General features: G+C 42.7%; 2 protein-coding genes and 1 long non-coding RNA gene across 6 annotated transcripts; 2 read left to right on the top strand and 1 right to left on the bottom strand.

The window, feature by feature from the left end:
- The first annotated feature begins 7,603 nt into the window (after nt 1-7,603).
- On the top strand, nt 7,604-11,559 carry LOC139549796 (uncharacterized). Its single transcript, XR_011669941.1, has 3 exons — nt 7,604-9,943; nt 10,031-10,081; nt 10,359-11,559. It is a non-coding gene; the product is annotated as an uncharacterized lncRNA (long non-coding RNA).
- Nucleotides 11,560-15,302: 3,743 nt separating this feature from the next.
- On the bottom strand, nt 15,303-18,265 carry LOC139549329 (high mobility group protein B1-like). 3 transcript variants are annotated; one of them, XM_071359713.1, is made up of 5 exons: nt 18,137-18,265; nt 16,897-17,059; nt 16,579-16,724; nt 16,298-16,472; nt 15,303-15,874 (listed from the first exon to the last, which is right to left on the bottom strand). In XM_071359713.1, exons 2-5 carry the CDS (start codon nt 17,041-17,043, stop codon nt 15,761-15,763), a joined length of 582 nt encoding a protein of 193 aa, XP_071215814.1. In that variant the 5' UTR covers nt 17,044-17,059; nt 18,137-18,265; the 3' UTR covers nt 15,303-15,760. The 3 variants fall into 3 exon arrangements, with proteins under 3 accessions (XP_071215814.1, XP_071215813.1, XP_071215815.1); XM_071359712.1 differs by having other exon boundaries at nt 17,991-18,254; XM_071359714.1 differs by lacking the exon at nt 18,137-18,265 and adding an exon at nt 17,843-18,023.
- A 4,188-nt stretch (nt 18,266-22,453) lies between these two features.
- tex26 (testis expressed 26) lies at nt 22,454-27,227 on the top strand. Of its 2 annotated transcripts, none has more exons than XM_071359715.1 (8): nt 22,454-22,581; nt 22,688-22,871; nt 23,117-23,189; nt 23,312-23,474; nt 24,028-24,157; nt 25,023-25,199; nt 26,521-26,682; nt 26,912-27,227. In XM_071359715.1, the coding sequence occupies exons 1-8, from the start codon at nt 22,561-22,563 to the stop codon at nt 27,043-27,045; spliced, it is 1,044 nt and encodes a 347-aa protein (XP_071215816.1). In that variant the 5' UTR covers nt 22,454-22,560; the 3' UTR covers nt 27,046-27,227. The 2 variants fall into 2 exon arrangements, with proteins under 2 accessions (XP_071215816.1, XP_071215817.1); XM_071359716.1 differs by having other exon boundaries at nt 23,980-24,157; nt 26,912-27,165.
- The last annotated feature ends 44,862 nt before the right edge of the window (nt 27,228-72,089 follow it).

Below are 72,089 nucleotides of genomic sequence, written 5' to 3' on the forward strand. Positions count from 1 at the left end.
GATTTGTGGTGGGCATTCTATGTTGTCTATTTCTTTGTTTTTGGCCGAGTATGGTTCCCAATCAGAGGCAGCTGTCTATCGTTGTCTCTGATTGGAGATCATACTTAGGCAGCCCTTTTTCCCACTTTCTGTTGTGGGATCTTGTCTATGTTTAGTTGCCTGTCAGCACTATTTGTATAGCTTCACGCTTTGTTTGCTGATTTTGTTGTTTTTTGTTCGGTGTTCATTTATTAAAAGGAATATGTACGCCTACCACGCTGCACCTTGGTCCATTCATTACGACGATGTGTATCAAGAATGGTCCACCACCCAAAGGGCATCGAGCCAATTGACACAACTGGGAGAAGCATTAAAGGTAACATGGGCTAGCATCCCTGTGGAACGCTTTCGAAACCTTGAAGAGTCCATGTCCCGACGAATTGAGTCTGTTCTGAGGGCAAAGGGGGTGCAACTCAAATTTAGGAACGTGTTCCTAATGTTTTGTACACTCAGTGTATGGCACCACTGAAGAACCAAAATTGGTTCCATACAGAACCCTATTATATGGAGCCCAAGGGTTTATATGGAACCAATGTTGGTTCAGTGAAGAATAACCTGATCAAAGAACACTACAAAAGGGTTCTATATAGAACCTTTAGGGGTGCCCTTTTTAGTTGTATCAGAATTTTTTTTTCTAAGTGTAAGATGGTAGGTGACTTGGTGAGAGGTATCAGTAGCTTCATTGGGCAGGCCCGGCTCCAGGATGAAATGCCTGAAGGGGCATTTTAAATCAATGGGGGCCACAACTACTATTGCTTTAGAGCCCTAAAAGATAAGGTAGATTGGTCCTATTACTATTCAAATGTCAGTCTACATAACTTAAAACTCAAAAGGCACTCGCACATCTGAGCAATCTTTTTTGCAGGTGCATGGTAAGAGTTGAACAAGATGAAGGAAAAAGGAGCGGTATCACTGATCTTTAATAAGCTTACGTATCGGCCTCACGGCCTTCGTCAGAGCTTTTGTGAGTTTAAAAAAAATGAGCACCCTTATGTAGACCTAGCCCCTCCCACATCCGTTCTACACATCGAAGGGGGTTGGAGGCGAAGGAAAAACAAATTTAATGCTACCAAATATAACAATATGCATTTCATAAATATTCAAATAAAGTGTGTAAATAAGACGTATTAAACACGTCTGTAAAACCATAATGAGGACATTAACCATTGGCTACATCGTACGAAAAACATCAGAGTAATCTGATATAGGGGCATAATTCATGTTCAAATTCACAACATAACATACATAGGCATTTCAAGACCTTTAGGAAATAATGTCTGGAGGGTGAAAATCCAAAAACATTCTCTTTCTCTTTTTAGTATTATTAATGTCACCTCCCCTGTCTGATATCTTAACTTTCTCTATGCCACAAAATCTTAAGGTAGAAATGTCATGCTTTAGGTCATTAAAATGTACTGCGACTGGATCCCTGTCGTTTCTCCTGATTGAACTTTTATGTTCACTGATTCTCTGTTTGAGAGAACGAGAGGTTTTACCTACATAGCACAGCCCACATGGACATGTAATATTGTAAATAACATGGGTGGTGGAACACGTAATAATGTCATTTATTTGGAACCATTTTCCTGTATGTGGGTGGCAGAAGAATTAGACTGAAATAGTCTACAAAATTTAACGTTCAATAATTTGAAGAAAATACATTTCAGTTGAATTTGTGACACAATGAGTAAGCTGTGATAGTAGAACTGAGGATGGATCGACAACATTGTAGTTACTCCACAATACTAACTTAATTGACAGAGTGAAAAGAAGGAAGCCTGTACAGAATAAAAAATATTCAAAAACATGCATCCTGTTTGCAAAAAGGCACTAAAGTAATACTGCAAAAATTGTCAAAGCAATTAACTTTTTGTACTGAATGCAAGCACATTGGCTGCATCATGTTATGGGTATGCTTGTAATTGTTAAGGACTGGGGAGTTTTTCAGGATAAAAAAGAAAAATAATGGAGCTAAGCAAAGGGCAAATTCCTAGAGGAAAACCTGGTTCAGTTTGCTTTCCACCAGACACTGGGAGATGAATTCACCTTTCAGCAGGACAAAAATCTAAACCACAAAGCCTAATCTACACTGGAGTTGCTTACCAAGAATTTTGACTTAAATCTATTTGAACATCTATAGCAAGCCCTGAAATGGTTGTCTAGCCATGATCAACAACCAATTTGACAGAGCTTGAAGAATTTTGAAAAGAATAATGGGCAAATGTTGCACAATCCAGGTGTGGAAAGCTCTTAGAGACTTACCCAGAAAGACTCACAGCTGTAATCGCTGACAAAGGTGCTTCTTGAAAGTACTAACTCAGGGGTGTGAATACTTATGTAAATGAGATACTTCTGTATTTAATTTGGAATGAATTTGCAAAAATGGATTAAACATATTTTCAATTTGTCATTATGGGGTATTGTGTGTACATAGATGAGAGAAAAACAAATATTTAATCCATTTTGAATTCAGGCTGTAACACAACTAAATATGGAATAAGTCAAATAGTATGAATACTTTCTGAATGCCCATTTATGTACATTACGTTTAAAAAATCTGCCAAACAACCAGTGGAAATAGGCCTACATGAGGTAAAACCAAACCAATAAATGAATCATTCTGGCCCAGTGGCCAGGGCCATGAAGATTGTAAGCTTACCATTTAGAAGAGTTGCCATTGAGTCAATTGCATCCAAACTTCCTCATAAAGGAAGCTCATCCACTGCAAGAAACTCCACAATCGCTGACACATGCAGATGACTTCTTCCTAGCTGCTCTGTATTCACAAGAGTGGACATTTCTTTCACTTGGCGTTTGTTTTGTCTGCCGTTAAATCATGCATTTCAAATGCTCTTTACAAGAGGTATGCTTCCCCAGTCCTTTAGTGTTGCCATTGTCATGGTTTCAACTTGAGTAGCCAGTTTTAGGGAAAGCTCTGCCCAAATTAGCATTTAAGCCACTCTCTGTGATTGAACCAGGCGCTACAAAAAGCCATCTTTCTCCCACTGAACATGTGGCTTGGGTAAGTGTCGAGACAAACAGGTGCTTGATGTGATGGAACCCTGCTGGTGCTAGGCCCTGTCTCTTTTAGATCTTGTTGGTCAGCAGGCGGCGTGGGGGATGGGCGGGTATTACTGCTAGGCTCCTCAACCTTGGTGGTCAGGCTAGTAGAATGCTCCTTGAGCTCGGCATCACTCTCAGCATGGTGATCCTCAGTTTTTTTCCCCTTGGCGGATTTCGGATAGCCATGCTGATCAAAGCTTAGCCACTAACTAGCTATAATTATTCAGCGTTACCAAAACTTAACGAAGCTAGGTGCTAGCTAGCCTAGTAGCTGTAGCCTGCTAGCTGTCTACAAAAGTGACCAACTTTTTTCCCTCTCTGTGAGAAAAAAATGGCCAATTTGACCCTGCCCACAGCGACAGATAAAATGAAAAAAATATTTAAAAAATATGGGGAAACAAAACTGCGGGTGGGGGCTGCTGGGCATAAATTCTATCTACGGGGGCCGTGCCTGACATTACCAACGCAAAGTGCCGGCCCAGTCATTTGGCTTAATTTAGGCCTGAATCACTCATGATAGTGGCTTATCCACTGCCCGTGAGCGTCCCGCATGACCCAGACGTCACTTTCATTAGATGAAAGAGATGCATTTAATTTACTAATGCTTGTTTCATGTTTTATACTTAGATGTAATGTTTTTTCACCCATGATTTGTCACTTCTTCATGAAGAAATAAATGCATTGTTACTTTTTCATAAAATAAATATATTATTCCTACTTGAAATTATTTTCATCTATTAGTTTGCTTTTTCAATGAGGGAATAGGCTATTGAATGCAAAGAACAGGGCAGCCAAAACCCCAGAATCACTGTGTCTTGTCTAGTTGTTTTTCTTCCTCACCTGGACCCATGCCATATCCTTTGTGATCCTGGAAAACAATGGTCTATTTAAATATCTTCCTCTACTATTATGCCAGCCAAGGGTGATCCTGCCTTCCAGTGTCAGATGGAGAATTCATTCAGCTGCATGGCATTTACTCAGACAGATGGTGAATGGGAAGAATGGGCGAGAAAAAAATACCCACCAGTCTTTGAAGGCTATAGCTTCCAAGGGAGCCAGAGGGAGAAAACATTTGCACTGAGCTGATATTAAGAGTCTGTTTATCCCATCCTGACATCACTGAAATCTCTTTAGATATCCACATAATGAGTAAACTAATGCAACACTTCAAGCAGATATCATACAAGCTGATACGAAGCACATTTGAAGAGTTTCATTCCAAAATACTAAACATATATTTTCAGAAATATTGGTAAATTATATTTTTTTTGTTTAAAGAACTTATGAAAGAGATTTTCCCCATCTAATCATGACATGGCGTTGTTTAATGACAGACATGTATTTGTTTGAAACCAATCACTAGATGGTTTCATTTCAGAAAGACAAACGATCACATTTTGATGCAAAATGAGATATATCCGCCTCACTCTCAGAAAAAATTGTAGGACTGCAAGGTTTTACACAGTCAAATGTGACAAATATTTTTATTTTTATAAAGAACTGTACAAATTATACATTTTGACATCACTATTTTAAATATATATATATACAGTATAAAAAAAAACATTTATCAATGCAATAATGTGAGATCTGGACTCTGGTCAAAAGTAGTGCACTATATAGGGATTAGGGTGCCCTTTGGGACGAGGCCTAACTAACCAAAGACTATAGCTAGATTTATGATGTGTAGTATTTATGTGTTAGATATACAGGATACGAACATTCCATTCCAGCTAAATAATGGATATATAGGGGATTTCAACAAAACCAATTGTAATACACATCTAAAATCTATTAATAAAAAATCTGAGGACAGTCATATTTTACACACATAAAGGTAACCATAAGCATTCATTTCCGATGAAAAAGCACAAATGTGACAAATTTGTGAATATAGTATTTAAAAAAGTTTTTTCTTTATGTGTGTGTATGTGTGAAAAGTCATCCACACACCAAATATATAAAACTGACAGACAGAGACACATTCATTCCTGTCTTTGAAAGACCAACAAGCCTTGAACAATTACAGTGCCTTCAGAAAGTATTCATACCCCTTGACTTTTTCCACATTTTGTTGTGTTACAAAGTGGGATTAAACTGGATTTCATTGTAATGTTTTTGTCAACAATTTACACAAGCTACACTGTAATATCAAAGCGGAAGAATAATTGTAACATTATTAAAAAACGCAATATATCATGATTAGATATGTATTAAAACCCCCCCTGAGATAATGATAATAAATATGTTACAATCACCTTTGGCAGCGATAACAGTTGTGAGTCTTTCTGGGTAAGTCTCTAAGAGCTTTCCATACCTGGACTGTACAATATTTGCCCATTATTCTTTAAAAGATTCATCAAGCTCTTTCAAGTTAGTTGTTGATCATTGATAGATAGCCATTTTCAAGTCTTGCCATGGATTTTCAAGACGATTTAAGTCAAAACTGTAACTGGACGACTCAGGAACATTCAATGACGTCTTGGTAAGCAACTCTAGTGTAGATTTGGCCTTGTGATTTAGGTAATTGTCCTGCTGAAAGGTGAATTTATCTCCCAGTGTCTGTTGAAAAGCAGACTTAATCAAGTTTTCCTCTAGGATTTTGCCTGTGCTTAGCTATATTCCGTTTCTTTCTATCCTAAAAAACTCCTTAGTCCTTGCCAAGCATACCCGTAGCATGATACAACCACCATCATGCTTGAAAATATGAAAAGTGGTACTCAGTGATGTGTTGGATTTGTCCATTTTGTTTTAAACTGATTTAATTTAGATTTTGTGTCACTGGCCTTTACACAATACCCCACAACGTTAAAGTGGAATTCAGTTTTTCGAAATGTTTACAAATGAATAACAAATTAAAATAGGAAATGTCTTGAGTCAATAAGTATTCAACCCCTTTGTTATGGCAAGCCTAAATAAGTTCAGGAGTAGAAATGTGCTTATCAAGCCACATAATAAGTTGCATGGACTCACTCTGTGTGCAATAATAGCGTTTAACATAATTTTTGAATGACTACCTCATCCCTGTATCCCAGAACATACAATTACCTGTAAGGTCCCCCAGTCAAGCAGTGAATTTCAAAGACCAGTGAGGTTTTCCAATGCCTCGCAAAGGCTTCTTTATGTACAGGCTTCTTTCTTTTCACGCTGTCATTTAGAGTAACTACACTGTGGTTGATCCATCCTCAGTTTTCCCCTATCACAGCCATTAAACTCTGCAACTGTTTTATTGGTAAATGGGTCAACAACGACAAAAAGCAGACATTTAATATGCCTTTGAGCATGGTGAAGTTATTGATTACACATTGTATGGTGTATCAATACACCCAGTCACTACAAAGATACAGGCGGCCTTCCTAACTCGGTTGCCGGAAAGGAAGGAAATTCAACATGAGGCCAATGGTGACTTTAAAACAGTTACAGAGTTTAATGGCTGTGATAGGAGAAAACTGAGGATGGATCAACAACATTGTAGTTGCTCCACAATACTAACCTAAAAGACAGAGTGAAAAGAAGGAACAGAATAAAAATATTCCAAAACATGCATCCTGTTTGCAGGAAGGCACTAAAGTAATACTGCAAAAATGTGTATTTTGTCCTGAATACAAAGCGTTATGTTTGGGGCAAATCCAACACAACATATCACTGAGTACCACTCTTCATATTTTCGTGGCATGGTGGCAGCTGCATCATGTTATGGATATCAGGGATGCAAATTGCTGAGGGACCAAAAAGGTGACACTTTTGTTGTTGCACTGAAACGTGTAATAAATCCCTGCTAGGGGGAAATGCAGGTTAACTAATTAAACAACAGAATATGATCTACATGATCCGTCTCTGTGTGTAAAATAAAAAGTGGTTAATGTGAACCTAACTCACAGCTTAAACATGTAAAGAAAGCAATCCAATGTTATTTGTTGCCTAGACTTTACTGCAAATGACAAAAAGACACAAACTGCAATACACTAATATGGGAGTTAGCCATGACAGCCTTTATAATAGAACGCTTGTGACCACACACATCTAAATATTGCACTTGGGAAACAACATCTTAAGTAGAAATAGAATGAAACAAACAGGCATTCTATTTTTGCTCTATTATAGTGGCCACTATAGTAGACATTGATCAAGTGCACAAGGCTACATGTGTGCAAAAATAACATTCACTGAGTAGAAAAAAGTATAATCCCCATCACACACACACACACACACACACACACACACACACACACACACACACACACACACACACACACACACACACACACACACACACACACACACACACACACACACACACACACACACACACACACACACACACATCTTTCCCAGAAGCCTTTCTCTGAGACCGAAAGAGAGAGAGAAAAAACGGAGATTCCTTTCGTTAAAGGTGAGATACAATTTTAAAACCCTTTATTTAATTCTAAATCTTTAGTACAGACCTTTTAAACATGTTATAATTAGTTAAACAATTTTACTATTCCTTTCTTACAGAAAAAGGGGAGGCTCTATGGTCAACCATCACATCCATCCATCTCTAAATCCCCATTTTCAGGGTCTGACCAGTTCAGACAGTGTCTCTTCCCCGCAAGATATCCCGCTCCAGCCAGGTTCCGTATGTTTTCTTTCCCTGGACAGATCAAACGTCTTGCCTTTAGGCCCTGGTTCTGTCTTAAGGATAGAAGCGCCCATCGGCGTAATTGTTCACGATGTTGGAAAAGATTTTCCAGCTGTTTCATCATGTCCAGGAATCTGTGATAATCGCCCCGCCTAAAGCTAAAGACTGGCACAAAATAGTTGACCTCCGTGCAGGCTTTTGAAAATACATAAGAACTAACTGATTTGGTTGCATTGGAACTATCGAATTGGGAACAAACTAAAATTGTCACTTTGGAGTCTGGACTATACGCCAGTGAAGAGATTCTTATGGCTTTCAAATCATCTCGCCCGGGGCGTACCCAGGCAGGGTTGTCCCACTCAGGGCCTGTTCGATCTGGCATAGCGCCAGCCGTATCTTAAGCCATTCTCTCATCCGCAGCGCAGGAGAAAAACTCCCTGCTTTTGTTTGAAAAGGGGTGCTGTGGCCGCTGTTTGTGAAAATCTTCACAGTTGAATCGTCCGGTTGGAAAATGTAACCCATATGGCCGTCACTCATATCCAGCACTCCATGAATACATCTTCTTGTGGATAGGGGGCAGCATTTTCACGTTTGGATGAAAAGCGTGCCCAGAGTAAACTGCCTCCTACTCAGTCCCAGATGATAATATATGCATATCATTATTAGTATTGGATAGAAAACACTCTGAAGTTTCTAAAACTGTTTGAATCATGTCTGTGACTATAACAGAACTTATTTGGCAGGCAAAACCCAGAGGACAAACCATTCAGATTTTGTTTTGTTTTGAGGTCACTCTAAGGGACCTTCCTACAGTTTCTATCGCTTCCACTGGATGTCAACAGTCTTTAGAAATTGGTTGAGGTTTTTCCTTTGAGAAATGAAGAAGTAGCCATGTTCAGAATGAGGCTCCAGTGAAGTGTACTGTTTGTTAGAGGCGTGTGACCAGAAAGCATGCTACACATTGTTGTCCTCCGGTATTGAACACAGATCATCCCGTCTTCAATTTTATCGATTATTTACGTCAAAAAATACCTAAAGTTGTATTACAAAAGTAGTTTGAAAAGTTTCGACAAAGCTTACAGGTAACTTTTGAGATATTTTGTAGTCACGTTGTGCAAGTTGGAACCGGTGTTTTTCTGGATCAAACGCGCCAAATAAATGGACATTTTGGATAAATATCGACGGAATTAATCGAACAAAAGGACCATTTGTGATGTTTATGGGGCATATTGGAGTGCCAACAGAAGAAGCTCGTCAAAGGTAAGGCATGAATTATATCTTTATTTCTGCGTTTTGTGTCGCGCCGGGAGGGTTGAAATATGATGGTCTGTGTTTGTTTGCTTGGTTGCTATCCTAAGATAATAGCATTGTTTGTTTTCGCCGTAAAGCATTCTTGAAATCTGACACGTTGGCTGGATTCACAACAAATGTAGCTTTAATTTGGTATATTGAATGTGTGATTTCATGAAAGTTTAATTTTGAGAGTAATTTATTTGAATTTGGCGCTCTGCATTTTCACTGGATGTTGGCCAGGTGGGACACTACCGTCACACATATCCCAGAGAGGTTTTAAAACTATCAGGTGCTTCCCAAAGAATGTCTTCGATGGTTTTGTCATTGTGTTCTTGACACGAGGAACACAGTACACTTACTATTTGTCTAGGAGACATGTTTAATTTCCTCTTTAGTGTTCTGGGTTTATTTGTATTTCTTATTTAGTGTTCTGGGGTTTATCGAGGTCGCTTGTAGTGTTCACTGCTCTTACTTATACTTTGGCTGTCCAATACCCCCGGACATGACTGTTTTCATATACAACAGCCAGGCCCTAAGTTCACTACAACAGGGGAGGCCATACTTTTTGAAATGTTCAAACACATTCCACAGTTCAACGAGGTCACTACACATCAATCATCATGACAGCTTTAAGCTTTAACATAAACAGATGTACTGTCTGGTTAAATAAACACTCACTCGAGGGCGTGAGAACGGAAGGACAGGATGTACATATATGGGCATAAGCACTCACTCGAGAGCGTAAGAACGAAAGGACAGGATGTACATATATGGGCGTAACCACCTGACTAATAAAATAGGTCATAAATCACTCGTTTGACAGGTGCCGTCTACTGTATTCTCTCTCACATACACTGTGTTCACAGAAACATTGCTCGGATCCTGTCCCCTGGACCTTAGAGGACTTTTGGTGTGGATGATGTTCAGGTTAGATATTCCTTTAAATTATTCCACTGAACTGTATCATTTGATTGTCATTCCTTTATTGAAACTTGTACCTTGTTCACACCACAGGGCCTACCAAAGCAAGGTTTCTCAAACAAGTGTGAGGTGTTTGTTTTGATGGTAAGATGTTGGCTATTCAGTATATTATATTAGTCCTATTATCTGTTATAACATATGAAAAGTTATTATTATTTCTGTGCTTGCGGCATGCAAAGCACACTATTGTTATTGCTCATACTTTTTCTTGTTCATTATTCTTGACCCTTTTTGGGACCTATTTCCTACAGTTTTTACACTACATACACAATTCATACATCAATTCATACATTATTATTTACTATTATCATTATTGTTATCATAACTATCAAACTTAACAACCTACTTTCTTAACTTACAGTACGCCTTGCACATTGCAATGGAAGCACAGTGTGATTTCACTGAGGTACAGTATGTATAAATTATGAAATTCTCATCACATAGTGGATATAATGTTTTTTGGGATACTCATCCGATTGTGTGATTTTCTTTTTCAAAGGAAAACATGCAGCAAATTAGGCAATGGTGGTGACTAGTTCTCCTGCAGAACTTTCCCATGACATAAGTCTTGAACATTATCAAAACGTTTAATTTCCCCATCCTTAAAATCACGTGTTTCACTGTAGCCAGACTGACCTGAATTTATTTTCATATCGAATGTATGTAATGTATGTCATTCACTAAGGTCTGAAGAAGAGAGGTTGAAAGATCGAAAAAGGTGGCGAAAACAAAACACACTACAGGTAGAAGGTGTCATATGATGAGTGGTATAGTCTTAAACCAATGTTTAAAGACTTAAACCCCCCTTCTCATATGATGAGTGGTATAGTCTTAAACCAATGTTTAAAGACTTAACCCCCCCTCTCATATGATGAGTGGTATAGTCTTAAACCAATGTTTAAAGACTTAACCCCCCCCCTCTCATATGATGAGTGGTATAGTCTTAAACCAATGTTTAAAGACTTAAACCCCCCCTCTCATATGATGAGTGGTATAGTCTTAAACCAATGTTTAAAGACTTAACCCCCCCTCTCATATGATGAGTGGTATAGACTTAACCCCCCCCCTCTCCAATATATTTCCAATATATTTCAATATGTTCTTCTAAGGGACGCCCTAGAGGCAGCAAGGTGGTGTGAACTCCAAACAGATGCTCTTCTAAGGGACACCCTAGAGGCAGCAAGGTGGTGTGAACTCCAAACAGATGCTCTTCTAAGGGACACCCTAGAGGCAGCAAGGTGGTGTGAACTCCAAACATTTAAAGGCACTGTTTCCCTCCCTAGTGTAATTGGGATGGACGGGGAAGACCGCATTACAACCCTTAAAGAACTACGGTTGTATGATGGCCTGGATGAAGAGGAAAATATTCTCCTCAAGGAACCATTCACGTTCCAGTTACAGAGAGATTATGAGATGTTCTATGTGGAGGCAGTTGACAACAGGAAAATGACCGAGGAGCAGGAGTGAAGCCATTTTTGAGGAGTGGTCAAACCTTGTTTTTGTCTGCTGTGTTAATTGTTTCAATTGTGTTATGTTGTTTAGTAAAGATTATGTAAAAGTCACCCGGAGCTCTGATCTCTTTACTGGAGCTGGTATAACTTAATGTACAAAGCACATTCAGCTTGTCAGTATCTCTATATGGTATAGTCTGTCTCCATTCTCATGAGGAAAGTAAATAGCATTATAAATCAGGATAGGTAGTAACTGTATATACACTGCTCAAAAAAATAAAGGGAACACTAAAATAACACATCCTAGATCTGAATGAATGAACTATTCTTATTAAATACTTTTTTCTTTACATAGTTGAATGTGCTGAAAACAAAATCACACAAAAATGATCAATGGAACTCAAATTTATCAACCCATGGAGGTCTGGATTTGGAGTCACACTCAAAATTAAAGTGGAAAAATACACTACAGGCTGATCCAACTTTGATGTAATGTCCTTAAAACAAGTCAGAATGAGGCTCAGTAGTGTGTGTGGCCTCCACGTGCCTGTATGACCTCCCTACAACGCCTGGGCATGCTCCTGATGAGGTGGCGGATGGTCTCCTGAGGGATCTCCTCCCAGACCTGGACTAAAGCATCCGCCAACTCCTGGACAGTCTGTGGTGCAACGTGGCGTTGGTGGATGGAGCGAGACATGATGTCCCAGATGTGCTCAATTGGATTCAGGTCTGGGGAACGGGCGGGCCAATCCATAGCATCAATGCCTTCCTCTTGCAGGAACTGCTGACACACTCCAGCCACATGAGGTCTAGCATTGTCTTGCATTAGGAGGAACCCAGGGCCAACCGCACCAGCATATGGTCTCACAAGGGGTCTGAGGATCTCATCTCGGTACCTAATGGCAGTCAGGCTACCTCTGGCGAGCCCATGGAGGGCTGTGCGGCCCCCCAAAGAAATGCCACCCCACACCATGACTGACCCACCGCCAAACCGGTCATGCTGGAGGATGTTGCAGGCAGCAGAACGTTCTCCACGGCGTCTCCAGACTGTCACGTCTGTCACATGTGCTCAGTGTGAACCTGCTTTCATCTGTGAAGAGCACAGAGCGCCAGTGGCGAATTTGCCAATCTTGGTGTTCTCTGGCAAATGCCAAACGTCCTGCACGGTGTTGGGCTGTAAGCACAACCCCCACCTGTGGACGTCGGGCCCTCATACCACCCTCATGGAGTCTGTTTCTGACCGTTTGAGCAGACACATGCACATTTGTGGCCTGCTGGAGGTCATTTTGCAGGGCTCTGGCAGTGCTCCTTCTTGCACAAAGGCGGAGGTAGCGGTCCTGCTGCTGGGTTGTTGCCCTCCTACGGCCTCCTCCACGTCTCCTGATGTACTGGCCTGTCTCCTGGTAGCGCCTCCATGCTCTGGAAACTACGCTGACAGACACAGCAAACCTTCTTGCCACAGCTCGCATTGATGTGCCATCCTAGATGAGCTGCACTACCTGAGCCACTTGTGTGGGTTGTAGACTCCGTCTCATGCTACCACTAGAGTGAGAGCACCGCCAGCATTCAAAAGTGACCAAAACATCAGCCAGGAAGCATAGGAACTGAGAAGTGGTCTGTGGTCACCACCTGCAGAACCACTCCTTTATTGGGGGTGCCTTGCTAATTGCCTATAATTTCCACCTGTTGTCTATTCCATTTGCACAACAGCATGTGAAATTTATTGTCAATCAGTGTTGCTTCCTAAGTGGACAGTTTGATTTCACAGAAGTGTGATTGACTTGGAGTTACATTGTGTTGTTTAAGTGTTCCCTTTATTTTTTTGAGCAGTGTATATGCTCAATGAAATAACATTTATCAGCACAATTCTAACAATACATGACATACATAACAAGTCTGTTGTTCACTGCAACAATATCTGTAGCTTGTCTCAAATATAGCATGAAGCAAAATGTTTTACAACACATCTGCTGGTACTTTATATAGTATTTCTTACGATCTTCAACAATGAAATAAGTTTGTATTCAACGTGTGCCTTGCGCAAACATGTGTGTTTGTATTCTTAAAAAAAATATATATATATTTATTTTTAAATTTTTTAAATTATGCACACAACAAATACAAAAAAACTGAAAAATAAAAACAAGAGTACATAAACCTAACAGACATATCAAGATTCATTTTCAATTTGTTAAATACAAATACAAAACAAATCAAGTTAAAATATACGAATAAACCATTTGCCCACCATTGCTTTTTTGTTTTTACATTTACTGATCATTTCAAAATAATATTTAAATTCTATCTTAAATAATGTGAAGAGGGGATTGTTCTCTGCCCACTTCATTTTATGGATAACGAATCTTCCATGAAAGATTAACAAATTAACAATGAAAGTTAAATCAGGGTCCATATCATTTGGATCAAAATAAAACATAATATGTGTGTGTTTGTAATACATGTATCACTAGCCACTTTAAACTATGCCACTTTATGTTTATATACCCTACATTACTCATCTCATATGTATATACTGTACTCGATACCATCTACTGCATCTTGCCTATGCCGTTCTGTACCATCACTCATTCATATATCTTTATGTACATATTCTTTATCCCTTTACACTTGTGTGTATAAGGTAGTAGTTGTGGAATTGTTAGGTTAGATTACTCGTTGGTTATTACTGCCTTGTCGGAACTAGAAGCACAAGCATTTCGCTACACTCGCATTAACATCTGCTAACCATGTGTATGTGACAAATAACATTTGATTTGATTTGATTTGTATTCAGTGTGTCTGTCAAACCTCAGATGGACAAAAAAAGGTGGGTGGGGTCAAACGTGGGTGGAGTCAACCGTTTGACTCCGCCCACATTGAGCCCGGCCCCGAATGGCACACTGCAGTCAGGGGTACTTGGCTGTAACTGGCAAGCTTCCTTTCCAGAGCGCCCTGATGCTGTAACTCCTACATTGGTTGTCTCTTCTCTCTTCAGTTGCGTTCTGCATTCTGTTGTTATGTGAACGATCACTCGTTCGCTTACATCCAGTAGTGATCCAACCCCCCCAAACATTTCTCATTGGATCTACACGAATCACGTAGGTCACCTATTTTGGATTCAAAACGGCGAATTTCGCCAAAAGGTGACTAGTTTGCATCCCTTGGGTGTGCTTGTCATCGGCAAGGACTAGGGAGTTTTTTAGGGTAAAAATAAACGGAGTAAAGCTAAGCACAGGTAAAATCCTAGAGGAAAACCTGGTTCAGTCTGCTTTCCAACAGACACTGGGAGAAAATCCCTCACCTTTCAGTAGGACAATAGCCTAAAACACAAAATCAAATATACACTGGTTCCCGAGTGGCCTAGTTACCGTTTTGACTTAAATCGGCTTGTAAATCTATAGCGAGACTTGAAAATGTCCGTCTAGCAATGGTCAATCAACCAACTTGACAGAGCTTGAAGAATTTTTAAAAGAATAAATGGGCAAATATTGTACAATCCAGGTGTGCAAAGCTCTTGAGATTTACAGATGTAATCACTGCCAATGGTGATTCTAACATGTATTGACTCAGAGGTGTGAATACTTATGTAAATAAGATATTTCTGTATTTCACTTTTAATAAATGTGCTAAAGAAATTCTAAAAACGCATCTTCACTCATTATAGGGTATTGTGTGTAGATAGGTAAAACAATTTTTTTATCCATTCTGAATTCAGGCTTTAACACAAAATGTGGAATAAGTCAATGGGTATGAATACTTTGAAGGCACTGTATGTACTGTGTCAAGATTGATCAAAGTCAACCAAATGCCTTATTTAGTTTATCTTAAATCTTCAAATAAAAAAACAAATACAATTTATTAAAAAAGACCTTTATTTAAGACATTCCTGAATGTCAGCTGCATTTGTTATCAGAGTGGTATTCAAAGAACAATAAAAAGACCGTGTGACAAACATGAAAAAATATCCTTTAAAAACAAATACAGAAAATAAATAATTCACTTGCTACCAACCCAGAAATCTGATTTGAGAGTTGCACACGTAAAAGAGAACTTATTACTTCCATACTGATTTATAATCCTCCAAAGCAGTTACAGGCATGGGCAGGAAAAAAGGGCTACTACAAGAACAAAACAAGACATGTAGTGTTAACTTTAACCAGTTAGGGAGCATAACGCCATCCATCATTAAAACATGAAATACACACAGAGCTTAATGTGTTCTCGTTGCGTCTGGGTCTGTTCGGAGATGTAAAGTGTGTACAATAGGGTTACATAGCATTAAACAACAATGTAGTCTCCAACAGCAGGGAGGCTACTCGTCATCATCCTCATCGTCGTCGTCATCCTCCTCATCTTCGTCGTCGTCATCAGCAGCTGCGGAGGAGGCAGTATCCACTCTACCATTGGTGCGGTATGATGCAATATCCTGTGGGACACATCACAATTACTTATAGAGCCAGACGGATATGTTTGGACCCAATACCAATATATCTGCCGACATAGTGTTTTACAGAGGGAAAATGAAAAAGCAATTTTCCCACACTGAATTCTCAAATTGCTATCCAAAATAGCAGTTGTCCAAGAAATATGCTTCAAATGTTGATTTCTTACATTTCGACAATGGCATCATGGGAATGGCGTTCAGATCAGCATGAAATTCACCCTTTTCATCCTATTTATTGAATATTGGTTATCGGTGGAATTATCTGCACCCATCTTATTAAAAATCAGAAGTTCGCAGGTCAACTTCTAAGATGATATGATTGAATAGAGGATAATCACAGAAAACCCGGAATTCTAGTCATTGTGAAAACCCCATCTCTGGAAGTTGTATTAAAGCCCTGCTCACCTTGTCATATTTCTCCTTCAGCGTGGCTGCCTTCTTCTCGTACGGCTTCTTCTCCTCAGCTGCAGAGCTGTTCCACATCACTCCCAGCTTCTTAGCAGTGTCTCCAATGGACAGGCCTGGGTGCTCGCTCTTTATCTTGGCCCGGAAGTCAGCACAGAAGATGAAGAACGCAGACCTGAGAAACAAAAACAAACATGTAAATTCAAAGGGACGTTTAATTCCCCTCTAGAATTGCTATCCAGTCTATCTGCCATGCAAACCTAGTGAATTATGGTACATACGGCGGTCTCTTGGGGGCATTGGGATCCTTGAACCTCTTCTTTTTCTGGCCATTGGGTGGGATGTAGTTCTTCATTTCTCTCTCGTAGCGGCCCTTGTCTTGTTTCGCCATGTCTTCAAACTTTCCTTTTTCTTTAGGAGACAGGGGCTGGACGTAGAGGTATAAACTCAGATTACACATCCACATGGCCACAGCTAGACTGTCCGCAAGGTCACTCAAGTGTAACAAAACATACCAAGGTGGAAATAAATCCATAACCATTCTGAATATGGACCAGAAACATGTCATTTCACAATCATTCACTGGTGTGTAATGCTACCTTCCATCGCTCTGAGCATTTCTTGGAGAACTCGGCGAAGTTGACACTGGCTTCGGGGTGTTTCTTCTTGTGCTCCGCCCTGCAGGTCTGCACGAAGTAAGCATATGAGGACATCTTGCCTCTCGGCTTCCTAGGATCTTTCCCCATGGTGACTTGTGTAGGTCTAGTAGGAGAGGATATAGATAGCGTTTCAACATAACAAGGATAAATTCACCCTGAGCTTTGGCCGTATTAAATGAGTGTCCCTCCCTAGCTGCCCATAACAAAGAATGGGGCCTGGGGGTGTGCACATTTGTCTTCTCCTTTCTTGAAAATAAACAATTGTAATTGCGAATAATTATCACTTGCTGCATGACTGCAAAACCTTTTTTGCAACTAACTAAAGGTGCGCTTATGCATAGGGATGGTGTAATGTAGCTAGCAAGCTACAATGGCAGTTCGCTAGCATCGAATCCAGCCCCCTCTGAACACCAAAACACAGCATAGAATTGCTAGCCAACTATCATGGATCCATCCCATTGTTGTGTCGTAGGTAATAGCTAGCTAACTAGCCTTGCAGTGAGCCGTTATAGCTAGCTAAATAACGTGTTAGTGTTGCAAAAGACAACATGAAGACCTAATCTGACTCGTATCAAATGGGACAAAACAAAAATAATTAACGTTAGCTACGATACAGAAAATAAAATCGAGATGCTCTGTTAACGTTGTTAGTTAATGTCAGCGCAACGGGCCAAGCTTGCCACAGCTAGCATCTAGCTAGAGCAAAAATAACTAACGCTAGATAGACGTAGTACAATATAACTAGTTAGATATGTCTGGCTTCCATGAGTTTTTAAAACCAACTAACATTAACGTTATTAAAGTCACGAAGATGTTTTAGGTGGTGCCTAAAAATGTTCTGGCTAGCAGTTGTTTACTGTCTTTTGTTAGCCCACATTTCACTTACATAGCTAGTTAGCAAGCAAATGTTTTATGAATGCTCTTGAATGCTCAGCAAAATACACACATTTATTTGAACAAAAATAAATGTCCATGTTCTTATTTCCCATAATTCGCTATATATTCTAGCTAATATTTTGGGTGTATATACATACCCTCACTTAGCTAACCAGCTAACGTTATGCTTCATCAAACAACAATGGGACGATGATTAATATTCGCTAGTAGCACAAACAATGACGTCACTTTCGTATGGTAATGAAGAATTCTTCAAAATAAAAGCACGCATTTCTAAACATACAAATATAGATCTTCTTCGGTGGGGTTTTAGTCAAGTGGCCAGGGTTCCGGTCTAGAAGCACGGTTTCGACTGCTCCTACAGTTGTGCTTCCATACTGCAGATGCCTACCCAGAAATACAATTTCCATACAAGGCCACATAGAGATGTCAGATTAGAAAATTCCTAATAAGACACTTTAATTGTCACTGAGGCTGATTTTTCCCCCCATCACTCACAGCCGAAGATATTATGTTTATAGTTTATATTCATCCAATGTCTGACATGTTTTTGGATGACGTGATGACGTCGTCGTTGCTCGCCTGCTACCTGTGCGCACTGACTGCTAGTGTGCCTGTGATGTTGGTCTGTATAAACTGGATGCAAATACTGGTCCGTATAAACCGGATGCAACACAGATATAGATGAATCGGCATATGCAAATGTCAGTAGATTACCTTGTAAACAACGGACGGACATCTTGGACGCAGTCTCCAGTTATTATTTACCTCAGTGGTTTTAGTAGCCTCGTACGAACCATCCTGATTTAGCAAAACAGAATGTAAGCTCGTGAGATCAGGATGGTTCGTACGAGGCTAGGGTTTTTAGTGCAGACGACATCCAAAACATTGTATTGCCTCCCACTACTGTACTCAAAGTAAAAAAGAAAAACATATTTGAAGGGAAAAAACGAACTTAATCGACAAAACAAAACAAAGCAAAACAGACTCCCACTTCTTCCATCGGTGAAAGTTCCATGTCTCCCCACTCATGCTCTGGGGCCTGAGAGGGTAGTACGGCTTGTGAAATCCTTTCATGTAAACTCCTTCACCGAGAAGTCCTACAATCTCAGGAACCGCTCTGATGCATCCACAATGATGTCCATCTTTCTAGACTTTTCTTCCCTTTGGCAGTGCCGTTGATCACCATAGACATAAATAGTACAAAGTTCACCTTTTTAACCTGTAGAATTTCTGATACTCTTCACGTTCTCTCCATTAACTACTCATTTCATCTGACGTGCATCAATCACTCCAGGGATATTTTTAATTTCTTCCAATTCCACTTCCCACGAAACGCCAGATATTACACCCTTGAGGGGTGCCCTGATCCAAAGAGCTACGCACGTCATGACAACATTCTCGACTCGAGAACAACGTAACCCAAGCTATTTCTGCTTATCAGAAGTACACGAAATCAAAACAAGTCCACTTCTCGTAATCCTTACTGCATTTACTTATTAACCCATCACTCTTTCCAACAGCTTGGATATTTCAAATGGATTCACCCCTCCTCAACAAACAGCACTCCTACAAGATAAGAAGGAGCATTCGCCAGAACTATCCACTTAGTTTTCCAGCAATACTTTGGTCGTTTTTCAATTATTTTTGGACCATTGTCCAATCTTCCTTGCTTTTACCGCCATTAGTTTTGTGTTCACCACCTGCTCCAGCTTCCACCATCTTTAACCAAAGAGCAACCCACTAGTTCCGTCCTCTTCAGGAGTCAGCCGCTGACATCAACCTATCCTCTTGCAATGTGGAGAACTCATTCAAGAGATATTAAATGTTAATCGATGTTCATTTTTATTGTGCTTATAAGCAAATGCAAGAAGGAATTTATGGAAACAATTACAAAAAGAATGTAAGACCACTATCAAAAAATACAATGTTCAGATTGGTATGTTCTCAACATTGGGATTTAGAGAAAAAACTATTATACGTGCTGAGGTAAAAGTGGGGTTGGGAATACTCAGTAGGGTCTGTAGAATCTATATATAGTGTTATTTCTTGGGGGACTGAGGTCTAAATACCTAGCAGTACTTCGTACTCCACCCACTCCATTGGTCCCAATGCAATACACTAACGACCTATCTATAACATATTAGCTTATAGAGAAAAAAACTATTCTGTGCCGAAAATTAAAGTGGGTTTGGCATTACTCAGTAGGGTCTGAAGAATCTATATATGGTGTTATTTCTTGGGGGACTGCAATACAATATAGGCCTATACATTACAGAGAAAAAAAATACTCTATGTGCCAAAGTGTGGTGGGGATTACCTAATAGGGTCTGTATAATCTATACACTGAGTGTACAAAACATTACAGACATCTTCCTAATATTGAGTTGCACCCCACCACTTTTGCCCTCAGAACAGGTTAAATTTGTCAGGGCATGGACTCTGCAAGGTGTTGAAAGCATTCCACAGGGATGCTGGCCCATGTTGACTCCATTGTTGTGTCAAATTGGCTGGATGTCCTTTGGGTGGTGGATCATTCTTGATACGGGAAACGGTTGAGTGTAAAAACCCAGCAGCGTTGCAGTTCTTGACACAAACGGGGGGGGGGGGGGGGGGGACACACAAACAGGCACCTTCTACCATACTCCGTTCGAAGGCACTTTTTTTGTCTTGCCCATTCACCCTCTGAATGGCACACATACACAATCCATGTCTCATTTGGCTCAAGGCTTAATATTTCTTCTTTAACCTGACTCCTCCACACTGAAGTGGAGCAGTCAGGGGATCATAGCTTTCACCTGGATTCACCTGGTCAGTCTATGTCATGGAAAGAGCAGATGTCCTTAATGTTTTCTACACTCAGTGTATAGGTTGTTATTTATTGGGGGACTGAGGTATAAATACCTAGCAGCACTTTACTCCAACTACTCCATTGGCCACAGTGCAATACACTGTTTTTGAAACACCAAATACCCTGTGGGCTTTAGATCAAAAGTAGAGTAAAGAAATAACACCATATATAGATTCTCCAGACCCTAGTCAGTAATCCCAAGCACACTTTTACTTTGGCATACAGAATAGTTTTTTCTCCATAAACCAATATGTCCTTTATAAACCTACAGTGTATTGCTTTGGGACCAATGGTATGCGTGTATTAGAAAGTGATGCTGGATATTTAAACCACAGTCATCCAAGAAATAACACTATATAGAGATTCTACAGACCCTACAGAGTAATCCCAACCCCACTTTTACTTCAGCACATATAATATTTATTTTCTCTATGAGCCAATATGTAATTAATATACATCAAATGGAGTGGGTGGAGTAAGGAGTCACCAGCACTCTGTATTAAACCCGTTGGTCAACATAAGAGACCAATTTAAGTTTTGCAGACTTTAATTCTAATTACATATATTTTCATTTGATTTTCGATATTTAGCTTGTCTTTGCAGGGGGACTCTTATTAAATATTTTTACATCCCTCGATCGTGCTGCCAGCATAATATTTTGCTGCTAAGATACGGTAATGGGACGATGCTAGCCAGATTCGATGAGCGGTATTTTCGCTGTGCGACGTCTCCATGCATTGTGGCTCCTATTGGCTGCCGCCAACTCATTAGAGCGCCTGATTGGGCGCTTGCTTTCCACAGCTCTTACTGTAGAGGTCGAATGATTGGTCGTCATTCTAGAGTCTAGAGTGACACTTCAGAGTTTGAGGGGATTCGATTATTTGGCCCAGGTTGCCCCCTTGGCAACCTGGCATTCGTTTTCGAAACGGGCTGCCTCCCTGGCGTGCGCCAGGTGCTCATAACAAAAAGTAGTCTCAAAACAAAAGTGACGTACTAGTAATGAGCACGTGGAGTAATTAAGCAATAAGTCCCGAGGGGGTGTGTTATGTAGCCAATATACCACAGCTAAGGGCTGTTCTTATGTATGTGGGGTGCCTGGACACAGCCCTTAGCCATGTTATGTTGGCCATATACCACAAACCACCAGGGTGCCTTATTGCTATTATAAACTGGTTACCAACGTAATTAGAGCAGTAAAAATAAATGTTTTGTCGCACCCGTGGTATACCATGGCTGTCAGTCAATCAGCATCCAGGGTCCACCAAGTTAAAAATGATCAATTTACCCGTTCACGTCGCGGGCCAAAATATGGTGCACCTCTTTGTTTCAGTGCCGCGGAAATGAATAAAACATTTGTTTGTGTCAAATTTGGAAATCTTTTAAAATGCTATTTTAAAAATAAACTCCAAAAACTGCCCCACACAATGACTGTATTATATGGCCCAACAACATATCAGCATAACTGCTGGCCATTAATGGCGAGAAAATAGATGCTGTGCTTGCATTCACTTGTCTGGCCTTTTACAGAACATTTACTCGGACACTTGCAAACACAACGACATAGCCTATTCGGCTAAACAGATATATACTTTAATAAAACAGTGTAACCACCAGTAACCCAGTCTACCACCCTTGGTGCACCTAGCCAAATGTGATGCTGAATCTTTCATGCGGGTCCAAGCCCCCCAGGCAGCACAGCATCAATCATCAAATTGCCCTCGCGGCTGTTGTGAAATTTACAGGAATTGTTGTGTGTCTCCTATAACAACCAAGGACTCCAGCACACACAGCTGCACACTACGGAGCCCTGAAAACAAGTTTTCTAGATAGGCCAAATTGAACAATGCAAACTCAAGATGAAGAATCCTGCGAACCAGGTAGGCCTACAACTGAAGTGTCATAACTTCTGACGTCATAATTGTTATTATGTTAAATTGCATTGTTGGCGTATTTTTCATGACTTTCTTTCGCTTGTGATTCAAGCACCACGGAACTGTCCCGGAGCATCATCAAACGCACGATAGAGACGTTTGCATAACACATCCATCCCAGGCAGAGTTAGAGAAGAGATGTGTGCATTTGTGTCCAGACATCGCGCCCAATAACCAAAATATTCCGATTTCTGGAAACGTTTCATCACGAGCGAAAACAGCCATGGCAGCCGTAGGTGAGGAGCCTCAAATTACCTGACATGAGACTTTTTGGGACGGTTCCTCGGACTCTGATCGTAGTCTTGGGCAAATAAATATATTTGTATGGAGATTCTCCATTGAATTTGCTTTAAAGTCCAGGACTAGGCTTATTCTTCATTGTGCATGCTTTTTGGACTAGGTTTATTAATGCCCGGGAAACTTCCCCTTTATACTAATTTATATCAGTTATTGTCTATTAACTTGATATTTGATATTTCAGAGTGGGACCCATATGAAACATCGCAGAAAAGAGATTTTATTTATCGACCCAGTTCATCAACACCAGTTTTACAGTAGGCCTGAAAATATTATTGACTATTCATGAATTCATTTCCATTTCATTATGTTGTTTATATTATTCACATTTAGGCTATGTCTCCCTATACATTTTCTCCTTTTGTGAAATCTTTTTCAGTCCTACAACAATAAGAGCCCAAAGAACCTCCTATGCACTAGCTTGTCCTGTGGGTGAGACTGTGTACAATGAGGACTTCTGTTGGAAGCCAGCCACTAAACTTGACAGCATTCGCACAGGATCAGCCTCTGGGAACAGGAGGAACAACCCACATACAAGTCAGGTACAGATCCACATTCACACTCAATCCTCTGGACATTAAGTATTTAGAATGTATAAACTTTCATACATTTGCATTAACTTTTTACAGAAAAAAACAACAACATTAATCTAACATTTAGCTAACTAACCTGTCTGACCCTCTGGTGCCCCTATCCAGGGTTGCATTTCAAATGGAACCCTATTTCCAACATAGTGCACTACTTTTGAACAGGGCCCATAGGGCTCTGGTCAAAAGTAGTGCACTGTACCCTCTTAGAAAAAAGGGTTTCAAAAGGGTTCTTCAGCTGTCCCCACAGGGAAAACGTTTTTGGTTTCAGGTAGAGACTTTCTTCAAAGGGGTTCTCCTATTGGGACAGCCGAAAAACCCTTTAAGGTTCAAGATAGGACCTTTTTTTCTAAGAGTGTAAGGGGCCATCTGGGGCACATCCCTGTTATCACTACGTTCTTATTATTGTACCTCTATGCTTTATTACTTTTACATTTAAGCTCTTTGGGCAGCGATGTAGTGTATGAAAAGTGCTAAACAATCTTTCATGGTGTGGCGACTGCCCAAGGGCCAGAAGCAGAGCTCTGCAGGTGGTTGGTCCCCCTGGAAAAGTCCCCCTTCTGAGGAAGAGATCCGAAACGCTCTGACTGCCCAGTACCGGTCCACCTACCAGACTGACTACCTGGGCATGCCTCAAGGTAGAGAGATCAGGGAGCATACAGTGCCTTCGGAAAGATTGATGAGGAAAAATAACAATTTAATACATTTTAGAATAAGGCTGTAACCTACAAAATGGGGGAAAAGTCAAGGGGTCTGAATACTTTCCGAAGGCACTGTATATGTCAAGAGTCTTAGAGTAGGATTGCTTATCTATGATAAGGTTCCCCCTCTCTCCATGTAATCTTATTCATTAAGCTCTAAAAGGCTAAACTTATCCTAGATCATCACTCCTACCCCTGACAGGCTTTATGAATATAGGCTCTGAGCTGTGTCTGAAATGATACCCACACTAATTTTGTCCAAAGCCACACCCTGTTTCGAAGTTCCCAGTGTTTTCAAAGTACTCCCCAGCATGAGTATCTCTATGACAGAGTATGATACTGTAGGCTTAAAAAAGCTGTAAGGGGGAAAAAAACAACTAAAGTCGGCTCAGACTGAAGACGGAACCCCCCCCAAAAACAATTATTTACCATGATTCAATCAAGCAGATAGGGCTATTCCTGATATCAGAACTGTTTTTTATTTGTACAGGACATAATACAATTATAAGTCAAGTTGCATGCACTAGATGACTTCTCAGTCAGGTTTGTGTCTGGACTGAACAGGTCTTGCCATGTAATGATTCAGTTTATAAATAACTGCTGTGGAACTAAAACACAAGTCTGAAAGCACTATGTGGAAACCATTACCTGCAATTGATTGAATCCTGTTAATTATACGTTTTGGGGGGTTTTGTCTTTAGTTTAAGCAGAAGACAGTAGTACAACTTCACTCTAGTTGTTTGTCACCCCTTACAGCGTTCTCCTTGCAAGTTTTCTCTTCTGCACTTTTGTCTTTTTACAGGACTTCATTTGACCCACCCGATTCTCACTCCGCTGAACCACACGCGCCAAGTCCCTCACTGCACGCACACAGAGATGAGGCACAACTACCGCCAGCCCAGGGAACGGTCTGAACTGCGGGGAAACATATCTCGCTATGGCTGCAACGCACTGCACGGCGTTGCCCCCAGGGGTATAGGTAAGTTATGAGCTGCCTGGATGCATCCTATGAGTAGAGTGAAGTTGCCCCTAAACAGTGATCTTGAGTCAGTGTTTTCCCCACTAATCGTTAAGGTTAGGATTGGGGGAGGGGAAGCTGATCCTAGATCTGTACCTAGGGGAAACCCTGGAGCAGTGGCGGCTGCTGATTGGCTGAAGGTGGTTGGAGTTGTCAACAAAGCAGCATGACAGAAATATGATGCCAAGTTTTTGAACTACCGGTAGTTTCTTTGAGAAGATATATTAAGCGATCTGTGCATTTGAACAACAGCATCAATACACCTATTTCACTTTTGCATGTCAAAAACCGAATGACCCCTGCTGCACATGCTGTCACTGTTTTGAACAGATTAGATTATGCTATTTAGAATGAGCAGCCAGCTCATGAACGAACCAGTGCACTAGGGAGAACACAACAAGCATACAGATGCAATAAGTGAAAACATATTATCTAACTGGGGATTGATAGGTGACATAATGTCACAAAGCAATATGCGCTAACCAGTTATCGCTCATTCTGAAATAACTACATATTTACGAGTTAAAAATGTGGTTGTGCATCAGCAGGTTTTCTCTACTCGCCATGGCAAAATTAGTAGAATTGTATGAAATGAGTTATACAATTGCAAAATCTTCTCTTCCACTCCATGGCAAAATATGTAGAATTGTATGAAATGAGTTATACAATTGCAAAATCTTCTCTTCCACTCCATGGCAAAATATGTAGAATTGCAGCAAATGTGCTATAAAACCGCAAAATGTTCTATATGCCCCATGACAAAGTGTGTAGAATGCTGGAAATTAACTCTAAAACGCAGAAGTTGGTGCCCCCCCCCCCCCCCCCCCAACAAAATGTAGCTTAGCGCCTCCAACAGGCTAGGGCTGGCTCTGACTACATGTGTGGGTATGGATGTGAGTGTGCAGACCTGTGAGCCATGATGAGTTCAGATTTCTTGTGGCCCCCACCCCCATCAATGTTGCCCATCCCTGATATACGGAATAGGGTGCCATTTAATATTTTCCCACGCTGCACAATGTTGCTCAGGGCTAAACTCAGGTAAAATAAGGCAGCCTAGTGGTAGCCTAGTGATTCGAGCATTGGGCCAGTAACCCAAAGGTTGCTAGATTGAATTCCCGAGCTGACAAGGTAAATATTAGTCGTTCTGCCCCTGAACAATGCAGTTAACCCACTGTTCCTAGGCCGTCATTGTAAATAAGAATTGCCTAGTTAAATAATTAAATGACCTACCAGGCTAATTACTTAGAGATCTCAGTGTATCTCCCTCCCCTTTCTGTTCCAGTTCCTACTGTTGTTCATGGTCACATCCGCAACCAGGAGAATAGGTCCCAGTTGACCACCTACGACAGCCACTTTGGAGGGATAACGACCGATGTCTCGGCCGTGCTCCGCTCTCTACAACCCCAAGAGCTCCAGCAGTTCTGCAGACATCTACCTGACAAAGGTGAGCTATGGACTCTTGTTATGAACTCTGACCCTATTCTCCTAGTTACAAATCACTTCCCTGTTTGGTTGCTTGAAGTTGGCCATAAACACTGATCCTGGGTCAGTTTGGCATTTTCCCCACTAATGGTTAAGGATTGGGGCAGGGGAATCTGATCCTAGATCTGTCCCTAAGGGAACATTCACCCCGGAGCACTGTATTTATGTTGACTGATGTGTTGTGTTTACAGATAAGGAGGTTGTGCAGACACTTTTGCACCGAGTGCCCCCTACCGGCCAGGTGAAGAGAGGTACAAAGTCACCTGTCCTCCCTCCTGTGTTGTACAGGTCAGAGTGGATGTCTGGCTGGCCCGGGCCCCTGTGATACTTCACTTTCTGTAGCATCCCACCACAAACATGTGACAACCAGAGGCACTGTCCATTCAACAAGTGCCTTTGTGGAACTGTGTGTACGAGTGTTTATGCTCTGTTTGTGAGTTTTATTTGCAGTGTTGTAACTGCCTTGACATTTCTGAAAATAAAGCCAATGAATCTAATGCAACGATACTTCCGTTTACGTCTGCATTCTAACTATAACAGTACTGTATAACACCATTGTGCTACTTTTTTAGCATGTTATACTGTAGATATCACAGATGTAAGTGCAGTTTTACTTGCTGAATCAAATTCTTCTTTGGTACAGTTACCATGATTCCAGAACCAAACCTGGAAGTAGTAGGCCTAATTTTTTTAGAAGGCGTCAGAATGAGGTTTCAGAGACAGTCAGTAGTGTAATACCATCATTATAACATGCTAGTACGAAAATGTATGCACCCACTACTGTAAGTCGTTACTACTGTAAGTCGTTACTAAATTACTAAAATGTAAAAAGTAAATGTAGTAACATGACAATAGCACATGTTTACACCAATAGGGTGGTGCCCTTTAGATCTAATCCAAGGTTTTGTCTGCTCTGTGGAACTGACAATATTAGCAGAAATGCATCCAGTAGTATCTTAGTATCTTAGTTACCAGAGAGCCACCCACGTGAGTCCAGGTGAAAGGCTAGAGTGTCAGGTAATGGGAGATCTGGAGAAGCAGAGGCTGTGGGCTGGACTGGCACTGAAGGACTGAGCTCCTACATCCACTCTAACAGAGAACTGAACACTGGACCAGGCTGACAGACAGACAGACAGACATACAAAGACTACTGTGATGGCGCTGGGGAAGAAAGTTCGCCCTTCTTCAGCTGCTGGGAAACTAGAGATTCAGAATGTGTCCAGGTATTCTGCCTCTGCTCTGTCACCTGTCAGTTTGTTGTTGCTTTAAACAGCAGATCAGGTGTGATTCCATGCTGGTTTTCTAATTGATTATCAACATTTTTGATCTGCTGTTTTCTCTGGGCTTTCATCTCAGCATGGGGCTGACTGGGTTGACGGGGTGATTTGGGTTGAGTCTTCTGCATGGTTGCACTGACATGTTGTTCTCCACAGGAGTAGAATTCCTGCTTTTCAAAGCCTGTTGACTGTTGTCAAGGGGCTGTGGAGGCGCACTCAGTAGCACAGCTCTACATTTACCATGTAGCACTGGAAGCCTAATTAATTTGAGCTCCGATAAATACATTTCCCCAGATTTTATTCGATTTTAATGCTGTTATTCCTAGCCCCCCTCCTACCTTCTGTTTTGGTAAATACAATTTAATTGCCAGAGCATGCAGAGTTTGTCGTAAAAACTGTCTTGGCTGTGTCAAGCAAAGTTTATAACCTCACAGTGAAGTTCTGCTATACACACAGACTCCCGCTGATGAACAGTAGTTATCTACCGCATATTACTTCATTTGCAACCCCCGTCTTCTCTGAGTCTGCTCTGTGGTTGGTTTGTCTGGAAGGGTTTTGAGACTGACTCAATTATCTGGTGGATGTATCTGCAAATAGGGCTATCCTCCCTCTCACAGCATTGACACTGAGCTCTAAGCTTTAAGTATCTAAGGCTGTGTTTATACAGGCGGCACAATTCTGATCTTTTTCCCACTAAAGGCTCTTTTGACCAATCACATCAGATCTTTTCACATCAGATCTTTTTTAGAGCTGATCTGATTGGCCAAAAGACCAATTAGTGAAAAAAATATCCGAACTGTGCTGCCTGTGTAAAAAAAAAACTAAAATAATTTGTCTTTTGACCAATCAGATCAGCTCTGAAAACAATCTGTTGTGAAAAGAGCCGATGTGATTCGCCGAAAGACCAATTACTGGGAAAAATATCAGAATTTGGCTGCTTGTGTGAAGAGCGAGGAAATGTAAGATTGGATCCCCTCTAGGTCACAGCACCAATTACACAACACTATGAAGTCTGAGACCTGGGATTTATACTGGTCTGATTTGCATATTTAAAACATATTTTTGGAAGTTAAACCAGAACTTGCATAAAGCCATCCACATACAACATTATTACAATTATTTATTTGTATTTATGTTAATGTTTACCACTCCAGAAACAAACCCTATCCCCTACTTGGCAATTCTGGACATTTGAAAGGATTTGATTGGTACAGTGTAATAAATATGGTGAAAGTCCTACCAAGTCTATCAAGGTGGAGCAACTACCATTTTTTTGTTTATGTCTATCATTTGGTGCCTAGGGGCTGTAGGGTTTGGCCCTGTTTTAATATTTTAACAATGCACCCTTCTATCTTCCTTGAATAGGCCTACATTCCTCATCTGACATGGCTGGATTGGTGAAAGCTGTGGTAGAACCATTGCTTACACCTATCAATTTGTGTTAGTTCAGTGATTACTTCAAGGAAGAGAGGAAAGAAAGGATGCACTTCCAAAGTATTCAAACAGGGTCTTCTTTTCTGGACTTAACATGAGACTTTTGGGTTCTTCTTCCACCGCGTCCTTGCTGAGCTGGGGAGTGCAGGAGAGCGATGGACTAAGATGTCGGGGCCAGAGCAGCGGGGAGAGAGATCGGCCCATGGTGACGCGAGGGCTGCTGAGACAAGAGAACCGCCGCCACTCTGTAACCCTGGGAGACTAAGTCAAACGGACGTCACGACTGCTCTACAGTGCCGATCCCACATGCAGCCTCAGCAAGCTCAAGGTATACCACACTAGAGGACAGTTTCCCGGACCCAGATTAAGCCTAGTTCTGGACTAAAAAGCAAAATATGTTGTTGCCCATTATCTTGCAGAGAACAGAAATGTGTATTTTGCTTACAACCCAGCTTTTTAGTAAAGAAGTAGGCTTTTTAATTATTCGCTTGAATAGGTCTTCTAAACTCATTTTGGGAGATGAATGTGGTTGGATGTTGTGCGACTTCCTGTCTACCAACCCATTACCCTCCTCATACCCTGGGTGGTGTGACCAGGCATTGGTTACCAGCATGCAGCAGAGGAAGGTTTGTTGGGCACCTGTTACTTAGAGACAGGTATAGATAGACGTCAGGGTTGCTAACGGATCAGTGGCCTGCCTGTCCACTATCCATGGAGAATGTAAAAAAGCTCTGGAATAGTGCAAATGTCATTGTCTTTGTGCTGCTTCTCTCCAAGCAAAACTCAAATGGTCTTGCTGAATTAAATAAGTATTTGAGTACTGGTGCCTAAAATATTTATGTTACTGGTTTGACCCATCTATGAATTTGAGAGGGGTTAAATTTCCCCAGCACCATCCCGTAGCTTTATACCAAACTGATTGGCGGTCATTGGGCTGAAACTTTGACTGACTGACTCATAGAATCTCTGTCATGATGCGTTTAACCTCAAGGTGTCAGTTGAGGTCTTGCCTCTTTACACAAAACTGAAGCAGATACCCACAAGAAGAATCCATTTGAGGTTATTACCTGACAGGGCTTCGAGCAGGCAGCGAATTAGTGGCAATTTATTAGTGGCAATAGATCCGAACTGAATGCTGTTCATTGGCTCCCGAGTGGTGCAGTGGTCTAAGACACTGCATCCCAGTGCAAGAGGCATCACAGCATTACCTGGTTCAAATCCAGGCTGCATCACATCTGACTATGATTGGGCAGCGCACAATTGGCCCAGCATTGTCTGGGTTTGGCTGGGGTAGGCCGTCATTGTAAATAAGAATTTGTTCTTAACTGACTTGCCTAGTTAAGTAAAGGTTTCAAAAATAAATAAATTGACTACAGTGCAGCATTAAACACTGTAGTGCACATGAAGCTCATCACTAAGGACCCTGGGACTAAACACTACCTCTGCAACTGGATCCTGGACTTCCTGATGGGCCACCCTCAGGTGGTAAGGGTAGGCAACAACATGTCTGCCATGATGATCCTCAACACTGGGGCCCCTCAGGGTTGTGTACTTAGTCCCCTTCTGTACTCCCTGTTCACCGCACGGCAAGAGGTACCAGAGCGCCAAGTCTAGGACTGAAAGGTCTAGGACTAAACAGCTTCTAACCATAAGACTGCTGAACAATTAATCAAATGGCCACTGGACTATTATATTGACCCCCCCCACCTCCATTTGTTTTGTACACTGCTGCTGTTTACTATCGATGCATAGTCACTTCACCCCTACCTACATGTACAAATTACCTCTAACCTGTACCCCTGCACACTGACTCGGTACCGGTATATAGCCTCGTTATTGTTATGTGTAACAGTATAACTTTAGACCGTCCCCTCGCCCCGACACGGGCGCGAACCAGGGACCCTCTGCACACATCAACAACGGTCGCCCACGAAGCATCGTTACCCATCGCTCCACAAATACTACTTCTAGGTTTCAGAGCAAGTGACGTAACTGATTGAAACGCTATTAGCGCGTACCCGCTAACTAGCTAGCCATTTCACATCCGTTACATATGCTATTGTGTTACTTTTTTAAATAATTTTTCATTTAAATTTATTTGGTAAATTTTTTATTAACTCTTCTTGAACTGCACTGCTGGTTAAGGGCTTATAAGTATTTCATTGTAAGGTCTACACTTGTTGTATTCGGTGCGTGTGACAAATATTGTTTGATTTGATTTGAACTAAAACAAACACAATTACTGTGTCTTGCTAAAAGGATTTCCATTGATACAAATAACAGCCTTCAACCTGACTGGAGAAAGGGGAGCAACCCTGAGGTTGGTAATCCCAAACTGTCACTACAGTGTTAGGAGAAATCCAGGAATTTAATTGAATATAATAACACAAATAAAATAATTCATGAATTGACTATATTGAAAATGGAATTGACCCAAACCCTGGCCACTACAGTTGTCTGTCTATCACTGTCTCTTCTTAATAGACTGTCACTGGAACTAACCTCTTCTGGCTTTGGTCATCTAATGAGAATACTGCTCTGCTGAAATAGCTTGGCTAGAGGGCAGATTCTCTTTATAGTTGACCTGTTAATTAAAGGGCCAAGGATCAGGCTGGAAAAATGTAACCACTCTCAAATTCATAGATGGAGCTACAGATGCAAGGACTAACCATCCATGAGATCAAAATGATAGTTTTAACCATGCATTGAAGCTATACAATGTTTGTTTTTCAATTATACATTGATTTCAAACAATAAAGTAAAACAACCTTACATTTTGTGTTCTGATGGTGTCAAACAGAGGTTAAGTTATATTCTTCAAGAGTCAATGGACATATATCATTAAAATTAAAAGTAAAACAATGAATGTACCAATCCCAGATTTCCCCTTTAAGGACTTCTATGTGATAACAGGTACATTCTGCCTCAGGTAGAAATGTGAATGGAGTCAAATCAGTCAGTAGAAGGATTTGGAGACCAATGGGGTTGATGAATAATGACTGTCCTGCACTGCTAGACAATAAGAATCCTTTGTGGTTCTTTATAGAACATTTTGAGGGCTATATGAAACAAACCATTTATCACTTTTTGGTTCTATTTCACACCATTTACTCTAGCAGTGTGATGCCTCCTGTTAGAACCCTGTGTTTAGTTGAGTTGAGTTTATTTTATTTTTACAGGAACAGTGCACATTAATCAATGCTTCAGTAAAAGTGCCGGTTTTAGCCAGCCGGCTAATTTTCAACCACAGTCCCTGGGCAGGTTATTAAAAACAATTACAATATAGACAATCATTGAGCAGTGAGCACACGCAGAGCAGCATAGGACAAGCAAGACATAGCATACAGACAGAGCCACATAGAACAAAAAGCAGCAAGACAAAATTCATAAAAGCAACAAAGTGTTTCCACACCTCACAAGCTACAGACAACAGACAACATGGAAAGCAGCAATACACAGCTAGGGATTATGTTCACAAATCTTATTGACCTTTAGCCATGTCTTCATGCATTTTGTGAAAGTGTGATATGTGGTACAGTTATGTGTGTCTGATGTGTGTATTCCAGACATGGGAAGCTCTCACAGAGAAATCGGATTTACTAAAGGTGCTTTTCCTTAAGGGAACTACACAGTCACCTCTCATGGCAGACCTTGTGGATCTGCTGCCATATGTTTGGGTTTTCTGTTGAACAAAAATACTGAGTGGAGGGGGAGCCAGGCCATTTAGGATCTTGAATACAAGACATGTGTCGGTGTATTGCACAAGATTTTCCCAACTCAGGAGCTCATGCTTTCTGAGGATGTAACAGTGGTGATGGCTATTGGGCTTCCTATCAAGCACTTTGAGAGCCTGTTTGTAGACAGACTGAATAGGTTTTGATGTTGTACAGCAAGCTTGGGCCCAACTAGTCAAGCAGTATGTAAAGTGGGGGAGTATCATACATTTGAAGTACAGTTTTGCTACCTCTGTAGTCAAACAATTTTCGTATAAATCGGAAATTAGCTGGGATGAATTTGAATGACCTTTTTCACATGCTTTTTAAAAGAGAGGTTGGAATCAAGTATGATGCCAAGGTGGTTAAACATGTTTTAAATGCACCCAAAATGTAATGATTGATTAAATTCTCTATCTCCATTTGTAAGTTAACTGTTGATATGCAGTACATACCCATATTTCCCATCAGTAAAATATTCAATTGCAACAAATTCAAATGCAGCAAATATCTTCATGACTTGACAATATTGGCTATTACTAATCAAATACCCCTGACACAGGTACAGCAAAGTTCATGAGATGTGCACAAGGACCTAGCTTTTATAAGCATATGTGCAGGCTCAAATGGCTCCAACAAAGACTTTTCTTTCAACACAAATGAAGTAATGAAGTAGTATTGCTTTTAAACCATTCTTCCTACTGAACAAGAGGCTGAGTGAAGATTGAGCCATTAGGTAACAGCCAGGGTCAGGGGGTTAGTGAGGGGGAGCTGTATGTCTGTCTCCCTGCCTGAGTCCACGCACGCACGCACGCACCCCCCTCCAGTCCAGGAGTTGGTTAGCGTGTTTATCCCTGAAATGTATTTATGACAGCTCAAAGAGGCTCCCTGGATGAAAGGCCTGTTGCTAGGAGACTCTGGCTGTCACATCTGAGAGAGGCCATTATTACAGAGAGCGTGGCATACCCCCTAGGAACATACGGATATGTATGTTCCTAGTCCTCCCCATCCTCCACTTTGTGTGTGCAGTGTGAGATTGAATGCATATGAGTGTCTGTGTGTTTGTTTGTTTGTGTAGCTGATTTGAAATGACTAGCTAGTTAGCGGAAGTAGTTGTTTCCATTACTCTTCAAGGGATGTGGCTTTTGTGGAGCAATAGGTAACAATGCTTCTTGGGTGGCAGTTGTCAATGTGTTCAGAGGGTCCCTGGTTCAAGTCCAGGTTGGGACAAGGAGCGGGACGGGAGCAATGATGTTACGGATGTGTAATATCGTATTGTATTGTAATGAAACAAGCAGGTAGCAGGTCTCGAACCCTCGACCTTCTAGCTCGAAGTCCAGAGCGCTTTCGACTGTGCATGCTCGAGCGGCAGAGTCAATATCTGCACTTATAAACCCAGGGTCGTTACAGTATGTATGAGTGTTTGTGAGTGAGTGTGTGTATGTAAGATGCCTGCGTGTAAGGGCCACTAAAATGGGGGTCTAACCACACTCAGAGGTAACACCTATTGATGTGTGTTGTTAATTAAATGGAAATGTTGTGCCATGTTAGCCAGAGTCCTCTCTCGACCTCGTCCCTTCCCCTCCCCTCCCCTGCCTTTCATCTCTAGCGCTCCGAGTTCATTAATTGGCTGGTAATTGAAGTCTATCACGGGCTGTGAGAATTTAAAGAGCAGATTGATCTGACACCTTTCCACCTCTCCTTGTTATTTCAATCTTCTTCATTATCCAAAGGAAATGGAACAATTATGAAAAATTGTTCCACTTCCATTTTTAGCTTATCGTATATTAAAACTGCTTTGATCTGAAGTTACTGTTCATTCCTTTGTGTAAGTACTTTCAAAAAATATAATTTGTGACACTATAATGACAATAATTGATCTTTTTTTCCAAATCGATTGAGCAGAGTGTATCCCTTGAAAGCCTGCCAAAGCTCAAGCTGGCCTTTGAGGTACATTTCTGCTATGGTTTGAGAATGTGTTGTTGGGATGACCTAGTATTGCCATTCCTTATGGATATATGTGTTGAATTCCAATCGAACCCTAGCCAATCCTGTAGATCTGAGAGGATTGTTAGGCGGAAGCAATTTGGCGACATTTCTATCTAGCCAATCAGAATACAAAATGAAGCTATTACTATAATGCCTATCCAATCCTCAAATCGGAACTACCTAGGATGTAGGGGCTTGGGGTCGATTTGGAATTCAGTGATCCAATGCATTTAATGACACCTTCTCCTCTGCAGGAATTTGAAATGGGTGGCCTAAGATCACTGGATGTGTTGAACTTTGGACTGATAGTGAAGAAGTGTTTGGGCTTACACAACATAGTAAGTGTCAATGGAACTGGAAAAGCAGCCAGAAGACCCAGATAGATTGATAAATGATTAGATCTCTGGCCCTCATCTCTGTCTCTTTCTCTCTCTCTTTTCCTCTCTCTCATGTGGTCTCTGTCTCTCTTTCTGTCTCTCTCTCTCTCCACATAGCAAATCCTTGACTACTAAACAAAACCGTTTCTGTATTTGTCACACTGTAAATGTTTCATGGTATTTTAAACAACACTCTTCATTTTTTAACTCAGTAATGTTGTTATTGTCTGTCCCATCATTCCTTTGTTCTGTGAACGTCAGGACAGTGCCCTGTTCATGGAGATTGATTATTCTGGCCAGGGGAGGTCACAAAATATGTATTCTCCTTACAGTGGAACGGTGACTGCCTGAGGAAAACAATTGACAAGAACAATTTCATTTCAAAATAATAAGTGCAGTTGACATGAAACTGGAATTCAAAATGTTTGGGTGTGATTCCATGTCTAACAAAGATTTTGTTTTAGCCTGATCCCAGGAATTTAGTTTGATACCCCATTTCAAGAGTATACAGTACATATATGTATGTCACAACTGCTGATGATCTTGAGTTGCAATTTCTATCATTATACCACACACCACACATGCTTTTAATAACTATTATCTCAATGTCTCAACTGTTGTCTCATGTTATTTGTCATATGTACTGGCACTGCTTGCCTGAAATATTTCCTATTACAGCTTGTGGGATAAATAAATTACTATATTGATTTGACATTGCTCCATCTCCTGCAAGATGAGTTACACAGAGAAGGAGGAGTCAGAGCAGTGTGGCCAACAGGTGGCGTTTTCCCTGCCCGCCACGGTCAGAGGCCCTGTGCCATGGAGAGCCCAATGCAGCCCCGATGGCACCATTTTCAAGGATGGGGCTGTCTACTACTAGAGCCCCGGGCTCAACCTGAAGAGGAGCAAGAGCGTGTGTGTGTGTGTGTGTGTGTGTGTGTGTGTGGCAGTGACTCAGTGAGTAGTTTTGAAGTGTGAGGATGTAGACATGTCCTTTCTGATGAAGGATCACACTGCTCAGAGGAGCATGTATGCTGTTATAGTTGTGTTTAATGTGTTTAGAATTTGCAAAAATTACATTAAATGAACCATGTAATACCAGATCACACACTGTTAGCCTAAACCATGTCTCACTAATAACAAATAACACACTGGCAGTCTAAACCATGTCTCACTAATACCAGAAAACACACCGGCAGTCTAAACCATGTAATACCAGATCACACACTGGCAGTCTAAACCATGTCTCACTAATACCAGATCACACACTGGCAGTCTAAACCATGTCTTACTAATACCAGATCACACACTGGCAGTCTAAACCATGTAATACCAGATCACACACTGGCAGTCTAAACCATGTCTCACTAATACCAGATCACAAACTGGCAGCCTAAACCATGTAAAACCAGATCACTCACTGGCAGCCTAAACCATGTAATACCAGATCACACACTGGCAGTCTAAACCATATAATACTAGATCACACACTGGCAGTCTAAACCATGTCTTACTAATACCAGATCACACACTGGCAGTCTAAACCATGTCATACCAGATCACACACTGGCATCCTAAACCATGTAATACCAGTTCCCACACTGGCAGCCTAAACCATGTCTTACTAATACCAGATCACACATTGGCAGTCTAAACCATGTCTTACTAATACCAGATCACACACTGGCAGTCTAAACCATTTAATACCAGATCACACACTGGCAGTCTAACCCATGTAATACCAGATCACACACTGGCAGTCTAAACCATGTAATACCAGATCACACACTGGCAGTCTAAACCATGTAATACCAGATCACACTGGCAGTCTAACCCATGTAATACCAGATCACACACTGGCAGTCTAATTCATGTAATACCAGATCAAACACTGGCAGTCTAAACCATGTAATACCAGATCACACACTGGCAGTCTAAACCATGTCTTACTAATACCAGATCACACACTGGCAGTCTAATTCATGTAATACCAGATCAAACACTGGCAGTCTAAACCATGTAATACCAGATCACACACTGGCAGCCTAAACATTGTCTAGCTAACATACTGCTTCCCACACTGGCAGTCTAAACCATGTCTTTCTAATACCAGATCACACACTGGCAGTCTAAACCATTTAATACCAGATCCCACACTGGCAGTCTAAACCATTTAATACCAGATCACACACTGGCAGCTACCATGTCTTACTAATATCCAGCCTGATCTGAGACCTGCTTTAGTGGTATTCCTGTTCTGTCTCTCTCTCCCGGCAGCTACACTGGATCTGATGAGTGTTATATTCTGTATGAAGACTCCCAGGCAGGGTTGGGGAGTAATGGATTACATGTAATCTGTTACATGTAAGGGAGTCCAAGAAAGCAGTAGCTGTAATCTGTTACGTTACCAGCAAAAATATTGTAATCAGATTACAGATACTTTTGAAAAACTAGATGATTACTTAGAGTATTACTTTTTAATTCATAAAGGATGTTGGCGAAAAAATAAATACATCTCGAACATATTCGAGTCAGCATTGAAAAAAGGCGCAATTTTAAATTTGTTACACCTGATCGAGTCTGACCACAAGTCAGTGACCATTATGATGACACCAAATGTGTTTGATGGATTGCGGGAAAAGAGCAAGAATAGGCTTTTGTTGGCTACAGTCCAAGCTATGTCTTCCAATGGTGCGTCTGCTGTCGGCATCCAAAGATTTCCCAATTTGAATAAACACATGGAGGTAAGGATGACAGCAGCGGTGTAGTCTACAACTATACGGATATCACTTAATATTGATATCAACGCAACAGTTAATCATCAAGGCAAATTGTCAAGGCAACAAAAAGCATCAGGAAAAAAGGCAAATATAACTTAAAATGTCTGTCTGCTGTTTCCATGACGATGAAGTCTACTATTTCAGTTTTTTGGATTATGTCATAAGAAGAAGGTGGTTTGCACGCAAAAATAGACAAACTTCAAAGTATTCCTTTTAAAATTTGTAATATCTTTACTGCTAACTAGTTATGGGAATGTGATGTCATTGAACAGATTGGTCTGACTCGCACAGAACATGACAGCCAAACATCTCTGTGCCAACACTGTAACTGTAGCTATATGTTAGTGCTATTTCATACAGTCCTACATCTTTATTTGCAGAATGTGGAAGAAATTACTAAAGATTGAGAATGTGCCTAACATAGGGATAGACAACGCTTTCTCCGAATGTGACATACATTCGATGGAAGGTCCACCAGGACAGGATGACAAAGATGATTTTTCGGTATTTCTTGAAGCACACTGGGATACCTGTTTGTCTATCTATAGAATAACCGTTTCTGTCTGTTAGATGATTATCTGTATGGTACAGAAAGGCACCCCCCCCCCCCCTCTCCCCATAGACTCAAAATGGGCTTGACCTTTTCATCAGAATTTGAATGCCATTTAGCTGTCTGGGCTTGTTCATACAGCATCTCAGAGTAAGTGTGCTGATCTAGTGTTACCTTTTACATAATAGTGAATGGATGGTGAAACCTAGATCAGCACTCTGAGACGCTTTATGAATACTGTCCCTGATGCACAAATATGCCCCCTAAAATCTCACAAGTACTCTTGCTTGATCATTTTCCTTATCATTTTCAAACACTTTCCCAGCTGAAATATCTTGAGTCAATAATTATTCAACCACCTTTGTTATGGCGAAAAATTAGCTTAACATGTCAAATAATAAGTTGTATGGACTCACTCTGTGTGCAATAATAGTGTTTAATATAATTGTTTTAATGACTACCTCATCTCTGTACCCCACACATATAATTATATGTAAGGTCCCTCAGTCGAGCAGTGAATTTCAAACAGATTCAACCACAAAGACCAGGGAGGTTTTCCAGTGCCTCACAAAGAAGGGCACCTATTGGTAGATGGGTAAAAATAAAAAAAGCTGACATTGAATATCCCTTTGAGCATGGTGAAGTTATTAATTACACTTTGGATAGTGTATCAATACACACAGTCACTACAAAGATACAGGAGTCCTTCCTAACTCAATTGCGGCAAGGAAGGAAACCGCTCAGGGCTTCACCATGCGGCCGATGGTGACTTTAAAACAGTTACAGAGTTTAATGCTTGTGATAAGAGAGAACTGAGGATGGATCAACAACATTGTAGTTACTCCACAAAACTAACCTAAATGACAGAGTGAAAAGAAGGAAGCCTGTTTTAGGACAATAACCTAAAACAAAAGGCCATACAAGGGACATGCATACAACTGTATCGGACTCTTTTAAAGAACTGTGTGACTCTCTGAATCTCGCTCAATTAATTAATGCGCCTACGAGACCGAATCCCAGAGCACCTAACAAATCAACGCTATTGGACATTATTCTAATGAATACCCCTCACAAATACACATCGACTGGGATATTCTGTAATGATGTCAGTGATCACTGTGCAATGGCCTGTGTTAGAAATACAATAATGACTAAAGGCAAACCCCGTTATATTTTTAAAAGACATTTTAGACAGTTTGATGAGCAAGCGTTCTTACATGATCTGTGACCATAATATTGACAGAGTAAGTCTGATTCCTTTTTATTTATTATTTATTTTTATTCATTTTTATATGAAATTTGTGTCCGTTTGTGATTAGCATGCCCCTGTGAAGAAATTTAGAATCAGTGGAAGGGACAATCCCTGGTTTTCAGATAACTTGGCAGAATTAATTAGAAAAATAAATATCTCTTGGGCTCTGTCACATGGGATGACGCTGGAGAGACGAAGCAGGTACGGGAAGTCAAGCATTTACTAAGAAACGGACATGGAACGAGACAGGAACAGCGTCAGCACAAGGGTAACAAAGACAAAAACAATTAATGCAGCAGCAGGGATCAGAGCAAGGGAACTGACAAATATAGGGGAGGAAATAAACAGGTGATGACTGAGTCCAGGTGAGTCCAATATCACTGATGCGCGTGACGAGGGAAGGCAGGTGTGCGTAATAGATGGCAGGGTTGCGTGATGCAGGGCAGCCTGTTCCCCCAAAGGGCAAGGGGGTGAAGAGCGGGAGCAGATGTGACAGTACCCCCCCCCCCTCTAGGGGCGCCACCCGGTGTCCCACCTGGGCGAACCGGCCGAGACATGGGCGCTGGGCAAGCCGGTCGGGGTGTGAAAGCCCAACGAACCGGCAGGAGCGTGGGAGCCTGGCGAGCCAGCTGAGGCATGGAAGCCTGACAATCCGGCTGAGGCAAGACGCCTGTTCGATCCCGCTGCAGAGAGGGAGCCCGAAGATCCGGTGGAGTGTGACGTGGAATGGAAACCCGCCGAGCCAACCGAGGCGAGGAAACCTCTTGAGCCAGTCAGGGTGTGGAAACCCGACGGGCTGGCTTAGGCACCCCCGGTTCCATCGGCGGCAGAATCCACCACGACGTCACCACCAACAACAACAACAAAAACTCCTGGACTGGCTGGGCGAACAAGAACTGATGATCCGGCTGAGGCCCGACGTGGGATGGGCGCCATCCGAGCCCATCGGGCGTGGAAGCCCGACGAGCTGGCTAGGCAACCCCGGTTCCATCGGCGGCGACCCAGAGCCAATCTCGCCACCAACCGGAATACCAGTACTCCCCGATGCTTCGTATGTTGGCTGCTGCATTCTGTCACATGGGATGACGCTGGAGAGACGGAGCAGGTATGGGAAGTCAAACATTTACTAAGGAACGGACATGGAACGAGACAGGAACAGCGTCAGCACAAGGGTAACAAAGACAAAAACAATTAATGCAGCAGCAGGGATCAGAGCAAGGGAACTGACAAATATAGGGGAGGAAATAAACAGGTGATGACTGAGTCCAGGTGAGTCCAATATCACTGATGCGCGTGAAGAGAGAAGGCAGGTGTGCGCAATAGATGGCAGGAGTGCGTGATGCAGGGCAGCCTGGCACCCTCAAGCGCCAAACAAAGACAAAACAAAGGAAAATAAGGTCAGGAACGTGACAGTACCCCCCCCCCCAAGATGCGGACTCCGGCCGCAAAACTGAACCTATAGGGGAGGGTCTGGGTGGGAATCTGTCCACGGTGGCGGCTCTGGCTCTGGACGTTGTCCCCACTTAAACAATGTTTTTTCCCGCCTCCTTAATCGCCCCCGTGGCCTCCTAACCACAACCACCCTCCATATCAACCCCACTGAACCAAGGGGTAGCACCGGACTGAGGGGCAGATCCTGGCTGGCGGGCGGCTCTGGCTGCTCCTGTCTGGCGGGCAGCTCTGACGGCTCGGGACAGACGGGCAACTCTGACGGCTCGGGACAGACGGGCAGCTCTGACGGCTCGGGACAGACGGGCAGCTCTGACGGCTCGGGACAGACGGGCAGCTCTGACGGCTCGGGACAGACGGGCAGCTCTGACGGCTCGGGACAGACGGGCAGCTCTGACGGCTCGGGACAGACGGGCAGCTCAGACGGCTCGGGACAGACGGGCAGCTCTGACGGCTCGGGACAGACGGGCAGCTCTGACGGCTCGGGACAGACGGGCAGCTCTGACGGCTCGGGACAGACGGGCAGCTCAGACAGCGCTGGGCAGGCAGGCAGCTCAGACAGCGCTGGGCAGGCAGGCAGCTCAGACAGCGCTGGGCAGGCAGGCAGTTCAGACAGCGCTGGGCAGGCAGGCAGTTCAGACAGCGCTGGGAAGGCAGGCAGTTCAGACAGCGCTGGGCAGGCAGGCAGCTCAGACAGCGCTGGGCAGGCAGGCAGCTCAGACTCTGGCTGCGCTGGAGAGGAGGAAGGCTCTGACAGCGCTGGACAGGTGGGAGCAACTGGAGAGACAGCCTGGTGCGGGGGGCTGCCACCGGAGGACTGGTACGTGGAGGTGGCACCGGATATACCGGACCGTGAAGGAGTACACGCGCTCTTGAGCACCGAGCCTGCCCAACCTTACCAGGTTGAATGGTCCCTGTAGCCCTGCCAGTGCGGCGAGGTGGAATAGCCTGCACTGGGCTATGCTGGCGAACCGGGGACACCATTTGTTAGGCTGGTGCCATGTACGCCGGCCCGAGGAGACGCACTGGAGACCAGATGCGTTGGGCCGGCTTCATGACACCCGGCTCGATGCCCAACCTAGCCCTACCAGTGCGGCGAGGTGGAATAGCCCGCACTGGGCTAAGCGCGCGTACTGGCGACACCGTGCGCTCCACCGCATAACACGGTGTCTGACCAGTACGACGCCCTCTCACTCCACGGTAAGCACGGGGAGTTGGCTCAGGTCTCCTACCCGGCTTTACCACACTCCGCGTGTCCCCCCCCCCAAGAAATTTTTGGGTCTGACTCTCGGGCTCCCAACCGTGTCGCCGCGCTGCCTCCTCATACCAGCGCCTCTCTGCCTTCGCTGCCTCCAACTCCGCCTTGGGACGGCGATATTCCCCTGGCTGAACCCAGGGTCCCTTGCCGTCCAGGATCTCCTCCCAAGTCCAGGAGTCCTGTGTCTGTTTCTGCTGCTGCTGTCGCTGCCCTTTTCCACTCTGCTTGGTCCTTTTTTGGTGGGTGTTTCTGTAACGAAAGTCATTTTCTTCCTCCTCCTCGGACGAGGAGAGGCGAGAAGGATCGGACCAATACGCAGAGTGGTGTGGAATACATGATGAATTTATTTAAACAAGACGAACACGAAGCACACTTGATAAATTACAAAATAACAAAAACGATGTAGACCGACCTGGACATGAGAACTTACATAACACGAAGAACGCACAAACAGGAACAGACTAAACAAACGAAACAGTCCCGTGTGGTACATACACAGACACGGAAGACAATCACCCACAAACAAACGGTGTGAACAGCCTACCTTAATATGGTTCTCAATCAGAGGAAACGTCAAACACCTGCCCCTGATTGAGAACCATATAAGGCTAAATAACAATGAACCCAACATAGAAACACATAACATAGAATGCCCACCCAGCTCACGTCCTGACCAACTAAACAAAGACAAAACAAAGGAAAATAAGGTCAGGAACGTGACATATATACAGATGACACAGTCATATATTCATGTGCTCCTTCTCTAGTTCAGGCTGTTGAAGAGCTCCAGACTGCTTTTCCGTCACTGCAGGCCTCCCTTTATGATCTCAAACTGGTCTTGAATGTACAAAAACCTAATTCATGACCTTTGTCACATCTGGTGGCTTATCTATTGAAAAGTGTCATCATACAAATACCTAGGTATTTGGTTGGATGACAAGTTGTCTTTTAAAGTTCATGTGCATAATCTTGTGACAAAGCTTAAATTGAATTATTATAATTTTTTCTTCGTAATAAGACTTGATTCCCGCTTATGGCTAGAAAGAAGCTTGTTCAGGCCACTTTTCTTTCTGTAATTGATTATGGTGACTTGTTGTATATGCATGCAACCTCCTCTGTCTTACAGAGACTGGACTCTGTTTATCATGCATCCTTGCTCTTTATTCCAAATACCAAGTCACTCACCCAACATTGTACCTTGTACCAAATGGTAGGTTGGACCTCACTTTATATGTGCAGAAAGATACATTTGTATGTGTTCATCTAGAAAGCCCTTTTGGGTAAACTCCCTCTTTACCTCTGTAGTCTGGTCTCCTTCGCCACCAGTAGGTAAACTCCCTCTTTACCTCTGTAGTCTGGTCTCCTTCACCACCAGCAGGTAAACTCCCTCTTTACCTCTGTAGTCTGGTCTCCTTCACCATTAGCAGTTACCATACCCGGTCTGCTAGGTGGTTGCTACTTAAAGTCCCCAGGACATTCACAGTATTAGACAAGACTGCCTTCTCTTCACGTGCACGAGAGGCATGTAATAGTCTACAATCCATGCTTCATCTAGATATGTTAGTGCCACTGAATGGATTTAAAATATTAATGGGCGACTGTTACGGAGGAGTGTAAATGCTTTTTTTTTAGGCTGGATCATGTTGTTGTAATGTTGTATGTTTTAATTCTGTAATGTATTGATTGTTGCTGCCTTCTTGGCCAGGTCTCCCTTGAAAAAGAGACTCTGGGTGTCAATGGGCTTTTCCTGGTTAAATAAAGGTTCAATAAATTAATAAAAATAAACACTGGAGTTGCGTACCAAGACAACATTGAATGCTCCTGGTCTAGTGGTCTAGTTACAGTTTTGACTTAAATTGGCTTCCAAAACTATGGCAAGACTTGAAAATGGCTGTAGCAATGATCAACAACCAACTTAATAGAGCTTGAAGAATTTTAAAAATAATAATGTGGAAATATTGTACAGTCCAGGTGTACAGTCCAGGTGTGCAAAGCACTTATTAGAGACTTATCCAGATAGACTCTCAGCTGTAATCGCTACCAAGGTGATTCTAACTCAGGGGTGGGAATACTTATGTAAAAGAGAGATTTCAGTATTTCATTTTCAATATATTAGAAAAAAATTCTATAAACATGTTTTCACTTTGTCTATTATGGGGTAGTGTGTGTCGATGGGTGAGAAAAACATATATTTAATCAATTTTGAATTCAGCCTGTAACACAACAAAATGTGGAATAAGTCAAGGCACTGTATGTCTATTTTCATGATATTTACACACAACAATACCTCAAGATTTCTTTTCAATTTTAGTTGAAATATTTTCCTAACATCCGTGTTTCCACCTCCAACCATGAACTCTCTGCCCTCGTCATAGGTAATTACTAATTATCACATCCATATACTCATCTCAGCTGGATGTATTCAAGTTCAAATTCACTTCTAGTGTGCAGGCCCTTTGGTCTGGTGGTCTGGGTACATGTATGCTTCGATACCTGTCTTCAACTTTCTCACGTTGTCTCCTCCTAAACTTTCTCCCACGCTGTTTGTAATCTTTTTGAATGAAGCACTTTTTTTATCTTTAAAAATACAAAGAAATTCACTTCTGGGAGTTATGTTGTAGAGCACAGGATCTGAAAAGAATATCAATCAATATCAATCATTCTACCTCATTATAACTTGAAAATAATGTGTTTACCTGAAAAACAGCAATTAATCCAGCATATTTAATATGTGCAGAGGCATAAACAACAGTCTCCATGTAATAGAATTTGTGTTCATCTGTTCTGTATAACTATCTGGAGGGTGATGATTCATCTTTCAAGGTCAATAATCTGTTATGTGTGTAAGTGTCTGTTTCTATGTATGTGTACTGTGCGTGCATGTGTGTGTGTGTATGCCTGTCTGTAAGAGTGTAGGTACGCTCATATATTTAACAGCATATTTGTGCTTTTCATGCTTAATTGATATAACTGAATGAGTCACTTATCACGCCCAGGATGCGTTCTCCCGTTCACCAACATTGAGCAGCAGATGAGGAAGATCAAGGAGGTGTGTCGGGATGGGAAGGCCAGGAGGGCCCTTTCTAATAAGAATGGGCCTCCTCAGTCTCGGGTAACATGTGAACAGACCGTCTTCCCCATATACAAGAGTGTCATGACCTTTGACCTCAGCAAACAGCACAACCTGCTGGTGACCGGAGGGATGGACAGGGTGCTGCGTCTGTGGAACCCCTATGTCCTTGGGTGAGGAAACGCATAGGAAACTCTTATGTTTAGGAGAGCTACTAGGTGTGCAGGCTTTTTATCCAGCCCTGCAGTAAGGCACCGGCATTGTTATTACACAGCATGATCATTAAACAGGTGCACCTTGTGCTGGAGACAATAAAAGGCCACTCTAAAATGTGCAGTTTTGTCATACAACACAGTGCCACAGATGTCTCAAGTTTTGAGGGAGCGTGCAATTGGCATGCTGACTGCAGGAATGTCCACCAGAGCTGTTGCTAAAGAATGTAATGTTCATTTCCCTACCATATGCCGCCTCCAAAGTTATTTTAGTGAATTTGGCAGTACGTCCAATCGGCCTCACAACCGCAGACCATGTGTAACCACGCCAGCCCTGTACCTCCACATCAGGCTTCTTCACCTGCGAAATCGTCTGAGACCAGCCATCCGGACAGCTGATGAAACTGTGGGTTTGCACAACCGAAGAATGTCTGCGCCAACTGTCAGAAACCGTCTCAGGGAAGCTCATCTGTGTGCTTGTCGTCCTCACCAGGGTCTTGACCTGACTGCAGTTCGGCGTTGTAACTGACTTCAGTGGGCAAATGCTCACCTACGATGGCCACTGACACGCTGGAGAATTGTGCTCTTTCAACTGTACTGGGCAGATGCAGACAGTGTGTATGGCGTTGTGTGGGCGAGCGGTTTGCTAATGTCAATGTTGTAAACAGATTGCCCCATGGTGGCAGTGGGGTTATGGTTGGGCAGGCATAAGATACAAACACAAGTGCATTTTATCGGTGGCAATGTGAATGCACAGATATTTTGATGAGATCCTAAGGCCCATTGTCGTGCCATTCATCCGCCGCCATCACCTCATGTTTCAGCATGATAATACACAGCCCCATGTCGTAAGGATCTGTACACAACTCCTGGAAATTGAAAATGTCCCAGTTATTCTATGGCCTGCAAACTCACCAGACATGTCACCCATTGAGCATGTTTGGGATGCTCTGGATCGACGTGTACGACAGCGTGTTCCAGTTCCCGCTAATATCCAGCAACTTCGCACAGCCATTGAAGAGGAGTGGGACAACATTTAACGGGCCACAATCAACAGCCTGATCAACTCTATGCGAAGGAGATGTGTTGTGCTGCATGAGGCAAATGGTAGTCACACCAGATAGTGACTGGTTTTCTGATCCACATCACTACCTTTTTTAAAGGTTTTCTGTCACCCAATAGATGCATTTCTGTATTCCAGTCATGTGCAATCCATAGATTAGGGCCTAATGAATTTATTTACATTGACTGATTTCCTTATATGAACTGTAACTCAAAATCTTTGAAATTGTTGCATTTTGTGTTTATATTTTTGTTCAGTGTGTATGTATGTATGTATGTATATGTGTGTGTATGTATGTACAGTGGAACGAAAAAGCATGTGAACCCTTTGGAATTACCTGGATTTCTGCATAAATTGGTCATACAATTTGATCTGACCTTCATCTAAGTCACAACAATAGACAAACACAATCTGCTTAAACTAATAACACACAAACAATTATAGGTTTTCATGTCTTTATTGAACACACCATGTAAACATTCACAGTGCAGGGTGGGAAAAGTATGTGAACCCTTGGATTCAATAACTGGTTGACCCTCCTTTGGCAGTAATATCCTCAACCAAACTTTTTCTGTAGTTGCGGATCAGACCTGCACAGCGGTCAGGAGGATTTTTTTTGTTTTATTTCAGCAATATTCTTGGGATGTCTGGTGTGAACTGCTCTTTTGAGGTCATGCCACAGCATCTCAATCGGGTTGAGGTCAGGACTCTGACTGGGCCACTCCAGAAGGCGTATTTTTTTTCTGTTGAAACAATTCTGTTGATTTACTTATATGTTTTGGGTCGTTGTCCTGTTGCGTCCCCCAACTTCTGTTGAGCTTTAATTGGCGGACAGATAGCAATACATTCTCCAGCAAAATGTCTTGGGAATTAATTTTTCCGGCGATGATAGCAAGCTGTCCAGGGCCTGAGGCAGGAAAGCACCCCCAAACCATGATGCTCCCTCCACCACACTTCACAGTTGGGATGAGGTTTTGATGTTGGTGTGCTGTGCCTTTTTTTCTCCACACATAGAGTTGTATGTTCCTTCCAAACAACTCAACTTTAGTTTCAGCTGTCCACTGAATATTTAGCCAGTAGCGATGTGGAACATCCAAGTGCTCTTTTGCAAACTTCAGACGTGCTGGAATTTTTGGGGGGACAGCAGTGGCTTCTTCCATGGTGTCCTCCCATGAACACCATTTTGGTTTAGTGTTTTACGTATCGTATGCTCGTCAAGAGAGATGTTAGCATGTTCCAGAACCTCAGTGAGCATTCTGCACTGTGCTCTTGCAGTCATATTTGCAGGACGGCTACTCCTAGGGAGAGTAGCAACAGTTCTCATCTATATCATTCGTAGCCGTCTATTTATCACCACAGAATGATGGTTACACAGGGCTGACTTTCAATAGATCGCAGCGAGTGAGCTGCTCTGCTACGTACGAAACCTTGACCCAGAATCAGGTCGTCTTCCCCACAAACATGCGATGCGCATCAGGAGAGGGGCGGCAACTCATATGGCCACACCCCAACCCCATCACAAATGGCTCTACTCACCTGCCAAAAGAGGCAGGTTATCCCGGGCCAACCGAAGATCCGCGCCGCTATGGTATCGTTAGGTTTGGTGGGGATTCTGACGTAGAGGCATTCAGTCATAATCCCACAGATGGTAGCTTCGCACCATTAGCTCCTCAGCCAAGCACATACACCAAATGTCTGAACCTGTGGTTCCTCTCGTACTGGACAGGATTACTACAGGTGGGTACGCTCCTTTGAACTTCATCAAGTTGACATTCAGTGATCCGTGCACAATGGGTACCTAGACTTCTTCCGTTCGTTTTATGGGTCTGCAGTAAATCAATGGGCGTGGATGGTACTACCCACATCAGATGTAGGCCTCCCTCCCCATACAAGCTGGAGATACCTCTCCCCACTTTATCGGGCATGAGCCAGATACATGCAATGCCCTATCACTGTGGGGCCAATGAGTCTAGTCAGTGTAGAGGAGACCTCCCCACCTACAATGTGTGGTGTCCCGCAATGAGGCAAGCCTGAGGCCTGGTTGTGTCAGCTAATGGTAAGGCACATGTCATCTCCAATACATGCTCCAAGGAGCGTGGAGGAGAGCTCCCACATAGAATGTGTAGAGTCCCGCACCCAGGCGGACCTGGCAGTATCCATAACCGCTAAGCACATTCCATCTCCATTTAGTGTTCCACTGTTAACGGGTCCAGCCCGAAGCCAGCATTCGATTCAAACCTTCGCGGTTTAGAGTTAGCTAAGTATACAGGGGATGAGTGTTTAAATGTTTCACCACAGCCGCTCTGCAATCTGATTGATGCCAGTAGTACACTTTCATCAGCCGTTTCCCAGGATTTAACTCCCACCTCCCAGCCAAAGCCAGGGATGCGTTCAAGCCATCATTCTCAGATTGGCTTCCTGTCAAGGTCAGGATTCTTTACAAGAGCCCCGCAGCAAATCATTGAGTCTGGTGGAACCGCCCTCACATTTTCATGCTTGACCGAAAGCCCCATATTCCAGGACCGACTGCCGACTGCCGCCTTCCGTAAACGATCAACAACCATCACCATCTGCAGGTAACTCCCGTTTGGTTTGCATTGTTAGCGACACCTGAAAACAGCTGACATACAGGGGGGATTGGAAGATCCCTGAAAGAGGGCTACCTCGTTATCTCCCTTACCCCCCTGTACTAACATGCTAGAGACAGTTTGTCTCCTAGCCATTGGAGAGACACCCTCAAACAGGTGACACACAGAGTAGGGGTTGGAAGAGCCCTCAAAGGGCTATGGTACTATTTATCCTGAAGTTATGGATCTGACTTTGCCGTCTTCCCTTACTTCCCCTGTCTTATCCTATCCGAGGTTGTCACTCTCAGCCGGACCAGTGTTTCGTTCGACCTGAAGGCACCACGAACTTCCAACGATGGCGAGAGGAGGGCGACGGAGCGACTGCTCCCCCAGCCGCGGCTCAAGCCCCGCTTCGCACCCCAGCCCGACCAACCCAGCCCTTAGAGCCAATCCCATTCCAGGGCGCCCTGCCCTTCACAAAGAAAAGAGAACTCTCCACGGGGCTCCCGCCAGCTTCTCCAGGATCGGCCGTGTTACCGCACTGGACGGCGCCCGTCTCAGCTAGTCCGTGGACATTCTGAAGTAGTTTGACGTCAGTAGGTCACATGAGGTGTGCAATGTGTAGGGTGTGCAATGTGTAGACCCACTAATTGTTCGGTCTGAACCTTGTTAGAGGTCAGTAGGTCACATGATGAAGGAGCTATTGAAATTCTAAAGATTACAAAATTCATGTAAAATCGTGTGAGATGAAAATGGACAAACTAAAGGGTGTGCAATGTGTAGGCCCACCTAGTGCACATTTAGAACCTTCTTTGAGTCCAGTAGGTCACATGACCAAATAGCTATTGAAATTAGAATGTTTCCAAAATTCATGTAAAATCAGCTGAGATGAACACTAAATGTGTAGGCCCATCTAGTGTACATTCTGAACCTCGTTAGAGGTCTGCCATTACCTGTGTGACCTTTGACCCCAAAGGAATAAGGTATGTGAAGGTATTTGAGGTATTTCTACTGAATTATTATTGCAATGTGATATTTTCCCATAAGTGTAATGTGACCTTACTGCTGCCTACCTAATGGAGGCTCTGAGTAATAACGAAAAGTAATATTGATGAAGAGTGTGCACTGCAGAAGGTATTTTGTTTGTATTTGTGTGTTTGTATTGTGATGTTTGTCTTATTTGTTAAAAATAAAACTTGAAAAATAAATGTGTTTGAATAAATGTTTGAAAGAAAGAAATAAGATGAATCTTCCTCATTACAGACTGGGGGGAGAGATGGCTTTCTAAAGATCTGGAACATTAACAATGGGCAGTGTGTGAAGATATGCAAAAGGGTGAGTACATTCTAATTCATATCTCACAGTATAAAACTGGTATTAGGAGCATTGCAGTGTTTTTTTTGTCTCTGTTATATGTTGCATGAGATGATTTGGTAACACTTTACATTTACATTTTACATTTAAGTCATTTAGCAGACGCTCTTATCCAGAGCGACTTACAAATTGGTGCATTCACCTTATGATATCCAGTGGAACAACCACTTTACAATAGTGCATCTCAGTCTTTTAAGGGGGAGGGGGGGGTTAGAAGGATTACTTTATCCTATCCTAGGTATTCCTTAAAGAGGTGGGGTTTCAGGTGTCTCCGGAAGGTGGTGATTGACTCCGCTGACCTGGCGTCGTGAGGGAGTTTGTTCCACCATTGGGGTGCCAGAGCAGCGAACAGTTTTGACTGGGCTGAGCGGGAACTGTACTTCCTCAGAGGTAGGGAGGCGAGCAGGCCAGAGGTGGATGAACGCAGTGCCCTTGTTTGGGTGTAGGGCCTGATCAGAGCCTGAAGGTACGGAGGTGCCGTTCCCCTCACAGCTCCGTAGGCAAGCACCATGGTCTTGTAGCGGATGCGAGCTTCAACTGGAAGCCAGTGGAGAGAGCGGAGGAGCGGGGTGACGTGAGAGAACTTGGGAAGGTTGAACACCAGACGGGCTGCGGCGTTCTGGATGAGTTGTAGGGGTTTAATGGCACAGGCAGGGAGCCCAGCCAACAGCGAGTTGCAGTAATCCAGACGGGAGATGACAAGTGCCTGGATTAGGACCTGCGCCGCTTCCTGTGTGAGGCAGGGTCGTACTCTGCGAATGTTGTAGAGCATGAACCTACAGGAACGGGTCACCGCCTTGATGTGAGTTGAGAACGACAGGGTGTTGTCCAGGATCACGCCAAGGTTCTTAGCACTCTGGGAGGAGGACACAATGGAGTTGTCAACCGTGATGGCGAGATCATGGAACGGGCAGTCCTTCCCCGGGAGGAAGAGCAGCTCCGTCTTGCCGAGGTTCAGCTTGAGGTGGTGATCCGTCATCCACACTGATATGTCTGCCAGACATGCAGAGATGCGATTCGCCACCTGGTTATCAGAGGGGGGAAAGGAGAAGATTAATTGTGTGTCGTCTGCATAGCAATGATAGGAGAGACCATGTGAGGATATGACAGAGCCAAGTGACTTGGTGTATAGCGAGAATAGGAGAGGGCCTAGAACAGAGCCCTGGGGGACACCAGTGGTGAGAGCACGTGGTGCGGAGACAGATTCTCGCCACGCCACCTGGTAGGAGCGACCTGTCAGGTAGGACGCAATCCAAGCGTGGGCCGCGCCGGAGATGCCCAGCTCGGAGAGGGTGGAGAGGAGGATCTGATGGTTCACAGTATCAAAGGCAGCCGATAGGTCTAGAAGGATGAGAGCAGAGGAGAGAGAGTTAGCTTTAGCAGTGCGGAGCGCCTCCGTGACACAGAGAAGAGCAGTCTCAGTTGAATGACTAGTCTTGAAACCTGACTGATTTGGATCAAGAAGGTCATTCTGAGAGAGATAGCAGGAGAGCTGGCCAAGGACGGCACGTTCAAGAGTTTTGGAGAGAAAAGAAAGAAGGGATACTGGTCTGTAGTTGTTGACATCGGAGGGATCGAGTGTAGGTTTTTTCAGAAGGGGTGCAACTCTCGCTCTCTTGAAGACGGAAGGGACGTAGCCAGCGGTCAAGGATGAGTTGATGAGCGAGGTGAGGTAAGGGAGAAGGTCTCCGGAAATGGTCTGGAGAAGAGAGGAGGGGATAGGGTCAAGCGGGCAGGTTGTTGGGCGGCCGGCCGTCACAAGACGCGAGATTTCATCTGGAGAGAGAGGGGAGAAAGAGGTCAAAGCACAGGGTAGGGCAGTGTGAGCAGAACCAGCGGTGTCGTTTGACTTAGCAAACGAGGATCGGATGTCGTCGACCTTCTTTTCAAAATGGTTGACGAAGTCATCCGCAGAGAGGGAGGAGGAGGGGGGAGGGGGAGGAGGATTCAGGAGGGAGGAGAAGGTGGCAAAGAGCTTCCTAGGGTTAGAGGCAGATGCTTGGAATTTAGAGTGGTAGAAAGTGGCTTTAGCAGCAGAGACAGAAGAGGAGAATGTAGAGAGGAGGGAGTGAAAGGATGCCAGGTCCGCAGGGAGGCGAGTTTTCCTCCATTTCCGCTCGGCTGCCCGGAGCCCTGTTCTGGGGGGCTACTTTACTGTAGCCCCCCTTATGTATGGATTCATAAAGCCGTTATTACAGCTATATAAGACATTATAACAGCCGTCATAGACATTATGAACAACGGCATAAGCCATTATTAAGGTAACTATAATTGCCATTATAGATGACAGGCTAATTTGTTTTTGTCCCTTATGTCAACTGCCTCCATAACACAGGCTATATAACCACTAATGTGCTATAATAGTTTCAAATGAACATGTCACACAGATGGGGAGTCCAACGAGGTGTGTGACTGCACCTACCTGACAGTCCACAGAAACACGTGAGTAGAACCAATGATGGATGTGACAACTGTTGATTTGAGAGGAATAATGATTTGACAGGTTTGACGTCTACTTTGTGAGTATAGAAGTGAAGGAAGACTATCTCTATGAGCCAGAAAGGCCACATCTATTCCATGTGGTTATATATTCCATCTATTGGTTTCTATACATTTACCCACTCCACTGACCCGTCTTCCCCTTAGAACTTATTCAACTTTATTGCCTTGAGATCCCATTTTCATTACCTTCTGCATTTGCTTCGCCAGAGCAGAGACTGCCTGAGGGTCTGAACCGGTAACCATGCCAAGTTCAAAGCGTTTCAAGATTATGACTTCACAAAACACATGAGACAATCTTTGAAAATCCTTCAAGAGTATATTCTGAGTTTATTATCAGCGAGGAATATAAACGTCCTAATATGCTTGCCTGCCTCTTTACTCTTCAAAATGTATTACGTATGTATGGCAGTCTTTGAGTGTTTCCTTGGTTACCAATTTACCATGTAGTCTATCTAACCTCGCGATCGCATCCTCTTCTTCTACTCTATACCTCTGCATAAGAGACTGGTATGCATTAAAGGAAGATTACCGACTCAGAGGTCTAGGTGTTAGGTTCTAAAGAATTGACTTTCTATACAATTCCATATTGCATAGTACTTCAGTGACACTCACATCCTTCCAGGTCTGTAGTAACAAAAGTATACATAGACCTGTCTACAGAGCTGTAATTCCTCCCACAGAGCCCTCAAATCCACTTTTGATTCTGAGAGCATCGAGAACATCATAAGAGACTGTTTTCAAAGACTGTCCTTTCCCTCTCAATGAGTACCCCCTGTACCCACTGTTTGATAAAATAACAAATACCACGTGACTATGAGGCATAGTAATCTCGTTCCCAGCCACTTCCATCCACATTGCCTGGGGACAAGGTCAGAGAACAGAGCCATAGAGATGGCAGCCCACTTTACTAAGTCACAAAAAGGGCATCAGAGGGATCCAGTTAGAAATACACACATGCCTCTCTCATTTCTACTCTTCGACAATAGACTGCTGGTTATAGATCCTCATTTCAAAATGTTGACTGCATGCCCTGTATGTTTCCATGCTAGAATTCACCAGAAGAGCCTCACTACGTCCAGAAGCCTCAGCCCTCATGGCAGGACGATCTGGTGAATAAGGAATGAATGAGGAACATGAATAGGGAACTAGACATGCAATGCCAATCAGAATATATAGGGCTAATCTGAGTGCTTATGTCAGGGGCTGAGAGTAGGAGTGCTCATCTAGAATCAGGCCCTCCCTGTCCATATAATTGTATTAATTGTGATCTAAAAGGCTAAACTGATCCTAAATCAGCACTCCTAATTTACGGCCCCAGTTGTCGGCCCTAGTTGTGTTTGATATACTACTGCAGGTCATGGATAGGGAGCTCCAGTCCTTGAGGGTTTTCTCCTTTGCCTCGTACCTAGTCATGCCACTGATTCATCCATCATGTCACTGATTCATCCATCATGCCACTGATTCATCCATCATGTCACTGATTCATCCATCATGTCATTGATTCATCCATCATGCCACTGATTCATCCATCATGTCACTGATTCATCCATCATGCCACTGATTCATCCATCATGCCACTGATTCATCCATCATGTCACTGATTCATCCATCATGTCACTGATTCATCCATCATGCCACTGATTCATCCATCATGCCACTGATTCATCCATCATGTCACTGAGTAGTACACACTTGCGTTCTAAGGTCTAATGATTTAAATTTGACACTGATTTGAAAGAACGCACCAAAAACCTACAGACACTGCCCATTCCTGCTGTCGATCATTCAAGCTCTTATTGGCCAATGATGTAGAGCTGGCAGGGACGAATAAAGATACATTTAATAGAACACAATACAATAAAATTATAGAATAGATAGAATAGAATAATATAATTGAATGGTCTTCCTGTACTGTCCCGAGAGGAGGGGCAACATAGAGGACCAGTGTCTCACATCCCTCCTGGCCACCAGCAGCTACCACGGGGAGGTTTTTGTGTGGAACCTGGTCTCTGAACACATCCAGTGTCACTTTGCCAGCCCCCTGCCACCTGACTGCTGCCATGCCTAACGTCAGATCACACTATCAAGCCTGAGTGGTTCACCTGCACGCCATAGAGTGTAGCAATTTTTTTTTTAAACCTTTATTTACAGTTTTTCTCAGTCGCTTTGGTGCATTTTTCACATCATCCCTAACATGTGCAAAATAATAAGTGCATTTCTCAGAACAATTTGTACAAACTGCAATATACAATAGATATGTTTCTAAAGCTAGTCAGTCACTGAAAATCCTTAGTACATCTCTCAAAAGTAAATATTCATGCCAATGATCATGTCAGTGTCATCAGAATGATAAGTCATTGAGTCATTGTTCACGAACAAGGTCGTCAAAATGTTTAGGCATGTTGTCAATGTAACTGTGTACTTTGACAGTATTACCTGATGTAAACTTAGGCTACAGTTTGGATGACAGTTACTGTATTGAAAATGCACAAGGCTGCACTTCTATGGCATATATCAATTTCAACAGTACTATTTACATATTACTGTATGTGGGTTATTGATTGAAAGAGACTGGACAACCCAAGGGGCACAAAGGAAAAAAAACTAAATTAGAAAGAAACACAGGAAACCACCCCTAAGGCACAACTTTGCCCGCAGCACTGTTGTGCTGTCTCTACACATCCAGACGTTCCTGTCTGTCGGCCCACATATTCTCATCCACATCACACCGGATATTTTCCCTTCCAATGCAACGTGGAAAGAATCTTTTGGAATGCCTTATCCATCCTCTGCAGGTGTCTACTGTGATGTCCTCACATGCTGCATCCATTGCAGCCAGCAGGGTCATCTGTGTGTGTGGCTGACGATCGTACACCTTCCACCTCCATGCTGAAAATATAACTCCTCAATTGGGTTAAGGAATGGTGAATAAGGTGGGAATGGGAGGAATTCTATGAGCATCCTCGGGTGGGTCACAAACCATTGCCTTATGATGTTTGATCGATGGAAACTCACATTATCACAAATGACCACATACTTTGGCAAATCCTCTCTAAACAGACCCCTCTCATCATCAGGGATGAGAGCCCTGAAGAGAGTCTCTAAAAAGTTGAGTAGATGCTGGGTGTTGTATGGCCCTATAAGGGGGATATGGGTTACGACACCATGCTCCGAAATAGCAGCACACATGCTGATATTTCCTCCCCGTTGGCCTGGCAAATCCACAGTAGCTCTGTGACCGATGATATTCCGACCCCGCCTTCTGCATTTGGTCAGGTTGAAGCCAGCCTCATCCACGTATACAAAGTTGTGAGAGGGTTCACTTGATTCCAACTCCATTATACTCTATATCCCAGAACACACAGTTTAATTTGTTTTGGTAAGGACGAGTGACATAAAATGTACATATATTGCATGTTCCTTCCACAGCAATGGAAATGTGTGCAGTTTATGCTTACTGTACTATGTATCACTATAAAATGTTGCTGTAAAGTAGTTACATAGATATATGTTTTACCTGTACATACTGGTACCGTAGCTCCTTAACGCTGTCCTCATTCCTTTGGAATGGTACACGGTACAGCTGTTTCATACTCATCTGGTTTCTATGCAGCACCCTGTCGATGGTTGAGATGCTAACCGTATGGATGTTTTCAAAGACATCGTTGTCTTCTATAATGGTCCTTTGTATTTCCCTGAGTCTCATGGCATTGTTTGCTCGGACCATGGTGCAAATAGCCTCCTCCTGTTGAGGTGTGAAAAGGCGTCCTCTGCCACCGGTTTGAGGTAATCTTGCAGTCCTATGTGGGGAAAAATGCAGTGATGCATCGCACACTTTCACATAGACAAAAACTATGCAAACACACATTTTACTGTAAAACATACAGGTGGGTGCATGTAAGGTGCAGTATGTATCTGTATAGAGTATATTTCTGTATGCTGTGAAATACAAGTGGACTACTGTAATATGAAGCATTGTAGGAAGTATACAGTATACTGCTTATATACAGTAACAGTGCACTGTACATTGGTGGACATACCTGTTCTCTCTTCGAAACGTTTGAACTATTGAGGACACGGTTGATCTCCCAATATTCGGCTGCACCCTTCGACCCGCCTCAGCCATTGTAAGGCCATGATTGACAACATGGTCTACAATAGTGGCCCTTATGTCATCAGATATGCGCCTATGTCCTCTTCTGCCTCTTCCTCTGTTTTGCCTTCCACCACGCATCCTTGCTCCTCTTCTTCCTCCTCTTGGCTGTTGACCCTGTTCGTTTCCTGGTCCATCCATTATTGGAAAATTGCAACTCTGTGTTGTGGTCTGTCTATATATGCTTGCCAATTGATTCTTCATGAGATGCACCTTTGAGCAATTTAGACAACTGGTTGATTGTTGGTTGAACTAACACTTTACATTCCTTCATGAGTGAGGGTCAATTTCACCTGCACGATTCATCAACTCACGTTTTTGTAGAAAAGGTCTAATAGAAATGTGTAAAACTATGCTTGACAGTTTATGACAAATAGTTCAACAATTTTGCATGTAATGGCTTATGCAAGGAACTAATGCCTAGATGTTTTGAGGGGTAAGACTATTCAACAGAGAACCATCTACTATATTTTGATCAACATGACATGAGCAATTGATAATGTGGAAAAAAGCTGACACTTGTACATTATCAATTGCAATTTGTTCAAAGGAATAAGAAATTGCTCTAATGATGTGCACAAGTGACTAGATGATTTTGAATTTGTACAAGTAGTATCAAGAATTGCACTTTTGATCTAAGAAATGCACCAAAGCGACTGAGAAAAACTGTAACTAGGCAAGTCAGTTAAGAACAAATTATTATTTTCTTATGTCGATATAGGACTCGTTTTACTGTGGATAGAGATACTTTTGTACCTGTTTCCTCCAGCATCTTCACAAGGTCCTTCGCTGTTGTTCTGGGATTGATTTGCACTTTTCGCACCAAAGTACGTTAATCTCTAGGAGACAGAACATGTCTCCTTCCTGAGCGGTATGGCGGCTGTGTGGACCCATGGTTGAACCAGACTTGTGAGGTACAACATTTTTTTCTGAGGTCTTCGTTGATTTCTTATAATTTTCACATGATGTCAAGCAAAGAGGCACTGAGATTGCACATAGGCTTTGAAATACATCAATTAGCCTATCAGAATCTTCTAAAGCCATGACATCATCTTCTGGAATTTTTCAAGCTGTTTAAAGGCACAGTCAACTTAGTGTATGTAAACGTCTGACCCACTGGGCGGAACTGTTTGGGATGCTTGCAAGGCGAAGAACACCATCCCAACCGTGAAGCACGGGGGTGTCAGCATCATGTTGTGGGTTGCTTTGCTGCAGGAGGGACTGGTGCACTACACAAAATAGATGGCATCATGAGGATGAAAAATTATGTGGATATATTGAAGCAACATCTCAAGACATCAGTCAGGAAGTTAAAGCTTGGTCGCACATGGGTCTTCCAAATGGACAATGATCCCAAGCATACTTCCAAAGTTGTGGCAAAATGGCTTAAGGACAACAATGTCAAGGTATTGGAGTGGCCATCACAAGGCCCTGACCTCAATCCTATAGAAAATTTGTGGGCAGAACTGAAAAAGTGTGTGCAAGCAAGGAGGCCTACAAACCTGACTCAGTTACACCAGCTCTGTCAGGAGGAATGGGCCAAAATTCACCCAACTTATTGTGGGAAGCTTGTGGAAGGCTACCCGAAACGTTTGACCCAAGTTAAACAATTTCAAGGCAATGCTGCCAAATACTAATTGTGTGTATGTACACTTTTGACCCACTAGGAATGTGATGAAATAAATAAAAGCTGAAATAAATAATTATCTCTACCATTATTCTGACATTTCACATTCTTAAAATAAAGTGGTGATCCTAACTGACCTAAACCAGGGAATTTTTACTACGATTAAATGTCAGGAATTGTGAAAACGGAGTTTATATGTATTTGGCTAAGGTATACGTAAACGTCCGACTTTAACTATATATGATATATTATAGGAAACAAAATGTATTATAATAATATATTGTGCGGTGCAATTCACAGAGGAATATGTTCTATTGATGTGGTATTTTATGTTTTCAAACAAAGGTCACGTTAATTTCTGGAACGTGCTTCAAGGTAGTATATGTTACCATGGCAACTGTCCATGTGCTCCTTTATATTTATATATTTTAGTATTTTACTCCCTTTTTCGTGATATCCAATTGTGATCCAATTATGATCTTGTCTCATCGTTGCAACTCCTCAACGGGCTCAGGGGAGGTGAATGTCGAGTCATGCATCCTCCAAAACATGACCCACCAAACCGTGCTTCTTAACACCCGCCCGCTTAACCCGGAAGCCAGCTGCACCAATGTGTTAGAGGAAACACCTTTCAACTGACAATCCAAAGCCTGTCTGCAGTCGCCCAGCCCACCACAAGAAGTTGCTAGAGCGCAATGAGCCAAGTAAAGCTCCCCCGGTTAAACCCTCCCCTAACCCGGACGATAATGGGCCAATTGTCGCCGCCCTATGGGACTGTTGATGGAATTTATATGTTTAAATTAATGATTAGAATATTCCACCCTGAAACCATATAATGGTATGAAATTGATTAGAATCATAAAATTATTATTAATGATGTGTGTAGATTTAGTCAGTCAAATTATATATCTGTACAATATGTCTCTCTAGTATCTTAAACATAGACTGTCTGAGCAAGATTCGGTGCCGACCTTGGCTGGGGGCCACTGAGAGATTTGGGATAGGACAGGGAGTGCTTCTCACGGTCCCTAATCTTTGTCGGCTGGGTATTGATACAGTATGTGCGTAGGATACCTACTCTCCGTGTGTATGTATGTGCGTATGATATCTACTGTTTGTGTGTGAATGCAAGTGCGTAAGGAGCCAGTATAAAATGAATGGTTTTGTACAACGGACTAGCGCGCTCTCGCGAATAAACATTTTGACTATCATAGCTGGGCCTCCGTCTGTTTCATTCAACCAGTATCTTACAAATTCTGGGTTGCAGACTGAGTAGTTTAATTGAATTGGGTTTTCAACATTGAGAACATAATTCTCGTAACAGGGACTCTCGGTCACAGTCAGTTGTGACACAGCCTGGAATCAAACCTGTAACGCCTCAAGTAACGCCTCAAGCACAGTGATGCAGTGACTTAGACAGCTGCGCCACTAGGGAGGCCATATGTGCTCCTTTTTTATGATTAGGCTTTTTCTAGAAATCATGAAGCATGAAGCAATAACTACAGTTTATTATAGTAACTTTCCTAAATAAGCCATTCAAAATTCTTACACAATGAATGTATTTAAATGCTTAGAAATGTGTTAGAAACAATAGTCAATGCTTAAAATGCATATTATAAAGCTAACATGTTATAAATGATTGTGCTTATTTATTAATAGTAGCCCATGTACAGTATTTATAAAATGTTTATTGAGGCTTCTTCGTGAACATTATGAACCAAGTGTAACCAACGTAATATGTTCCTCAGTCTAGGTTCTAGCAGCAGATCACTAAGATAGCAGTGACAAAGGAAGACACCTCACTGTACGCGGCTGACCAAATTGGCTATGTCTATCTTAAATGACATAAAGACATACGCTCTTGGCTCAGAGAAAACCCCACGAGAGGTAAGATTGTTTTCTCAACTCGTTAGAACAGGTCTGATAAAAAGAGATGAAAAGAGAGCAGGATTTATTTTGTCTCAGAGCATTATATTGATCTATGAATTCAAAAAGTAAAAAGCATTTTTATTTATTCAGCTGAAAACTACTGGCGTGCCCATACCGGCAGCATCACCGGGTACTGTACGTGCAGGACCTGCTAATAGTGAACACCCTCTCAAACATAAACAACAAAATTGTGCTTCACATTTTGCTCACGCCCTCCCTGCCTTTTACCATCTTGTCCAGGTTGCAGATTGTTGACAATGACCAAGTACTGCTCACCTCGTCTATAGACTGCACTGTGCGCCTGTGGAGTGCCTATGGAGTGTTCATATGTAGGAAACAATTCACACAGGTCATTTGTCCTGTTGTCTCCTCTGTATGCAAGTTTCATGATTTATGTTTTAAGGTTAATGTCCAGTAGATAGGGGTGGGTTTTGGGGATATATGCTTCCCTTGTATCGACTATAATAGCCATTGTTAGTTAGAGTTATGGTATTTAGATCAGTTAAACACTACCTTCCCAATAACAGCTCCTCCTGTGTACTAACATCATCATTTCTCTACATACAGTATACCTGTCTTTTTTTCTTACCCTCAACACTGACTAATTTAAAGAAAAACAATGTGAAAGTAACTTACTGTTCTCATTCTCTCGCTGTCTGTCTGTCTGTTTGTCTGTCTCTCTGACGTTTGGGCTGTGGGACAATTGGAGCATCCACACCCCTTCCTCCTGGAAGCATCCTGACTTTCCCTATGAGATCCTGATCGACCCTCTGAGCATGCCAGCTCACCCCATCCTGGATGGATAAACTAGAGTGTCCGATGTCATTAACGCTAACGAATATGAGGCCACTAGCGCCGAGGCAAAGGTGCATACAAAAAAAGGTAATTTCTGAGCCTCTTTATCGACGCTGCCAAAAGTACAATGTTCAGGGCAAATGTGCATGTACAGGGCTGATCTCTCTCACACACATTCCTTCTCTCTGTCCTTCTCTCTCCTCTCCCTCTGTCTCTGTCCCGCTGTCACTCTCTCCCTCTAGCTCTCTCTCCATCAATCTTCCCCTCTCACTCTTCCTTTCCCTGTCATCCTCCCTCACCCTCTCTCCCTCACTGTCTCTCTCTTCTCTACAGTATATGTTACACTGATCTCCCTCTCTCTCTCTCTCTCTCTCAATTCAATTCAATTCAATTGACTTTATTGACATGGCAAGTTCATTATTACTTACATTGTCAAAGTATACATATCGAAAAAATAAAGATCAAATATGTATGTATATACAGTCGTATGAAAAAGTTTGGGCACCCCTGACAATTTCCATGATTTCCATTTATAAATAATTGGGTGTTTGGATCAGCAATTTCATTTTTATCTATCAAATAAGTGATGGACACAGTAATATTTCAGTCGTGAAATTAGGTTTATTGGATTAACAGAAAATGTGCAATATGCATCAAAACAAAATTAGACAGGTGCATAAATTTAGGCACCCCAATAGAAAAATCACATCAATATTTAGTAGAGGCTCCTTTTGCTGAAATAACAGCCTCTAGACCAGGGGTGTCAAACATACGGCCCGCGGGCCGGAACCGGCCCCCAAGGAGGTTCGATCAGGCCCGCAGGATAATTTGAAAGTGGAAAAAATGCATAAAAGACATGGAATTAATATTTTTAATTCGCTGCAATTCATGGATTATCCGCTAAGGGGCGCACTCTTTCCATCAGAGTAGAAGACAAGCCGCATCACTGAGACAGACTGAAAACAGCAGACGGTATCAATGCGCCATCTGCTGCTTGTTACGACGTTGTTAATACCTTGGTCTCTACCTCTCCGCTATACCCTCATTAGCCAAAATGTCGTTATCCAAACGGAGAAAAGTAGATAAGGAGTGTAGAATTTTCAAAGAAAAATGGACCACGTCCTATTTATTTACAGAGATGCACGGAAAACCTTCGTGCTTGGTGTGTTTGCAACAAGTTTCGGTATTGAAGGAATATAATATTCGACGCCACTACGAGACTCATCACAGCGAAAAATATGACGGCTTGCAAGGACAACTGAGAAGAGATAAGATTAACGAATTGCTGGCGGGTCTGAGGAAACAGCAGTCAACTTTCATCCAGAGCCGAGAAGTCAGTGAAGCAGCGGTAAAAGCCAGCTACCTAATTGCTAGCGAAATAGCATTAGCATCGAAGCCGTATTCCGACGGTGACTTTGTTAAACGATGCATGATGAAGGCGGCTGAACTTGTGCAAACGAGAGTGTCCAATCAGGCCCGCGTGTGGTTTGAGTAAAAAATAAAATGAACTCAGTATACTTTAAAATGACTCAAATCAAATTGAAACAAACAATTTGTAGATTGTGCCCAGCTCGCTAATAATCACCAGAATGAAAGCTAGACATAGAAAATTCCCAGAACGATGGATAGAGAACAATTCAGTTTCCAATTTTGATGTAGAGGAAATGCAACAAATTTTCAATGCGGCCCTCCGGACCTCACTGAAGACCGAATGCGGCCCCCAGGGCAAGATGAGTTTGACACCCCTGCTCTAGACGCTTCCCATAGCCTCTAATGAGTGTCTGGATTCTGGATGAAGGTATTTTGGACCATTCCTCCTTACAAAACATCTCCAGTTCAGTTAGGTTTGATGGTTGCCGAGCATGGACAGCCCGCTTCAAATCATCCCACAGATTCTCAATGATATTCAGGTCTGGGGACTGGGATGGCCATTCCAGAACATTGTACTTGTTCCTCTGCATAAATGCCTGGGTAGATTTTGAGCAGTGTTTTGGGTCGTTGTCTTGTTGAAATATCCAGCGCCGGCGTAACTTCAACTTTGTGACTGATTCTTCAACATTATTCCCAAGAATCTGCTGATATTGAGTGGAATCCATGCGACCCTCAACTTTAACAAGATTCCCAGTACCGGCACTGGCCACACAGCCCCACAGCATGATGGAACCCCCACCAAATTTGACTGTGGGTAGCAAGTGTTTTTCTTGGAACGCTGTGTTCTTTTGCCGCCATGCATAACGTCCCTTGTTATGACCAAATAACTCAATCTTTGTTTCATCAGTCCACAGCACCTTATTCCAAAATGAAGCTGGCTTGTCCAAATGTGCGTTTGCATACCTCAAGCGACTCTGTTTGTGGCGTGTGTGCAGAAAAGGCTTCTTCCGCATCACTCTCCCATACAGCTTCTCCTTGTGCAAAGTGCGCTGAATTGTTGAACGATGCACAGTGACACCATATGCAGCAAGATGATGTTGTAGGTCTTTGGAGGTGGTCTGTGGGCTGTTTTTGACCGTTCTCACCATCCTTCGCCTTTGCCTCTTCGATATTTTACTTGGCCTGCCACTTCTGGCCTTAACAAGAACTGTGCCTGTGGTCTTCCATTTCCTCACTATGTTCCTCACAGTGGACACTGACAGCTTAAATCTCTGCGATAGCTTTTTGTAGCCTTCCTCTAAACCATATTGTTGAACAATCTTTGTTTTCAGGTCATTTGAGAGTTGTTTTGAGGCCCCCATGTTGCCACTCTTCAGAGGAGAGTCAAAGAGAACAACAACTTGCAATTGGCCATCTTAAATACCTTTTCTCATGATTGGATGCACTTGTCTATGAAGTTCAAGGCTTAATGAGCTCACCAAACCAATTGTGTGTTCCAATTAATCAGTGCTAAGTAGTTACAGGTATTCAAATCAACAGAATGACAAGGGTGCCCACATTTTTGCATAGCCTATTTTTCACATCTGATTTAATTTCATACAACTTAATATTGCTACACTAAAAATCTTTGTCTGGACAATACCCCAGTACTCAGCTTTTATTAGAAAATGAATGGCATGCCACTGTGATCATTTTCTGTGACGACAGAGTAAATTATTATGCAGCCTCAGAGGGGTGCCCAAACTTTTTCATATGACTGTATATACTAAATATATATATTTATATATAAATAAATGGTGGGACCAACAGCAATAATAATAGTAGTAGTGGACATGGGATTACCATTAACAACAACTACAACAACAATATTAATCAGAACAACAATACATTAAAGCAACAGTAGTAGACCAGTCTCAACATGACTGAGAAGACACATGACCTGGTATGAAAGACAAAACAAAACAAGATGGGAAATATTATCAACATTACTTTGCACTTTTCACTGGCTTTCCCTCAGGTTGTGGCAGGAGGACACATATTTGGCTGCACATTTTGGCTTTTCACCCAATAAATAATAAATTTTTTCTTCATCTTTTATAGTTTCAAATTCTTTGTATTGAATTATAATTTTGGGAAAGACATATTCTCTTAGGTCTGAGTATTTGTCACATTGTAATAGGAAATGCAGCTCTGTCTCTACCTCTCCCCTGGAGCAGAGTGAGCACAGCCTGTCCTCTCTGGGCAGCCAGGTTTGTCTGTGATGACCGGTCTCTATAGCCAGACTGTGCTCACTGAGTCTGTACCTAGTCAATGTTTTCCTCAGTTTTCTATCAGTCACAGTGGTCAGATAGTCTGCCACCGTGTACTGTCTGTTTAGAGCCAAATAGCATTGAAGTTTACTTAGATTTTTTGTGGTGTCTTTCCAATAGGTGATATATTTTTATTTTTGTTTTGTGATGATTTGGTTGGGCCAGATTTTCTGAGGGCTGTCCTAAGGCTCTATGGGGTTGGTTTGGGTTGGTGAACTGAGCCTCAGAACCAGCTGGCTGAGGGGACTCTTCTCTGGTTTCATCTCTTGACATTGTAGAGCTGTGTGATGGAATATTTTGGGGTCACTTGTTTTTAGATGGTTGTAAAATTTGATGGCTCTTTTTTCTATTCGAATGAGGAGGGGGTATTGGCCCAATTCTGTTTTTCTTTGTACTTGCAATACAGTCTTGCAAAACTCTGCATGCAATATTTCAATTGGATGTTTGTCCCATTTAGTAAATTCATTATTAGAGAGTGGACCCCATACTTCACTGCCATATAGAGCAATTGGTTCTATAACTGATTGAAACATTTTGAGCCAGATTCTAATTGGAATTTCGATTTTGATGTTCCTTTTAATGGCATAGAATGCTCTTCTTGCTTTGTCTCTCAGCTCATTCACAGCCATGTGAAAGCTACCTGTGTTGCTGATATTTAGTCCTAGATATGTGTCGTTTTTGGTGTGTTCTAATAACTGTGTCCAAATAGAATGTATATTTGTCATCCTTATTTCCGGACCTTTTTTGGAATATCATTATGTTCGTTTTTTTTAGGTTAACGGTCAGAGCCCAGGTCTGACAGAACCTGTGAAGACGATCTAGGTGCTGCTGTAACCCCTCTTTAGTGGGAGACAGCAGCACCAGGTCATCTGCGTACAGCAGACACTTGATTTCAGTGTTGTGTAGGGTGATACCAGGTGCTGCCGATTCTCCTAATGTTTTTGCCAATTCATTAATGTAGATGTTAAATAATGTTGGACTTATTGGGCAGCCCTGTTTCACTCCCCGCCCCTGAGAGAAGAAGTCTGTTTGCTTGTTGCCAATTTTAACCGCATATTTGTTTTTAGTGTACATTGATTTAATAAAATCATATGTTTTCCCTCCAATACCACTTTCTATTAGTTTATAAAAAAAGACCTTCGTGCCAAATTGAATCAAATGCTTTCTTGAAATCTACAAAACACGAGTAGATTTTGCCTTTGTTTTGGTTAACTTGTTTATCAATTAGAGTGTGGAGGGTGTAAATGTGGTCTGTTGTACGATACTTTTTTAGAATTCCAATCTGGCTTCTGCTCAGGACGTTGTGTTCGTCAAGGAAATGATGTAGTCTGCTATTTATAATACTGCAGAGAATTTTCCCCAAGTTGCTGTTAACACAAATTCCTCTGTAATTATTATGTCAAATTTGTCTCCATTTTTATAGATTGGTGTGATCAATCCCTGGTTCCAAATATCGGGGAAAATACCTGCAGTGAGGATAATGTTGAAGAGTTTGAGTACAGCCAATTAGAATTTGTGGTCTGTATATTTGATCATTTCATTTAAAATACCATCAGCACCACAGGCCTTTTTGGGTTGGAGAGTGCATAGTTTTTCCAATAATTCTTCTTCTGTAATTGGGGTATCCACAGGATTCTGATAGTCTTTGACTGCTAATTCAAGGATTTGTAATTTTTCTTGTATATCTTTTTGTTCTGGGCTCTTTGTTATATTGCTATAGAGGTTTGCAAAGTGATTTCTCCACATATCCCCATTTTGGATAGCCATATTCCTCATGATGAGGTTTGTTTAATTTATTCCAATTCTCCCAGAAGTGGTTTGATTCTATGGATTCCTCAATTCTATCCAGCTGATTTCTAATGTGCTGTTCCTTTTTTGTTCTTAGGGTGCGTTTGTATTGCTTCAGTGTTTCCCCATATTGAAGGCGTATATTTTTGTTGTCTGGTTCTCGGTGTTTTTGATTAGATATATTTCTCAATGACTTTCTTAGATTTTTGCAATCATTATCAAACCATTTTTCATTATCTGTTATTTTTGGTTTGCTCTTATGCTTCTTTAGATTAGCCAAGGAGGCTCATTTGTCAAATATAAAGTTTATGTTCCAAACGGCCAAATTTACACCTTCATTGCTGAAGGAGAATGTTAAGGCTAAAAAGTTGTCCAGGAGAGATTGTATTTTTTGGCTACTAATTGCTTTTTGGTAGATGTACTGTTTGCACTCCATCTATAGGCCTGTTTAGTACCATGTCATTTATTGGGCCGTGATGCTTCATGGTTGGGTTCTGCTCTTCTCAGATACACTGTGATTTTACTGTGGTCTGAGAGAGGTGTTAGTGGGCTGACTGTAAAGGCTCTGAGAGACTCTGGGTTTAGGTCGGTGAGGAAGTAGTCTACAGTGCTGCTGCCAAGGGATGAGCTGTAGGTGTACCTACCAAAAGAGTCTCCTCTCAGCCTGCCATTGACTATGTACAGACCCAGTGTTCGACAGAGCTTCAGGAGCTGTACTCCATTTTTGTTTTTCACTTTGTCATAGTTGTTTCTGTGGGGGTATGTGGGGAGGGAAAGGTTGTTGCTTCCTGGTAGGTGTTTATCCCCATGACTGTTAATCATGTCTTGTTCTTCTGCTGTTCTAGCATTCAGGTCTCCACAGACCAGTACGTTGCCTTGGGCCTGAAAGTGACTAATCTCCCCCTCTAGAATGGAGAAACTCTCTTCGTTGAAGTAGGGTGATTCTGAGGGGGGAATGTATGTGGCACAGAGGAAGACGTTTTTATCTGTCAAGATAGCCTCCTTGTTGATTTTTAACCAGATAAAGAATTCTCCTGTTTTGATCAATTCGATTGAATTAATTAGTTCAGATTTATACCATATTAGCATTCCCCCTGAGTCTCTGCCCTGTTTGATTCCTTTTAATTTAGTGGATGGTATGACTATCTCCCTATAACCTAGTGGACAGCCAGTGGAAACATCACCTCTGCACCATGTTTCCTGTAGTACTACAATATCAACATCATCAATTTCTTTCAGGAAGTCTGGGTTTCTGCTCTTTAGCCCAAAAGCAGAGGACTTCATCCTTGTAAATTCCAACATGCAACGTAAAAAGATTTCATAACTTTTTTAATTTTTTTTCTTTACCTTCAAAATGAGACAAACACTCACAATCAAGAACTATTAAAATAGGATTTTTCAATTAAAGTAAACTCTTATTTTGCAAATGTGATTTGTTTATCATTTAAGATAGAATTCGTGTCATGCCACTTGGGTGGATGTAGTGTGAGAATGGTGGAGTTCTTGTGCTCATCTTACCATGACCCTCGGCCTATCACATGTGAGCATAGTAGATTCAGCATTTGTTTAATGTCACTCATTTGGTTGGTGGGGGCTGGGCCAGTTGCTCCTCTCACAGCCTGTGCGTAGCTCAGCCTGCTGGGCTGTGGCTCCTCCAAGTGTGGGTCTGCGGTTGGGGGCAAGGGGTTGGGAGGCCTCGTCTGGGTGGCTCTGAAGCTGGGCTGGGGTGGTCTGTGCTGCGCTGGCTGTGGTGGGCATTGAGGTTGGTGGTGCTGTGGTCGTGGCTGGGAGTTCCAGGGTGCTGGTCCGGGGTGTTGTCTCGGTGATCTCGGCGGGGTGGAGATTGCTCCGCTGTTCCTGGGTGGAGAGGTCGGGCTGCGGTTTAAAGCGACGTCCTTGAGAGTCTTGGCAAGGATGGGGACTGTCTCCCTGTACAGGTGAACATGGTCATAGAGACAGTCCAGATCGAGGGTGGGATGGTGGGCCAGGTGTACGTTGGGTCGCAGGGCACAGTCCCGGGATAGGCTGGCGTTTATTCTTTGGATTGTGGCAGGGTGGAAGTCCCTCCTCTGTAGAAGGGTTCACACTATGATTCTTGAGTTGGGGAAGATTGCGGAGGCCTTCTCAATCACTCCCCGTAGTGAAGTCGCCACCCTCTCCTGCTGAGCACGCAGGTCGTTGCTTCCGGTATGTATGATTATGTGGCTTGGCGACCCGAGATGGGCCTTATCAAGTAGCTCCATGGCACTCTGCGTTGTTGGGCACCACACCTTTCTCGTTTTGTGTCTAGGGAAAAGTTTATTCTCCTGAACATACTTCCCATTTGAGTCCGACGATGTCAGCCAGTGTTTCTTCTGGACTGGGGGGGGGGGGGGGGGGGGCAGAGGGGGGGCTGGTGGGTGTTGGAGCTGGGGTGTGGCTGGTCTGTGTCGGTGCCACTGTCAGTGGGATGCTGTTCTGTGGGTTGTCTCTTTCTCTCCTGCAGCTCCTCTCTTAGTGTGGTCAGCTCCTTATTGCTGCTCTGCCTGTCTTTTTGGAGCTCTCTCACCTTTGTTAGATCAGCCAGCTCTCTCTTGAGTCCATCTCTCTCTTGCTGAACCTCTTTCAGCTGTGTTGCAAGGCTGCTGTCCTGCTCTGTCCTCACCTTGGTTAGGAGCTCCTCTAAGGTGTGGTTGTCTGGTTGCTGTTTGCTCACGCTCTCCCTGAGCAGGACCACCTCCCCCTCCAATTTGGTGAACTCATCCCTCATGGCAGCCATGGTGGTGAGGAGGGCCTGAGCCTGCTCTGCACTGAGGGGGTCGCTCTCCACCTGGGGCGTGTCCTCCACTATGGTGGGAAGAGAGGTGCTGGATGTGCCTTTTTGGGTGGGGAGAGTAGGGGTGAGGGTGGTGCTGGTGGAGTTTGTCTTGTGGGAGGGCATGTCACAGGTGGTGTCCTTCTCTCTCTCCGCTCTCTCCTTAATGGTGTGAAAGTCTGTTTCAAACAGCCTAATGTTACCTTGCACCATGACAGTCCCAGTTGATTGTTATCATGGTGCTGTCAGGGTTGTCTGTGTCTTTGATTTTCAGCTTCCACCCATTACAGGTTCCTTCTTTCTTTATGGATGGGTAGTGAGAGCACACTGCTGAGCGCCATGCATTTGGCTGGTCAGTGAGGAAGATGAGATTACTCACGTCACCGTTTTTGTAGAGGACTGCAAAAAGGGTTTCTGGCCTCTCCTTTAGTAGTTTCTGTTTAAAAGCTTTCCTCGTTGTGTAATTTTTGGCCTCTTTAGGGTAGAGAATAGATTCTGCGCTGAGGGGGAGTGGGGACATGGTGCCTGTGCGCTCTGCTACTACTGCTGCTGCTGTTCTACTGCCCCGTTGCCATGGCAACCGATTTGTTTGTCTGCTGCTAGCGCTAATTTAGTTCAAAAACCAGCAAAAATAGTGACAAATCCTCACACAAAAAAACTGAAGATATGTTTAAAGTTAGTCCGTGCTCCTTTTTGGTTTACTCACTCAGTTTGGTCATTTGACGTAGTTGTATTAACTCCCCTTGCTAGGTTTGTTCCAGCACGTTTCTTCTAGCTAGCTTGTTAGTCTGCTGGCTAGGTCTTTGTTGTGTAGCTAGCTAGCTAGACTCAAAACTTCTTAACTTGAGGCGGAAAGTTACTTTTTTTTCCTATTCTGAATGAATAGAGTTGTTGTTCATCACTTCTTGTCTGGAATTCTTTTTCGTTTAGAGTGTTTATCTCATTCTAAACCAAAAAACATGAACTATATCAGGAGCTCATGTTGAGCATGACTCTCTCTCTCTCTCTCTCTCTCTCTCTCTCTCTCTCTCTCTCATTGCAGTTCGACTCTCCCAGCAAGCTTAGACACCCTCGACTGTCCATCAGCGACACGCATCATGCAGTAGATGGTAGGCAAGCAGATACAGATCTAGGCTCAGGACACGCCATGGGAATCAATTATTTTCTATTGTCAGTAAATTGAATTTGCTACATTTCAGGCTCCGACATTAAATATTCAAGCGTACTAACAAGCCACCCAGTCATGGCGAACCCAAGACCTACCACACTCTCAAATACTTTGATATTATCAACTCCCCCGACCACCTGCGAGAGGCCCGATCTTTCCCTGGCTGGCATCGATCCTTTAATATCCAGTTTTGTGGAACAGGAGTCGGCCAAATGACAATAAGATCCAAATCGCAACAGGAACGCAAACTGTGACCATAGGTCCTGTGCACCGTGCACTCAACATACTTCAAGGACAGAGGAGTTACAACCCCATCACAAGTAATCAGAACAGCTGAAATGTGAGCTGTTGCACAACTTTAGAGATTTGCACAGTCTTGGATTGTTTAGGGGAAACCGTCGATGGCTGTCACACTTCTTACTAATTTCTCAGCACCAGTATATCTTGCAATACTATTTTTAACATTAAGAGAAAGACCTAGATCTTGGGTTCCAACATGGAGTTATTAGGCATTAAACACACTCTGTCCACTTGTGACAGGGAGCCCCGTCCCGGGGTTGGTTGTCAC

This window comes from Salvelinus alpinus, chromosome 22, assembly GCF_045679555.1.
Source record: "Salvelinus alpinus chromosome 22, SLU_Salpinus.1, whole genome shotgun sequence".
Taxonomy (NCBI): Eukaryota; Metazoa; Chordata; class Actinopteri; order Salmoniformes; family Salmonidae; genus Salvelinus; species Salvelinus alpinus.

Coding starts and splice junctions, on each gene's coding strand:
- LOC139549329 (XM_071359713.1), bottom strand. CDS start 17,043: ATGGGGAAAGATCCTAGGAAGCCGAGAGGCAAGATGTCCTCATATGCT. Junction 16,473..16,578: donor AATGCCCCCAAGAGACCGCC/GTATGTACCATA, acceptor TTTGTTTCTCAG/GTCTGCGTTCTTCATCTTCT. Junction 15,875..16,297: donor TGAAGGAGAAATATGACAAG/GTGAGCAGGGCT, acceptor TGTGTCCCACAG/GATATTGCATCATACCGCAC.
- tex26 (XM_071359716.1), top strand. CDS start 22,561: ATGAAGAATCCTGCGAACCAG. Junction 24,158..25,022: donor CTACCTGGGCATGCCTCAAG/GTAGAGAGATCA, acceptor GTCTTTTTACAG/GACTTCATTTGACCCACCCG. Junction 26,683..26,911: donor CAGACATCTACCTGACAAAG/GTGAGCTATGGA, acceptor TTGTGTTTACAG/ATAAGGAGGTTGTGCAGACA.